We start from the raw sequence: 68,735 nt of genomic DNA, 5'->3' as shown, positions 1-68,735 counted from the left end.
CCGGACCAGGGCTCGGACTCGTGTTCCCTGCATTGGCAGACGGATTCTTAACCAATGCGCTACCAGGGAAGCCCCAACCCCCCCGTATTTTAACTGAGATGACACATCTGGTCTCAGGACTTAATGAAGCTCAGGTCGTGTTTCATCGCAGAAAGAATTCAGTGAGATACAAAGTGATAGGTAAGAAATGGATTTATTGAGACAGATACATATTCCATAGATAGAATGCGGTCTGTCTCAAAGGGTGAGAACAGCCTTGGGAGAAACACACTCCACAGAGTGTGGGCCATCTCAGAAGGTGAGAGGTCCCGAAATATGGGGTGGTTAGTTTTTATGGGCTGGGTAATTTAATAGACTAATGAGAGGGAGGATTATTTCAAGTATTTCAGGGGAAGGGGTGGAGACTTCCAGGAATTGGGCTGCCACCCACTTTTTGACCTTTTATGGTTGGCCTCAGAACTGTTATGGCACTGGTGAGTGTGCCATTTCGCTAATGTATCACAGCGAGCATAAAATGAGTCTCAAGGTCCACTGGAAGTTGAGTCTTCTGCCATCTTGGACCTAGTTGGTTCTAAGCAGTCTTCGTCATGTCCTATGTGGGTCATTCTTTTAAAGGTTGTGCCCTGCCCACTTCCCTCCTGTTTCAGAGGGACCAGCATGTGCCAAGGCTTGGAGGCAAGCCTGCAGGCGGGCATTCAGGAAACCTGAAGTTCTTTACTTCTGGTGGGACCAGAAAAGCCTTAGGGGAGAAGGATTCATGCTAGGCCTTTATCCTGGGGGGGTGAGGGGTGGGATCTGGGGAGGTGTGTGATAGAGAAGTGACCTGATCTGATTTGACAAGAATTCCCTTTGGCTTCCATGTGGAGAAGGGATGGGGGGCTGGGTGAAGGTGGAGGTGGCTGGGCCCATCTTGGGCCTCCACATCTGACACACTCCCTTTTCCCACTCTTGCGGTCAGACCCTTTAATTCAGCCTCCCCTTCCTGGTCAGCAGAATAATGCCCCCCACAAAGGTGTCCATGGAATTATTCCTGGGTGTGTCACAAGACCACACTTGTGAAGAAGTCCCAACTCCCCAGGGCCACCATCAGGCCCGGAGGGGAGGAGGGGTACTGTCTGGGCAGAGTGTGTCTGTACCAGTGGGGTTAGTATCACAGGCCAGGACCACCAGGCAGCCCCTGAAAGCCGGAAAGCCCACCCCAGTGACACCTGTGCACCCATCTTCAAAGACACCTGGCTGCAGTACCTGAGGAAGCCGTGTACCTAGGGACACGGGGCAGAGGCTCCCGGTTCAGCCCAAGCCTCTGCTAACACCAGAAGCAGCTGAAGGTGGGGCTCCATGCAGAGCCCCTCCCCAGTGGGGAGAAGCCCCGGGGGCTCTAATTGCGTGGTAGCCAGGAAGTGACCCGCTCTGACCAAAGGCCCCACAAAGTGTCTGCTGGCCAGCTCAGGGAAGCTGCTCTGCGTCATGGCCAGGTTAGGTCTGCCCTGGGCACCTGTAACGTCCCGGGGGCAACTCCTCACCTCACCTCCGACTGCTCCGGACTGTGTGGCCATAAAGCCGCGCTGGTTACGTCACCTCTGCGCTAGGGCTATGGCCCTGGAGGCAGAGAACAGACATGGGTCGCTGCCAGCCTGCACAGGGGTCAGATTCTCGGAGGCAACAGCAAGGTCCACCTGCGTCGGAGGCTGGGCTGGGAGGGCAGCGGGGGGCACTCTGGCCTCCTGGGGTCCAAGGGGTCTTTGCTGCTTCAAGTCCTCCAGGGAAAGAACTGTGGCCAGGAGTTCAGAGTTACCTGTGTGCACAGAGCTTACCTGAGGCGGAAGTAGATGACCTCAGGGGTACAGTGGTCTGAGAGAATAAGGAAGCAGGGCCCTCATCCCAGGCGCGTCTCAGGGTGGCCACCAGCTGAAGATGAAGCATCTTTCTGTGCCCGGCCAGAAAAACCAGATCCCTGTAGTCAGGCTCACCACTACAGACCGACAGGGGCAGGTCAGAACTCTATGTAGATGGGAATGATGAGGCATAGGTAACGGGGAATGGGGGAGGCCAGAGCCCAGTAGGCAAGGCACCGTCTTTGAGACCTGCAGGGGCCAAACTCGTATCTACAATGGCCGAGGTCACTTTCTGAGCAGATAAAGTTGTCCTGTATTCTGCAGTCTTCTAAGCCATGTTCTTGAGAGTTGTCACCCCTCCAGCCAAAACCCAGGGAGGCTTCTGTTGCCCAGGCTGGGTTCCCAGTGACTTTAGCAAACATGACCTTCACGGCTGTCCAGTGTCAGGCCAGAGGCATGGCTGGCCCAACCTAGCGCAGAGAAGGGAAGCCGGAAATTAAACTCGGTGTTGGGATCTTCTGTCGTGTGTGTTCCCTGGAGGAGCTAGAGCTTCAGATTTCTTTGTCAAAACTTCTGCTTTTATAATTTTGGCACCTGCTTTATTTTATTGTTTTGGCCGCGCTGTACGGTATGCAGGATCTTACTTCCCTGACCAGGGATCAAACCCGTGTGCCCTGCAGTGGAAGCACAGAGTCTTAACCACTGGACTGCCAGGCAAGCCCCAGCACCTGTTTTAAAATATCTAATAGCCATGTGAGTTCAATGTGGTAAGCAGAATCATGGTCCTCCAAAGACGCCCACATCCTAATCCTCAGAACCTGTTAATATGTTACCTGACATGGCCCACTTTATGGATTAAGTTAAGGATCTTGAGATGGGAAGAATATCCAGGATTGTCTGGGTGAGTCCAGCATAATCACATGAGCCCTTGAAAGCAGAGAAACATAACACAAATTATTAAAAATTTCTGGATGTCATAAGTCTGACACTTGTGTCAGCTACTCTAAAATCAAGGAATCGGGACTTTCTTGGTGGTCCAGTGGCTAAGACCCTGCACTCCCAATGCAGGGGGCCCGGGTTCGACCCCTGGTCAGGGAACTAAATCCCACATGCCACAACTAAGAGTTCACATGCCACAACTAAAGATCCTGCGCGTAGCAACGAAAATACTGTGTGCCGCAACTAAGACCCGGTGCAGCCAAATAAATAAATAAATATTTAAATATTAAAAAAAAATCAGGGCTTCCCTGGTGGCTCAGTTGTTCGGAGTCCGCCTGCCGATGCAGGGGACGCGGGTTCGTGCCCCGGTCTGGGAGGATCCCACATGCTGCAGAGCAGCTGGGCCCATGAGCCATGGCCGCTGGGCCTGTGCGTCTGGAGCCTGTGCTCCGCGGTGGTGAGAGGCCCGCGTACCGCAAAAAAAAAAAAAAAAAAAAAATCAAGGCATCAGCAGGACTGTGTTGCTTCTGGGGACCCTGGGGAAGAATGGGTTCCCTTGCCTCTTCCAGACTCCACAGTCTGCCAGCATTCCTTGGCTTGTGGCTCTTTCTGTCTTCAAAGCCAGCAACGGCAACTTCTTTCTCACATTGCATCACCCTTACTCAAATCTCTCTCCATCTCCACCGCATCCCTCTTCCACTTTTAAGGACCCTTGTGATTACATTGTTTCATCTCACCCTCCCAACCTCAGATAATCCAGAATGATCTCCACATTTCAAGGTCAGCTGATTATCAACCGTAATTCCATCTTTCATTTTAATTCCCCCTTGCCCTGTAACATAACATATTTACATGCTCCGGAGATTAGGTCCTGGACATCTTGAGGGGAGGAGAAGGCATTAGTCTGCCTACCATGAGCATACTTTAAAAAAAAAAATTTAAACATTGCCTACCTGGCTACTCGTTAAGTCAAGAATGAATAAAAATAATAAGAGCTGGCAAAAAAAAAGAATGAGTGCATTTTATATTCACATATTGAGGGATGGGGAAGTCATTCTGGCTTATACATGATTTGACTTTTTTATGCTAACTAAAACAGCCTGTTTGTGGCCTATCAAAAACACATGGTTCGGGCCTCCCTGGTGGCGCAGTGGTTGAGAGTCCGCCTGCCGATGCAGGGGATACGGGTTCGTGCCCCGGTCTGGGAGGATCCCATATGCCGCGGAGCGGCTGGGCCCGTGAGCCATGGCCGCTGAGCCTGCGCATCCGGAGCCTGTGCTCCGCAACGGGAGAGGCCACAACAGTGAGAGGCCCGCGTACCGCAAAAAAAAAAAAAAAAAAAAAAAAACACATGGTACATCTGCTGTAATCATTAAAGAAAAGGGTGCATTGACCAGAAGTAAAGAATGTCCATGTTAAAAATAAAGTTTAGGGGCCTTCCCTGGTGGCGCAGTGGTTGGGAGTCTGCCTGCCGATGCAGGGGACGTGGGTTCGTGCCCCGGTCTGGGAAGATCCTACATGCTGCGGAGCGGCTGGGCCTGTGAGCCATGGCTGCTGAGCCTGCGTGTCCGGAGCCTGTGCTCCGCAACGGGAGAGGCCACAGCAGTGAAAGGCCCGCGTACCGAAAATAAATAAATAAATAAAGTTTAAATGCCTCCCTTCCTGGGATGCCAATGCTGGTATTCCTTCAATAATAAGACTAGCTTCTTCTCAAGGCCATATTGACTGTGTGCATGCTGACCTGTTTTTTTTGTTTTTTTTTTTTTAAACCTTGAAGGAATGCATCCTTGACCTGTCTGATGTTCTTTGTTCTGACAAGAACAAATGTGCCATGCTTCAGTGAAGCAGTTCCTCAGAGTTATCTGAGAGGCTGTCTTCTGGGCTATAGTCCTCAGTTTGGCTCAAATAAAACTGTCTTCTATCCCTAGTAGAGATTGTTTATTGATTACTTCCAGCGACAGTGTCAACAAGCATTCTGTAGACAGGCATCTCTCACTTGCCCTCCCTGGCAGTGCATGTAAGAGCCTTGGGATGATGATGCTCGTGACAGTAAGGACAATCACAACACTAGCTCTCTCATACATGTAGCACCGCGTGCCTGGCCCTGTGCTAAGCACTTTTCATGTCACCTCTCATGAGGAAAGTTGTGGTATTTTCCAAATTTTGTCACAGGACTTTGAATTAGACCTGATTCTTTGAATTTAGAGCATCAGAATCTCCAGAAGGGCTTGTCAGGCTCATCCCTGTTGGGGGTGGGGACAAGAATTTGCATTTCTAGCCAGTTCCCCAGTGATGCTGATTCAGGGACCACAGTTTGGGGACCACTGGATTAGAGAGACATTTAAGGTTACTAAACAAAGTCTCCATGAGGAAGATAGTATTTTTACTTGACACTCTCAAAGGCAACACGTGGTTCCCCAGGGGCCTCCTCACGGCTGGTTGTCCGAGGCCCAGGACACGGGTCACTTGCTGGACAACTCTCTCTGCGGGAGGAAACCTGGGAGCGGCCCCTTTAAGAGGAAGCAAAGACACGCCCCTGCCAGTCTTTTTTCTCAGCTCTCCATTTCCCAGCGCCCCTCTAGAGGTAGTTTGGCCTTGCCATGGAGAATGGAGAATGTGTGGGCGCCGCTCTGGGGGGTGGGATGGAAATGCAGGACTGAAACTACATTGACCACAAGGCATCGGGGGCGGCGGGTTCTGGACCAATCACAGCCCAGAACAAGGGCTGTTTCCTGCTGCTCGGTCGGCGGGGGCGGAACTTCCGGCGTCGCCACTTGTGGCATTCTTCTGCTCTTGACAGGTCGTTTTCCACTGCCCTTGGGGACCCGAGTGTTGGGTCGTGGCCGCTTTCCAGGCGCCTCCTCGGGACCCGGCCGAGGTGGACAGTGAGGAGGATGGGACCGGCCTCCGGGCTCCGTACGAGCCGCAGTGTCCTGTAACGTGGTGTCCTGCGTCCCCACGGTCCCTGGAGGCGGCGTTTACACCGTGGGGACAGAGGCCCCGCGTGCAACGGGCGGTGGGAGGCCCCCGGCCTGGGGCTGGGGGTGTAGGGAGCGGCAGGGCCCGCCTGGGTCTGATGGCGGCGGCGCTGAGGGACCCGCTGCGGGTGAGTGGAGGGTCCCCGCAGCCCCCACTCACTCGGACCCCTACCCATGTGGCCCGGGACCCCCGACAGAGGGGAGGGGTTGCTCCCGGACTCTGCCCCTCCATCTTCGCTACTGGGATCCTGGGGTCACTGAAAGCCCAAGGTGCCGAGTCCTGGCCAGGTTTTTTGTGGATAAGTTCTCATTCTGGAATCCAGCGGGACAAGGCGTGCAAAGCAAGTTTCAGGCACAGGGACCAGGATGTGCACACGCTTGGCGGTGAAGCTCAGTTGGGAGTGTTCAGGGAACTGAAGGTCTCCCTGGTGCCTGGTGGACAAGAGCTTGGCCTGTCACCTGAGGGTGGCGGGAGCCACGGGAGGTTTGGAGCAGAAGAGGGAGGTGATCTGACTCAGGTGTTCACAGGCTTCCTCGGGCTGCAGAGTGGAAAACAGACAGGAGAGTGACAGTGAGGGAAGAGAAAAGGAGGCACACAAGGATGCTACCTTAATATAGCAGTGGCTTGGCCAGAGCGGTGACTGGAGTTGGGAGAAGTGGTTGGAGCTTGGATCTGTCTTTTAAGTTAAGCCAGCCTGATTTTAGGTGGGGGGGGGCGGAGAGAGAGAGAGAGAGAGAGAGAGAGAGGACAAGGAGGTGGGGATGTCCCTGTGGGTTTTTGGCCTCAGCGATTAAAAGGTGGAAGTGCTTCGGCTGAGATGGGGAAGTTGGTGGGTGGAGTGGTTTCAGGAAAGATCAGGAGGTGGATTTTGACCACGTGGAGACTGAGATGTCCCGGAGACTTCTGAGTGCAGGTCTAAGTTACGCTGAGGGCTTCCACTTGGAGACATCCAGTTGGCGGTAGCCAGCCTGTGAAGTGAGGTGGAACTCGGGTGCGGATTTAGGACGGAGCGTCTTCAGGGCGTGGTGATGGATGCCCCATGCGGGCAGCTGAGGACTGGCTGGTTCTTCGGGTACCTGGACAGGGGTGGTGGGTGTCACAAATTCAGGTGAAGGGAGGAGCAGCCACAAAGGAAGGGGTGTGTGGGAGAGGAGGGTCCAGAAGGGGCCTCCGGTCGCTGGGGTGGAGGCTGCGGCACATTGTAGGTGGAGGTAGATGCCAGCAGGACCAGGGCTAGTGGCTACTCACCTCTCTATGGCTCACCGGCCTTTCTTGGCCCCCCTCTGTGGGGCCTGTGAGGTTCAGTTAGGATGGCAGGTTAGCTCCGTGGCAGGCAGGCAACTGGGAGTGTCGCAGGCCTGGGGTGGGAGGTGGTGGGCCTGGGCTTTGAGTATACATTAGGAGGGAAGGGTACAGTGGCTGGGGAGGCAACAGCAGACAGTCGGAGGCCAGGACCTGCCAGAGGCTCGTGTCTGGCCTTGGTGGCTGAGAGTCAAAGGTAGGAGGAGGCACAGTTTCAGAAACAATGAAGGAAACTCTGGGTGCCACCCCTGGCAGCTGGAATTCTTTGAAGTCTGGGTCAGGAAGGGGTACTGGTTGACCTCACCAAGTAGCCAGGCTCTGGACGCCATTTGCAATGTGGCATGTGGGATGGCTGGGAGATGCCCACTGTGTGCCAGGGAATGGTGTGGGGTCTGGAGACGTGCGATACAAAGTCTGATGTGTGCATGCAGAGGAGATGAGTCAGTGGACTGGAATCTGGTACTGGGGGCCCTTTGGGAGAAAGGGGGCCTCCGGTTTGGTGTTTCTGGGCGGCAGGATCTGGGGACCCAGGGGAATTACCTAGCAGGAGGAAGTGGGGCCCTACATGCCAGGCTAAGGGTTTAGATGGCATCTGTCTTTGAAGGACAGTGACCGATGGGGCATGAGGAGACAGCGGCACCCGTGACCCTGCATCTGGGGGGAGTGTTTGGGGAGAACGGTTGAGGGGTCGGAGCCTGCCCACCACAGGGGCGGTGTGATGCAGGAGGAAAGAGCTAGGTCCGTATGGGCTCATCTGTGCACTGCTGTTCGTTTTTCTACCACCCTTTGGTCTAGCTGACTTAATTGTCCTCATCATGGCAGGGCTGGGGGACCTGTGAGGACATTGCCGTGTACTTCTCTCAGGAGGAGTGGGGGCTCCTTGACGAGGCTCAGAGGCACCTGTCCTGTGATGTGACGCTGGAGAACTTGGCACTTGTGGCCTCACTGGGTAAGGCCCTCCCAGCCTCCTAGGCTCCGTCTTTCTTTTTCTCCCAGAAGCAGCTCTCTCTCCCCGCAGCTGAGCATGGGCGCTCCTTCCTCCCCTGGACCACCTGCTTCGTGTTTGCCTGCTCCTTTCTCTGAGGAGCCCCAACACCCGATTCCGAAGCCTTCTGGGGAAGGGCTCAGTCTTCGGAGTCTCAATCCGGATGCCTACATTTGTCTGGATCAGTGGCACCTCTGTGCCTGGCTGTGCTGTGGACTGCAGACACCGACGTGGTCACTGCTTGTGGAGACCACTGAGCTGTTCCTGGGAGCCGCTCCTCAGGAGCTGATTTTGTAACACTGGGTTTTCTTCCCAGTTGCAAAGATAACACGAGCTCCCTTTGGTCTGTCACTGGATAGGTTGCCCTGAGCTAGGCCACCCCCTTACCCGCTCTTTCTGCCAGGACTTGCATATTCCACATCCTGTGTGGTTGCCCAACCACAGGAACAGGGCAAAGGACCCTGGGTGCCCATGTCTGCAGCCACAGCAAGAGAGGCTGGGAGGAGGCCTGGCTCTGGTGAGTGGGAGCTGGGGGCAGAGGTGACATTGTGGTGGGCTCACATTATACTGGGTACTTCCCGTGTCCACTGGAGCTTGTTGCTGGAGCCAGTAGCCCCACCCGACCCCCACCTTCCTTCTTCATTGAGGACAGACCACCTACTTGCCATTTGTCTTTTGTACCTAGGCCCTGATGACGGACAGCCTCAGTGCTCTGATCTCCATTTCTGCTCCATTCCCTGCCTTTCCTCCTTTTGCAGGGCTGTCCCAGGTTAGCCTACAGTCCATGTGTCATGACATGTGTGTGTATCTTCATGTAGACTGAGAGCACCAGGTGCCGTGGGCTTTCCTGAGCTCGTGCACATGGCTCTGTGTCCTCTTTCTCTCCTCTCCTGATGAAAGCTGAGGAATGAGCTGGAATCTCTGCTTCTCCTCCCAGCCTGAACCTCACCCATATTCTCACAGGTGATGGGCCCTTGCTTTCTGTGGCCTTCCTGGGCCCAGTCCTGCACCACTGGCTCTACCCTACCCCGACTTGGTCTACAGACTCATTCCTGAACGTGTCAGACACACACCTGTGAAGGGGCTGCCCTCTCCCGACAAAGCCCACATACATGTCGCCTGCATTTCTCTGCTTTCAGATTACTGGTGTGGAGCAGGGGCTGAGGAGGCATCTCATGAGCAGAGTGTGTACGCAGCAGCGCTCCCGTCCAGGACCCCCAAGGCAGGTCCATCATCCAGAAGGCCAACACCTGTGACGTGCGTGACCCAGTGTTAAAAGACATATTACACCTGGCTGAGCACCAGGGAATACAACCCAGGCAGAAACCGTACACGTGTGAGGCATGTGGGAGAGGTTTCTGGCTCAGTGCAAACTCTCACCAGCACCAGAAGGAGCACAGTGAAGAGAAACCTTTCACATGCAGGGAGTGTGCAAAGGCTGTCCTGGACAGCCATGGCCTCCAGCCCCAGGCCACCCACAGAGAGGGGACATCACACAGAAGCACCGAGTGTAAGGAGGCCTTCCCACCCAGCTCCATTTGGCAGCAACAGCAGGGAGGCCACACCTCACAGAAGCCCTTCAAGTGCAGTGACTGCGGGCAAGCCTTCCTGAAGGCCTTCGCACTCCTCAACCACCTGATCACTCACGCCAAAGAGAGACCCTTCAGGTGCCCAGCAGGTGGAAATGCCCCCACGGAGAGCTCAACCCTGGTTCATCACCGAAAAACTCACACTGGAGAAACATCCCATGTGTGTAAGGAATGTGGGAAGGTGTTCAGCCACCTGTTTAGCCTGAGGACGCATCAGAAAGTTCACACTGGAAAAGTGCATCTCAGTTGCAGTGAATGTGGAAAAGTCTTCACCCGCAAACACTCACTCACTCAGCACCAGAGAGTTCACACTGGAGAAAGGCCTTATGCGTTAACAAATGTGGAAAAGCTTTCCGCTACAGCTCAAACCTCTGTAAGCACCAGAAGGGTCACACTGGAAAAGAGCCGTCTGAGTGCAGTGGACATAGGATCACCTTCAGCCAGAGCTCCAGCCTCCCTCAGCCCAGAAAGGTCACAGCAAAGAAAGGCCTTAGGAATGTGGCAAGAGTGGATAAGCACTAGTGGGGACCTTCTCCTTGTTCCATAAAAGGACTCACTCCTGAGAAACTCCTATGAAAGGAACCTTTGTGAGGAAGCCATCAGCCAAAATTTGAAACTTGAGCATCCCACACCCCTACTGGGAGATTGGCTGTAGTGCCAGTGGTAAGTGGTAAGCTTGCAGGAGCTATGCTGCACTTTCTAACCTGTCCAGGTGCTTTGCCAGATTATGTCACTGCCAGATGCCCTCTCACCTCTACCAGCTAGCAGGTCCCCACACCACGTGCCTGTCATCTCAACATACTCAGGGAATGCAGGCTTGTGTTCTCATTCCCTGGAGGGAGCCATAAATGTTGGGAGTCCATTGGGGTCACCTCATTTTCCACCTCTCCCCTGTCCCAGTGGCTCATGTGTTGCCCTGACGTAGTTCTCTCCAGGAGGATCTGAACTGGAGTCTGACGATGTCCAGAGGAAGCTTCCTTCTTCATGGGCATTGTTGAGTCTACAGATGATGCCTGCAGTGAACTGGTCCAGCCTCCAAATCACCCAGCCTTGGAACTGCCTGCCTGCAGAGTGTGATAATAAAGACCTTATTGCTGAAGCCATCTTTAATCCTGAGACTCCGTCCATTGTGTATGGGGAGAGATGGAGTACAGAATTGGGCTCTAATGGTGCCAAGAGAGGAAAGGGCTTTTGTGGGGGCCCAGACTTTGATAGTAGGACGGCAAGGAATAGCGTGCAGTCTAGGCCCCTGATGTCCAGAATCTGTAGGTAGGTATCTCTGGATTTAAGATCTACAGGGGCCATGTAGAAGCACAAGTGGGTGTGGACACACTGGGTTTGAGCTCAGGAAGACTGTGACAAACGTAGATGTGGCCGATGCTGTGCTTGGGCCACGCACATCATACCCACTCACAAGAGCTGAGTGTGTTCAACATCAGTGGGCAGCTTGAAATAGCCATGGTGGAATTTATACCACAGAAATTAGCAATAGCTCTCGGGGGAAAAAATAACACACTTGAGAAAACCTGATTTGTAGTGTTTGCCAAACTTGCTGACAGTGACCTTTGCCACAGGAGAGACTCAGCTGTACAGGGGAGTCCTGCACGCTCTTGCCTTGTCCTCCAGAACAAGTGCGATGCCACTTGAGGGGTGTAACCAGGGGTGAGGTGCTCACTGCCAGACAATAATCTTGAGGTGGTTTAGATCCCTACAGCCTCCCAGAGCTGCTCCCTTCAAGGCCAACACTGCAAAGGCAGGAACCCTGGGACTGAGAGGAGGGAGGTCCTGCAGTCCAGGATTTTAGTGGCCCAGTCAGTATTCCGGGCGAGTGTGGTGGCCACTGGCCTTATCATATCCTGTTTTCCGCTGCCACTGAGGCACAGCTGTCCCCAGGTGTAGGGGTCAGAGACGGTGGAATCAACATATGGTTGCCCCATTTTCTGGTTTTCCAAGAGGAGTGAGAGATCCATGTTTTTATGTGGAGACTTTTCATTTTATAAAGGTTGAAAACTACTTCCCCCAAACTTCAAAGTTTATAGGTATAAATACAAACTATATATATGGGTTCCATATGTGTTCCTGGACCAACACTTATGACTCTTAGAAAATAAGCAAACCAGGCTTCAGGGAGCCCAAGGGTCCCTGGGGGTCCCCAGACACGAAGGCTTTTGGCCCGGTGTTTACTGCACAGCATGTAGCAGGGACAGTGGCACTGCTGCTACTCCACTCAGGATGACTCTCTGCCCGCCCCCATCCTCCACCAGTTCCCTGAAACTGACCATATGAGGGATGGCATTCCTGGCAGGCTTGTGGTCAGCCGAGCACGTGGCAGATGTGCCTGAGCTCTCCCCAGCATCCCAAGGTGTCAGGGAATCCCCTGAACTCAGACCATCCCTTCTGGGTGTAATGACTGTCTTCCACCAACTTGGGAGGCTTGGGATCAGAGTTACATTCAGTTAACCTTGGGGCCTCAGGCTTCCCAGCAAAGGGTGGAGACACATCATCAATGGCTCAAGTCCTTGAACCTGTGTTGTCAGCTGTGGTTAGACAGGCCTCATAACACTGTCCCTAGTGCATGGGTGAAGCCCTTCACCTACCTTCTACTCTCCCCACCAGGGCTCTGTCACACCAGCCAACTTACTGGAACCTTAATATTTCCCTGGTGATGCCAGAACATACTGAACAAAGGTGTGTTCGTTCTGAGCGTCTGACTCCCCAGAGTACCAATTCATCCCTAGCATCACAAGATATCCAGGGACCCTTGGCCTGCTCAGGCCCACTCTCCTGGGTGTATCAGTTGCCTCCCACCAACATGGAAGAGTGGCTTGGGATAAGAATTAAAGTCCAGCTGAGACATGTGGAACTCAGGCCTACAAGCAAGGTAGGGCAGACACCTGTCATCAGAGCTGAATCCTTTGTACCCCAAATGGTCTGCGATGTGTAGATCCTGTAAAATGAAGACTTTTGGTGAAGAGTCCTTGATTTGGTGAAGTGTCCTTGACCTGAACCTGCCTTGTGGTCTCCCCAACAGGGCTCTGTGCAGGGCAGCCAGCCTGCAGGTGTGTGTGTGTGGGGGGGGTGTCTGTGGGTACATGATCATGTGCATGTGCCAGAACATCCAAAATAAAGCCCTTATGGCTCTGAGCATCTACGAACTGGGGCTACTGACATCTGTCTTGACTCTACGGGAAGGTTGATCTGTGAATGAGCCACGGAGGAAGGCAGCGTTAGTTGAGCCCCAGATCCACTTAGTGCCTGAAGCCAGATGCAAGTGGACTTTTGGGTTCCATGTACCAAAACTGACCAAAGCAATTCACAGAGGAAAAGGTAATTTTTTCAACCAACCAAATCAACAATTGGACAGCCATATATCACAACAACCAATTTCCACCCATACCTCAAGTCATGCGCAAAAGTTAACTCAAACTTGATCACAGACATACCTATAAAACTTATAACCATAAAAGTTCTAGAAGGAAGCATAGTGACCTTGGATTTGCTGAATTTCTTAAATATATCATAAAAAGCATAACAAGAAAAATACAAATCAAATGGACTTCATCAAAATTTTAAACTTTTGTATTTCAACAGTCCCTCTCAAGAAAATGAAAATGTAAGCCACAGACTGGGAAAACTATCTGTAAAACAAACACTAACAAAGGACTTGAATCTCGACTATATAAAGAACTCTTACAACTTTTTTGGGGGCCACACCACAGGACCTGTGGGATCTCAGTTCCCCAACCAGGACTGAACCCAGGCCACAGCAGTGAAAGCACCAAACCCTAACCACTAGACCACCAGGGAACTCACACAGCCTAGTTTTTAAAAATGGGCAAAAGTGACTTGAAGACTCACTTCATTAAAGAAGATATCTGGATGGCAAATAAGCACATGGCTTCCATGTAAAACGTGTTATTTATTTAAAGCTCACGGCACCCCCATAGGTGTTCTAGAGATACTGAGCCGGTAAAGGACACAAAATCTGGAGCTACACATCACAGCTGATAATTAGCTGTGTCTCACTGGACATATTACAAAGTCTCAGTTCCCCCTATATGTAATAGATTATTGATTGGTTGATTGATTGATTGATTGACTGGCTGTGTTGTGTCTTTGTTGCTGTGCACAGGCTTTCTCTAGTAACGGTGAGTGGGGGCTACTCTTCGTTGTGGTGCTCAGGCTTCTCACTGCAGTAGCTTCTCTTGTTGCAGAGCACGGGCTCTAAGTGCACGTGTTTCAGTAGTTGCAGCACATGGACTCAGTAGTTGTGGCTCGTGGGCTCTAGAGCGCAGGCTCAGTAGTTGTGGTGCATGGGCTTAGTTGCTCTGCAGCATGTGGGATCTTCCAGACCAGGGCTCAAACCCGTGTCCCCTGCATTGGCAGGAGGATTCCTAACCACTGCGCCACCAGGGAAGCCCTATAATAGATGATTGACAATGACTCCCCTATATTTATTATTTTTATTTTTGGCTGTGTTGGGTCTTCATTGCTGCATGTGGGCTTTCTCTAGTTGCGGCGAGTGGAGGCTACTCTTTGTTGCGGTGTGGGGGCTTCTTATTGCAGTGGCTTCTCGTTGCGAAGCACGGGCTCTAGGTGCATGGGCTTCAGTAGCTGTGGCACATGGGCTCAGTAGTTGTGGCTCACAGGCTCTAGAGTGCAGGCTCAGTAGTTGTGGTGCATGGGCTTAGTTGCTCCACGGCATGTGGGATCTTCCTGGACCAGGGCTTGAACCCATGTCCCCTGCACTGGCAGGTGGATTCTTAACCACTGCGCCACCAGAGAAGTCCCGATTCCCCTATATTGAATTGATGGCTTCCTGTCTTCCCCAGGAGAACTCCAGGTCAGAAGCTTCAGAACAGAGGCTTCCATCATTTCATTTCACAGGGACATGGGGAAGAAATGCAAATTGAGTCACAGCTGGACACAGATGCTCCATGCCTTGCTGCTGTGCCTTTTTTCAGCCCAATGGCTAATTTGGGAGCACCTCTCAATTCAGTGTTCCCAGTTCACTCCATCCACTAAATAGGACTCCAATATCAAAGGTAAGTTGGTGATGGAGTCACTGTCAAGCAGTACCAGGGCTGAATGACAGGAATGCACAAAGCCATCATGTTATGACTACTTGAAGCAGCTCCATGAAGGCATCGCTGACATCAAATGCAGACTTCACAATGTCCATGAATAACGGGAACCTTACCCAGAAGGCCCCTTGCTCAGAGCAGGAGTGAAGTCCATGCCCTACTCAGTCACGAGAGAGCAGCACGATGTCATGCCGGTGGGTGCAGGGCCATCACCCTCCAGGGCACTGCAAGCAGGGAACAGGGGCTGTTTTATGCTGAGCAACTGTGAGGTGACCATCAAACACAGAAGGGCTTCTTCCCTAAGAGCCAGTGGTGCGACAGCTCTCCCGAAGTCCCCCAACAAGTCACAAAGCACAACACCGCCCCTTCAGGATTCCCCACGTGCAGGGCAGTCCTGCAGTGTCTCCTCTGGTGGCGGTCCTTCTATACAAGGTCCAGCTTCCGCCTGAAGGCCACTCATGTGGGCTCTTTCTTGAGTGTTAATTCTCTTATATTGATAAGGTTAAAGAAGAGGCTGATTATTTTAAATAAAACGTTAAAAAAGCGGGGTGGGGGTGGAGAGCTGAAGACTTTACTGTATTCCCTGCCCTCAGAAGGCTTCTCTCCAGAGTGAGGTTTCTGGCATTGGGAAGGAGGAAGTGTGGCTGACACCTCTCCCAGGTCAGCTGTGCACACAGGGTCCTTCTCCAGTGTGAAGCGTTCTACGCGGAACAGGCAGGAGCTGCAGCTTTTTGCCCTCCTACTTACCTCACTCACAACGTGGTTACTTGCTGCTGCAAAACAGGATTAACTCTGAGAGGAGGCTTTCCAACACTAGCTGTACTCACTATGCCTTTCTCCGATGGGGACTGCATGAAACAGGTTTCATATTTTCCTGCAAGTTTTCATGTAGTTACTGCATTTGCACAACTGTTGCCTGGTGTGAATTTTCTGGTGCTAACAAGAGTGGAGCTCTGAATGGAGATGCCCGTTCTCTACACCTGTGAGTCCTTTATCACTGTGAATGCTTTGGTACAGGGGGAAGTGCAAAATTTTGCTCAAAATATTGGGCCGCACTCCCTGCCCTCGTAAGGGCTTTCTATGGGGCAAATATTTTGGTGCTCAATGGAAATAGAGGTCTGGCTGGAGGCTTTCTCATGTAACATTCAAAGGTGTGAACGTACTCCTGCTTTCTCAGGATGGAGACAAAGGTGAAGGCCTTCAAAATGCACTTGGGATTTTTTTTCCCATTCTTAAGTTTTTTCTGGTGGTAGAAAAGGGAACACCTCTCCATTTGCTGTGCATTGATCAGGTGTCTCTTTCAGTGTCAGTTCTCTGTGGATTCTGCAGAATGTGGAGCTGGCAAGGCCTCAGTGTCTGGTGACAGACAGGTGCTGTGCAGTGAAGGGAGTCCAGGCCTGGGACCCCTGACACTGTGCCCACCTTCCTCAGAGGGAACAAGTCAGGCTCATGGAAGAACAGGTTTTCAAGAACTACTTAAGGATATGTGAAGGGGAGGCCAATGATGGAGGACCCGGCCATAAGAGGGGAGAAAGAGAGAGGCTGCGAGGCAAAGGACCAAGAGGGGTTAGCCAGGGGACAGGAAGTCAGGGGAAATTAGGATGGAGTGTCAGAAAGATAGAAAAGAGGCATGGGTACTCACACTGATGCCAGGGCAACAGAAGACACAGGTCAGGTACCAGGTAAGAGATCAGCCCACTGCCACAGGCCCTTCCACACCTGTCTTGCCCTCACCAGGACTGGTCTTCCATGGGTCTCTCTGGTCATGAACTGATTCGAGCCACCCTGTCCACCAGCCAGGTCCCCTTCCGATGTTCAAGGTGGGTGACCACACTGGGGTGGGTGGAGACAGTAATTCTTAAGGGAGATCAAGGCGTTTGTGAGAGGTCAGCCAACCCCAGGTCAGGGTTGATTCACTCCATGACAGACCAAGGTGGATGAGGATTACTTATGCATCTGGGAGAACTGAACCTCACAAAAAATGAACACCCCAGGAAGGCCTCACTAGAAAAGCTCAGTGGCCCCTGAATCAATGACCATGTTAGTGCCCATAAAGCCAGTAAAGGCACTGACAAGGGGCAGCTGGCAGGAAACTTCCACGGGAGGAGGTGTGACAGAGGGACCGAAAAGTCACAGACCCTGACTGGTTCATCAGACCAGAAAATAACCAAGCTGGATGTGATCGGCTATGCGGGTTGTGATATTTTTGACCTTGGACCACAGCTGTCAAGGTCCCAAGGCAAAAGGTGTTGGGGGTTGTTTATACAGTAGTCTGGGAGGAGAGGGAGCAGAACATTGGACAGCACTCGGGCCAGCAGCACCTCTCACGGGGAAGCTGGCAGCCTGACCTGGTGCAGACAGCACCATATCCCAGCAGAAGCCCCACTGGGCCTCACTAAGGAGACCCACTCCTTCCGAAAGAAAGGCAGATGACCTTGTCCTCAAAGGTCACTGGGTCCTGCGACAGCAGGCAAGGGGCACATGAATGTGCTCTAAGCATCGGGCACTGGACCTGACACGCCAGTCTCTGTCCTGCCACACACTTCCCCTTATGTCTCCCAAACCCTGTCCCCTGACACACCTGCCCACCCTTTCGTATCTGAGAGCACGGGCCGTCCTCCTGGGTATGCACTCTCCCCATGTTCATTGGTGTTTGGACAGTGCTTCTCCTTTTCTGCACCCACCTCATCTACTCAGCTGTTGGTCCTTAGTCTGGACACCCCACACTCACCTCAAGGCCTATCTGTAACAACCTAAGAGTTTCCTTCCAAAATCCCATTCTCAGCATCTTCCCTGGTCCAGGCCACCAGTGCACTGCAGTCTGGACATCAGGAGGCCAAGCCAAAATCCCCTATCTGTTCACAGGCACATGTGTCACCTCCACCTAGAGGCCTCCAGACAACTCAGTCTCTACCCGTACAAAATCCAACTGCTAATCTTCCCCCAAACGTACTCCTCCTGCCAACCTCCGATCTCCATCTCATTCTTTATCTGAACACTTAGGGTGGTCCTTTACCCTCCACTAGGTTCACTCTCCACGTGTAACTGGAGGTCCCATGGACTCCACTTTGAAAGACGCATCCAGAATCTGAGTATCTCTCCCACCTCTCCTGCTTCTATTCTGAGCAGGCCACCCAACATATACCTGCAGCAGCAACCTCATGAAGCTGCCTGCTTTCAGCCCCACCACAACCCCTCTCCCACAAGGCTGCTCAGTGTGTTGACGCGGGATCCACTGGGATAGTTTCAAAATCCTAACTCAGATCATAGCCATCCATCTTCTAATGAAAAATCTCTGTGGCTCCCAGTATCCTCAGCCCGTCAACAGAGGTAGGACTCCTATCCTCACGCTCTCGGTTACCCGCAACGGAGACTGGAAAACTTTCCTGAATGCTCTCAGGTCAGCCTCACCTCCGAGGCTTCGCACATGCACATTCCTCCGCCTGCACGCTCCACATTTTATCACACTGGATTCTGAAAGGGAGACCCCCGACCTGTGAACGTTCCACTGTCCTGAACACCCAGGCCTGAGGCTGAGTCAGGGACTTGGGGCACTGGGGTTCGGAGTCCAGCCAGGTGGAGGTCAGGGGACTCTACCTCATCCGTGCCTAGTCGATCGGCTCGCTTATCACGCCCGCAGTCCAGCTACATAATGGGTCAAGACCTCGGAATGGCTGGCTTTTGAGCCTGGGTCTTCTTCTCGGTAAAGCGGACACAACGCACAGGGCGACGACTCCGGGACGGCCACGGACACAGACGGGCCTTGACGGAGGTATCCGCAGGGCACCCCGGCGCCAGGCGGTCCCCCGACAGCCGAGGACACACGAGCTCGGGGAGGCGGGACGTTCGCTGCGGTCATGGGGCGTACAAGGCACAGCGGCTGGACCTCCCAGGCTCTCGTACTTACCCTACTCCCGTTTCCGCGGGTCCGGGGAGCCTCCTGGATGCTGTCCACAGCCCAGCAACTACGTCCCTCCACGAAGTGCCGACACAAGGGCGGGGCAAGGAAGCAATGGTCCGACCCCGGAAGTCCCGCCCCCGCCCGCGCGGCCGTTCCGGGAACGCCCCCTTCCGTAGGTTATCATTGGTCCCTATCCTGGGCTCTCATTGGTCAACACTGGGTGCGGTCGCACGGCGAGGGCGTTTCTGGGTAATGTAGTTCGTGTCTCGTGAGCCGTGACGCAACGGGCGCCCTTCCTGATCACCTAGGCAACGACTAGGCGGCACCGCGATTGGCTCCGGGAAAAGCGTCATAGGCGGCCGCGAGCCTTGAACCAGTGAAGGGTCAGGATTCGGGCGTTTTCGCGTGGGCCGCAGGGGGTGGGGCGGGACTTCCGGCGCGGCCATTGCAGTCTTCGTTTTGCGGCGGGTGGGGCTATGCGCAAGCCGTCACTGGGACGTGCGGCGAAGGGGGCCGGGGGGGACGTGCTGGAGCAGTCATCGCACCTTGGCAGTCACTTTTACCCTCGGCTGACGGCCCTTCCTTCCTGAGCCTCGGTTTTCCCGGAAGTGGAACGGACGCAGAGTCTCCGCGCCCCGCCTTCGTCCCACATTCCCGGGAGACAGCTCCTATATCATACTGGGGAAGACAAAGGCCTGAGTGCGACCGTCAGCCTGCGGTCACTCCACCCAGTGGGTGTGGGAGTTCGGATGAGCCCGCTGGGCTCGTCCCGGTCGCCGCCTGGCAGGGTCCCGCCCAGCCCACAGGTTGTGACCGGGCCTGCAGCGTCGCAGATGGACCCGGCGCAGGTGAGTGGCGGGTGCACAGGTCCTCACCTGCTGGGATCCACCCCTCCTGTGCCTGGAGCCCGTTAGAGAATGGTCGTGTCCCGAATTCTTCGCCTGCACATGAGTCTGGGGCCCTGAGAGTCACTTTCCCCTAGCATCCGGAACCTAGGCCAGAGGTTATATGGAGCGGATCACGTGGGATAAGGTCTGGAAAGGTGCCCCTAGCACAGGGAACAGCATGTGCCATTTGCTTGGAGGTGAGTATAAGGTGGGAGTGTTCAGGGAAACCACAGGTCTCCACTTCGTCTGGTGGAAGTAACGAGCAGGGGAACTGGAAGCCGGCCTGGAATAGCAGAGTGAGGTGCTGGGCCTCTGTTCGCAGTGTGATGCGAGTCACGGGAAGTGCAGAGCAGAGGAGGGAGGTGTTCTGACTCGGATCTCAACAAGCTCCCTCTGGATGCCGGGTGGAGAAGAGACTGGGAGGTGGGGCGCGGTTGCAGGCAGGAAGACCGTTGAGGAGGAGACTGCAGTAGTCCAGGTGTGTGCTCTTTGTGGCTGGAGCAGAGAGGTGCCTGTGAGGTAGGAGAAGTGGTTGGCTCCTGGATGTGCTTTTTAAGTAGGACGGACTAGATTTCCTGATGTGTGGCAATGAGGTATCATGGTTGACCCTGATAGGTTTTCCGGATGTGGAAGTTGGTGCGAGGAGTAGATTTCAGAGGGAAGATAAAGAGTTGGGTTTTGGCCTTATTGTATTAGAAATGGCCCAGAGGGACCTACCCGGTAGTCCAGTGGGTAAGACTCTGTGCTCCCAATGCAGGGGGCCCAGGTTCGATCCCTGGTCAGGAAACTAGATCCCACATGTGTGCCGCAAGTAAGAGTCCTCATGCCGCAACTAAGAAGTCCGCATGCCACAACTAAGAGTCTAAATGCCACAACTAAAGATCCCGCATGCCGCAACTAAGACCCGGCGCAGCCTAAATAAATAATAAATAAATATTTAAAAACAACGTCCCGGGGCTTCCCTGGTGGCGTAGTGGTTGAGAGTCCGCCTGCCAATGCAGGGGATACGGGCTTGTGCCCCGGTCCGGGAAGATCCCACATGCCGCGGAGCGGTTGGGCCCATGAGCCATGGCCGCTGGGCCTGTGCGTCCGGAGCCTGTGCTCCGCAGCGGGAGAGGCCACAGCAGTGAGAGGCCCGCGTACCACAAACAAACACAAAAAAACCCAATGTCCCAGAGACTGCCAAATTGAGGTGCCAAGTGCGCTTTCTGCCACGTCCAGGCTGGAGACATCTAAGGGGTGGAGGCTTGTGCTTAGACACTGTGTGCAGCTCTGAGCTGGGTGCAGGATGATGACCAAGCCTCTGAGTACAGTGTAGACTTGGGATGAAAAAATGAAGCCCGGAAGTACCTGAGGCAGGATAACAGAGGGGCCCGAGGTTAGACTGTTTTACTCTCTGCAGCTCACCAGGCTTTTGTGGCCGTCCTCCTTGGGTCCAGGGGGTCTTTTCAGGCTATTGGAGTAGCAGGGACATAAAGGGTCAGTCCAAGCTAAGAGTTCCTAAGCCAAGAGTGGGAGCCAGTGGGTCTGGGATTCGTGTATCAGGAGGGGCAAGGGCAGCTGTGACTGGTGAGGGGACAGCATGCGCACGGTCAGGGCTGGAAGAGAATAAGGCTGTTCTGAGATCTTACGCGTGGTTCTGCGGTGCAAGGCTGAAGCAACAGAGCAAAGGAGGGAGGCACTAAATAGAGGGGCGATGGCATTGCGGGCTGTGGGGAGTGGAGATATGAGGAAGATATGGTCCTGTGTGTACAAGGTAAGGGAATGAGCCCTGGTACTAGAGGCTTAAGGAAGAAAAGAGAGCCCAAATTTTCTTATATTTGGGAGGTGTGACCTGGAGGACACAAGGGAAATTGTCCAATGGGGGAAGTGGGCTGTGTGCCAACCTAGAGCTGAAATAGCATCCACCTATCCACCTTCCATGTGTTCCTCTTGTTTGGTTTGGTCTGGATACAGTGGCCAGGGGGACTGTGAGGAGAGGAGGACAGCAGTGGTGCCAGCACCTGTTGTCTTCTCTGAGGTGAGGGCCTGGAGGCGGGGGGAGCTGAAGGCAGGTGAGGGGAGGATGGACTGAGGGGGTCATGAGAAGAGGAGACGCCAGTGGTAGATGTGGCAGAACTCTGAGTCACAGGTCAAGGGCCTGGATGTGCCACTGGACTATTTGTTTGTTATTCAGCCCACCTGTTGGCCCCCTGGCTTAGCCGTCTCATCACTGCAGAGTCTGGTGACCTTCGAGGATGTGGCCGTGCACTTTTCCAAGGAGGAGTGGGGGCTCCTTGATGCAGCCCAGAGGCAGCTGTACCACAGTGTGATGCTGGAGAACTTGGAGCTCGTGACCTCACTTGGTAAGGCCCTTCTGTTCGGCCCGTCCTGGTGGCCAGCATCTGCCTTCTGCCGTCTCCCCATAGAAAGCTCTGTTCATCCCAAAGCTGGACCGTGGACACTGCTTCCTTCCCAGGTTTCCTGTTGTAGGTGCTGTGAGTGCTGGGACTGGGCTGTATGCACTCCCTGAGCAGCCTGATGAGCAATCCTAACGGCTGTTATGTCCCGCAGAGTCCTTGTGGGAGAAGAGGTTGGGGATCAGGCATTCCGGTCTGCCTAACGGATCCCACTGAGCTTGGCCAGTCCCTGGGGGGTGACCTAGCTTGAGGCCACGCCTAGGTTCTGCCCCTTCCCCCAGAGACATTGTTTTTTAATGGCTTTACTGATACATATCATAACGTTCACCTTTTTTTTGGCTGTGTCGGGTTTTAGTTGAGGCAAGTGGGATCTTTGATGCAGCATGCAGGCTCTTTGTTGCAGTGCACAGGCTTCTCTCTCGTTGTGGCAGGCAGGCTCCAGAGCACGTGGGCTCTGTAGTTTGTGGGACGCGGGCTGTCTTGTTAAGGCTCACAGGCTCAGTAGTTGTGGCACACAGGCTTAGTTGCCCCGCAGCATGTGGGATCTTAGTTCCCTGACCAGGGATCAAACCCGTCTCCCCTGCATTGGAAGGTGGATTCGTTACCACTGGACCACCAGAGAAGTCCCACGTTCACCTTTTTAATGTGTACAGTTTAGTGGTTTTTCATATGTTCTCATTGTATAAATATCACCATAATCCATAAAACTCCTAGAAGAGAACATAGGCAGTATGTTCTCTGACATAAATCATACCAGTTTTCTTAAGTCAGTCTCCCAAGGCAATAGAAATAAAAACAAAAATAAACAAGTGGGACCTAATCAAACTTACAAGTTTCTGCACAGCAAACGAAACCATAAACAAAACAAAAAGACAATCTACGGACTGGGAGAAAATATTTGCAAATGATACAGCTGACAAGGGTTTAATTTACAAAGTATACAAACAGCCCATACAATTCAGTAACAGCAACAAAAAATCCAGTTGAAAAATGGGCAGACACCTGCTGGGCCTGTGTGCCACAAATGCTAAGGCCCGCACGCCTGGAGCCCGTGCTCCGCAGCTGGAGAGGCCACCGCAACGAGATGCCTGCATACCGCAGCGAGGAATGGCCCCCCCTTGCTGTGGCCAGAGAGGAGGCCATGTGCAGTGGCAAGGACCCAGCACAGCCAAAAGTAAAATAAATAAATTAAGAAAAAGAAAAAGAAAAATGGGCACAAGACCTAAATAGACATTTCTCCAAAGGAGACATACAGATGGGCAATAGGCACACTAAAAGATGCTCATCATTACTAATTATTAGAGACGTGCAAATGAAAACTACAGTGAGGTACCACCTCACACTGGGCAGGATGGCCATCATTAAGAAGTCTACAAATAACAGATGCTGGAGAGGGTGTAGAGAAAAGGGAACCCTCCTACACTGTTGGTGGGAATGTAAATTGGTGCAACCACTATGGAAAACAGTATGGAGTTTCCTTAGAAAACTAAAAATAGAGTTGCCATATGATTCAACAATCCCATTCCTGAGCACATATCCAGAGAAAACTTGAAAAGATATATGCACCCCAATGTTCACAGCAGCACTATTTACAACAGCCAAGGCATGGAAACAACCTAAATGTCCCTCAACAGATGGTAAAGAAGATGTGGTGTATATATACAATGGAATATTACTCAGCCTTAGAAAAGAACGAAATAATGCCATTTGCAGCAACGTGGATGGACCTAGAGATTATCATACTAAATGAAGTAAGTTCATAAGGAGAAAGACAAGTACCATGTGAGATCTTATATGTGGAATCTAAAATATGACACAAATGAACATATCTATGAAGCAGAAACAGACTCACAGATACAGAGAACAGACTTGTGGTTGCCAAGGGTGGGAGTTGGAGGAGGGATGGATTGGGAGTTTGGGATTAGCAGATGCACACTGGTACATATTGGATGGATAAACAAGGTCCTACTGTATAGAACAGGGAACTGTATTCAATATCCTGTGATAAACCATAATGCAAAAGAATATGAAAAAGAATTGTACATATACGTGTAATTGAATCACTGTGCGGTACAGCATAAATTAACACAACATACTTCAATTAAAATTTTTAAAATTAGAGGTAATAAATAAATATCACCATACTCTAATTTTAGTACATTTTCATTACCTAAAGAAAAACTTTGTAGCCTTTAGCAGTCACTATCCATCCCCCTCATCCCTTCCTCCTGAGTCTTAGGCAACCACTAATCTACTTTCTGACTATATAGATTTGCTTATTCTAGGTGTTTTATACAAATGGAATCATACAATATACATTTTTCTGTGACTGGCTTTCACTTAGCATAATGTTTTTGAGGTTCATCCATGTTGCAGCACATATCAGTAATATGTTGTTCATTTTTATGGCTGAATAATATTCCATTGTATCGATATACCAGTTTTTTTAATCTATTCATCAGTTGATGGGCATTTGGCTTGTTTCCACTTTTCAACTGTTACAAAAATTATGGCTGTTATGAACGTTCATGTACAAGTTTTTGTGTAGATATGTTTCATTGCTCTTGGGTAGATACATAGCAGTGGAATTCACAAACTGTTTCCCAAATTAGGAGCACCATTTTACATTCCCACTGCAGTGTATGAGTGTTCCAATTTCTCTACTTCCTCATAAACAACTTGTTACTATCTTTTTTCTTATAGCTATCCTGGTGGGGTGGTATCTCATTGTGGTTTGAGTTTGCATTTCTCTAATGACTAATGCTGTTGAGCATTTTTTCACGTACTTATTGGCCATTTGTGTATATTTATCTTTCTTTGAGAAGTGTCTTTTCAAGTTCTTTGTCTCTGTGTCCATGCCTCTGGTGAGGCCCCTTTACTCTGTGGCTTGCTGGGCCCTGTCCTGCACAGTGAGCTTTTCACTCTTACTCTGGCCCCCCTGGCCTATCAACAAACCCTTGGGCCCATTTCTGTATGTGTCAGTCACACATTTCTAACGAAGTCACCCTTTCCACTAAGTGGAACACTCAGTTAACCAGAAATTTCTCGGCTTTCAGGTTGTTGGCATGGAGTGGAAGATGAGGAGGTACGTTCCAAGCAGGATGCTTCTGTAGATGTGGTGTCACAGGTCAGGATTTTCAGTGCACATCCTTCCACCCAGAAGGCTGACAGTTGTGACATGTGTGACCCATTCTTGAAAGACATTTTGTACCTGGATGTACATCAAGGAACACACGCTGAGACTCCCTACACATGTGTAGCATGTGGCAGAGAGTTTTGGTTTGGTGCAAACCTTCACCAGCATCAGAAGGAGTGCAGTGGAGAAAAGCCCTTCAAATGGGACAAGGACAAGGACTTGTTTGTGCAGAGCTCAATAGTCTGTCTATCAGAGAAGCCCTTTACATGTGGGTTAGTGGGTAAGGATGTCTCGGACGGCCATGACCTCCTCCAGCACCCAAACACAGATCGCAGTCGGAAGCCACACAGCAGCACAAAGTGCAGGGAGGCCTTATCACACCCTTCCAGTCTTGGGCAGCTCCCAGAAGTCCATGCCTCACAGAAGCCCTTCAAGTGCAGTGACTGTGGAAAAGCCTTCCAGAAGAGTTCTGTCCTCCTCAACCACCTGAGAACTCACTCTGAAGAGATACCACTTAGATGCCTAAGAGTTGAAAATTCCTTAGAGGAGAAATCAACTCTTGTTAATGACCAAAAGTTTCACACTGGGGAAACATCTCATGTATGTAAGGAGTGTGGCAAGGCCTTTAGTCACCTGTCTAAGCTGAGGAAGCACCAGAAATTTCATACTGGAGTAAAATACTATGAGTGCAGTGACTGTGGGAAAACTTTCAGCCACAAACTCACACTTGTTCATCACCAGAGAAACCACACAGGAGAAAGGCCTTATGAATGCAGTGAATGTGGGAAAGCTTTCAATAACAGGTCACACCTCACTAGGCATGAGAAAGTTCACACTGGAGAAAGACCTTTTGAGTGCAGCAAATGTGGAAGAGCCTTCAGCCAAAGCTCCAATTTCCTTCGGCACCAGAAAGTCCACACCCAAGTAAGACCTTATGAGTGCAATCAGTGTAGCAAAGCCTTCAGCCGCAGCTCTGCTCTCATTCAGCACTGGAGGGTTCACACTGGAGAAAGGCCTTATGAGTGCAGTGAGTGTGGGAGAGCTTTTAACAATAACTCCAACCTTGCTCAGCATCAGAAGGTCCACACTGGAGAACGACCTTTTGAATGCAGTGAATGTGGAAGAGACTTCAACCAAAGCTCTCACCTCCTTCGACATCAGAAAGTTCACACCGGAGAACGGCCTTTTGGATGCAGTGAATGTGGGAAAGCCTTCAGCAATAGCTCCACCCTCATTCAGCACCAGAAAGTACATACTGGTCAAAGGCCTTATGAGTGCAGTGAATGTAGAAAAGCCTTCAGTCGCAACTCCAGCCTGATTCAGCACTGGAGAATTCACACTGGAGAAAGGCCTTACGAGTGCAACGAATGTGGGAAAGCCTTTGCTCACAGTTCCAGTCTCATTGAGCACTGGAGAGTTCACACAAGAGAAAGGCCTTATGAGTGTAGTGAATGTGGGAAATTCTTTAGCCAAAACTCCATTCTTATTAAACATCAGAAAGTTCACACTGGAGAAAGGCCTTATGAGTGCACTGAATGTGGGAAGTTCTTTAGCCGCAAGTCCAGCCTCATTTATCACTGGAGAGTTCACACCGGGGAAAGGCCTTATGAGTGCAGTGAATGTGGGAGAGCCTTCAGCAATAACTCTCACCTTGTTCGTCACCAGAGAGTTCACACACAAGAAAGGCCCTATGAATGCAGCCAATGTGGGAAAGCCTTTAGTGAAAGATCCACACTTGTTCGACACCAGACAGTTCACACCAGAGAAAGGACTTATGAGTGTGGCCACTGTGGGAAAATCTTCAGCCGCCTCTGCAACCTTGCTCAGCATAAGAGGATTCATACCTGAGTGGAGCATTGTAGAAATGATCTTTGTGAGAAAATCTTCAGCCACGTCAAACTCATGCAGCAGAATACCCACAAAGAAATTACCTAATGTGTCACTAATGTGGACGAGCCTTCAGAAGCTACTCTGCCCTTTTTGAGCAGCCCAGGAACCCAGGCAGCACTGTCTTGCCTCTGGAGCATAAACCTCTTTCTAGCTGCCTGGATCCAAATATTTGCAGCAGTCACCTACATATACATGGAGAGAACACCTCCCTTTGCCTCCCTTCTCCTTTCCTGGAGGGTGCTGGGATTGTCCTAGGCTCACTGGAATGGCTTCATTCCCATTGCCTCTGAGAAGGTTAAGGAATGAACTGACCCCATGCCGGTTGAGAGATTAATTAATCAAGACACATGACAGTCCTAAATGTTAATATACCTAACAGTGCTTCAAGGTACATGAAGCAAAAACTGATAGAACTGCAAGGAGATATAGACAAATCCACAATTATAGTTGGAGATGTCCACATCCATCCCAGATAATCAGTAAAGACAGAGAAGACGAACAACACTGCCAACCAACTTGACCTAATTGACATTTATAGAACATTCTGTCCAATAAAGGCAGAATACACATTCTTGTCACGGGCACATAGAACATTTACCAAAATGGAGCATCTTCTGGGCCACAAAACAAGGCATGATAAATGGAAAAGAAACAGTACAAAGTATGGACCCTGACTATGAGAGAATTCAATAAGAAATCAAGAATAGTATGATGTGTGGAAAACCCTCACTTGGAAACTAAATAGCACACTTGTAAATAATCCATGGTCAAAGATGAAATCAAAAGAAAAATTTGTATTTTGAATGAAAATGAAAACAGGATATCACAACATGGAATGTACCTAAAACAGTACCAAGGGAGAAATATTTGTATGTGTGTGTGTGTGTCTCCATGTATACTGGTGAGATATGAATAAGCCCTATGGAGTGTAAAAAAGAATCATTAAATGCTCAATTTTTTAAAAGTTACAACAAAAGAAGCAGCCATGACAACTTCTTCCCTTCACTAAAAGGTAAAAGCCAATTGCAGAGGTCACCTGAGCCCCCAGGAGACAGAAATGCAGAACATCAGGAGGGGCCTCATCGACAAACTCGGGGCCTCTCCACAGCCCTGCTCACAGTTGCCAGTTGTGTGGTTTCTTAAGGGATGTCTGTCTCCCCGTGTCTTAGTCCATCCCAATGGACAGAACAAAAATACCATAAACTGGGTGGCTAATAAATAATAGAAATTTCTAGGGCTTCCCTGGTGGTGCAGTGGTTGAGAGTACGCCTGCCGATGCAGGGGACACGGGTTCGTGCCCCGGTCCGGGAAGATTCCACGTGCCGTGGAGTGGCTAGGCCTGTGAGCCTTGGCCGCTGAGCCTGCGCATCCAGAGCAGTGAGAGGCCCGAGTACCGAAAAAAAAAAAAAAGGCTAATAATAGAAATTTCTCACAGTTCTGGAGGCTGGAAAATCCAAGATCACGGTGCCAGCAGATTTGGTGTCTGGGGAGGATCCTGGTTAATAGCTGTCTTCTGTGTCCTCACACAGTGGAAGGAGAGAGGGAGTTCTCAGAGGGTCTCTTTTATGAGGGCACTAATCCCATTCATGAGGGTTCCTCCCCCATGACCTAATCATCTCCCAAAGGCCCCCACCTCCAAATACCAAACATTGAGGGTTAGGTTTCAACCTATGTATTCTGGGGGGACACAACATTCGGTCTGCATCACCTACTAGAATGTCAGTTTCATGGAGGAGGGCTCCTGTGGGTGAGTTCAGTCTCCAGAGCACAGCAGCAGCTTGCACAGCCTGGGGTAGGTGTGCAAGCACTCGGGGAGTGCAGGAAGGGGGGCGCACTACTTCTTCCCTGTGCTCTCCTACCTTCCTCCCCAGAGTCAGCTCTGATGACGGGGCTGTGGTCTGGGCCCAGCACAGTCCTTCAGAGCAGCCAAACGTTCCCTGGGGTCCTACTGTGTGCCAAGCTCTTGCCTGAGCCCTGTGGTAGATACATTTCATCTCCATCTGATGTGCAGTACAGAGATTTAAAGTGCCAACAGACTAAAGTAGTGTCATTGCAGGGTGGCTGGAGCTATGGAGGAAATGAAGCAGCGCTGACAAAGTGATGGCTGCTACTGCAGATTGGTTGGGAAGAGCTGAGGAGGTGACTCCAGGGGAAGGGTATTCCAGCCAGAGGGAACCATAGTGCAGAGGCCCCAGGCAGGAATGAACAGTGAAGAGACCCAGTGGCCCATGAAGAGAAGGCCAAGAGGTCAGGAAACAGGTCATGCCGTCCCTTTTGGCTGGGGTGAGGAGTTTGGTTTAGTCTACCCTACCCCCACTTGTTTGTCATCTGAGCCCTACTCGGCTCAGCTGGACTCTAACTCAGCTCCCACACAGACGGCCATGCCAGGGGCAGACAATTATTACACACAGGGAGAAGGGCCCAAGCAGGCCTGTGGGTGGGCGTATGCCTTGCGGTGTTGGAGAGACATTGAGCAGACTGGCCGAGAACTCCGTAGGGTCCTACCCCACGTGGCCACCACCCCTCCTGCCATCAGCGGGTGGGTGAGAGGAATCACTGAAGCTAAAGGAAGCAGCAGTTTCCAACCCCAACCCACAGTACTGGCTGAGCACCATGGCCTGAAGCCCCTCAAGTCCAGGGTTGGTGGCTCTCTCCCCAAACATACCTCCCAGCTAACATTTCCTTCTTGACATGAAGCACAATTTCTAGACCAGGGACACAGCTACAACCACATAACAAGTTTTGCTGAACTGACACTTTATTTACCTTTTTAAAAAACAGTTTCCAAAATTTTAAACATAGATCTGGATCCATATGTCGATTCAACCACTTCTTTCCCTGGAGCCCTGGGACAGCGGCAGCAAGAACAGCTGAAGCCATGGTGTGCAGAGACATCAGGAACGCCAGCTGGGTCACAGAAGCCACATCCTAGGACTACAGAATCTTCTTTAAGGCCCAGGGTGATGGCCATGAGGTGAACATGCCCGGAAAGGCTCTGAGAATCCAGGAAACCTGTAGATTATTTGCTGACAGTGACCTTAGACACACGGAACAGGTATGCAATTCCTGAGAAATTCTGCATGCTGCATCCTGTGAAACCATGGTTCCTGCAACATGTGTGGGTGCCTCTTTAGAACCAGCTCAAACCCTCTCATTTACCAGACTCTCCACTCCACGTGACCTCACTCAGTGCTTCCGTGTCCACTTACTCTTTCCAACAGGCCCCTGTAGGACTTATGGCCAGTCTAGAACTTACCTCCACGTTCTCGATTTCAGAGGGCGTGGCTTCTGAGCTGATTCTGGAAACAACTTCTTCTGACCAATGCTGGAGATTGCAGAACATTCCCTGGGAACAAGGAACCCAGGTGCTTGTCCCTAGTCACACGGGGATATTATACCAACCACTCCATTCTTCAGGTGACCTCTGAATCCTCAAGTAAACCTGACATCCAGGCTGAAGATTTATCCACAAAGCCCTTCAATATTTCCCTGGAGGTCTCAGGCACCAGTGCAAATTAGGCCAACCTTGACTGGAGCTGTCCTCTGCCATCCTGCTGTCCCCACTGAGGCAGACAAAAGTCAGGGACCCCCACAGAAACCGTTCCCTCTATCCGTGAGCCCAATTTTGTTCTCAATCCTTCCACACACAGATCCCAAAGATTAAGGGTGGTTTAAACAAAAAGGCCTTTATTACCAGACATTCCAGAGCAGTGTGAGCCAGTTCCAGGGTTGGATAAATGCACGACAGGGACCAAATGGAGTGTCAACAGTGTCCATGAAAATGGTTAACCTTCCCTGGAAGGCCCCAGCAGACACTGCTCAGCTACTCTTGGCCAGAACTAGGTCATGTGCACACCTAAACCAGTTGGAGGGGGAGAGAATAAGACCCGTTATGGGCTCCACCACTCATGATTCTCTCCTTTATCAAGTGGGGAACACAGAGGTCAGCTTCCCTGAGCACACACAGTGGCTGATGCACACCACGGGGACCTGCCAGGTGGTAGAAGTGGGATGGCTTCTGTCACAGAAACTGGCAGTGACTCAACACTGCCAACAGCCTGGGCAGGTGAGAGTGCAACACAGCTCCTGAATGCTTCCCACGTACCTGGCACCAGCCCAGTGTGGGTGCTGGGGTGTGACATGTTTAGCTTTCAAATGGCTACTCTCCTCAATCTCCTTTCTGGAGTGAGACCTTTCATGTTGAACAAGGTGCCAGCCACGGCTAAAGGTTTTCCTACATCCCCGTCCTCCTATGGCCTTTCTTCAGTGTGGACTTTCTTGTGCTGAAGGAGGGTAGAACTATGTTTAAAGGCTTTCCCACATTCTGTACATTCATAAGCCCTCTTTTCAGTGTGGAACTGCTGGTGCCGATTCCGGTAGGACCTGGTAGTGAAGGTTTTCCCACACAGGCTGCACTCATAGGGACGTTCTCCAGTGTGGACTTTCCAGTGCTGATACAGCCCAGATCGAGTCACGTAAGTTTTCCCACATTCACTGCACTCATAGGGCCTCTCTCCAGTGTGAACTCTCTGGTGAAGAATGAAGCTATGGTTGTATTTGAAGAATTTCCCACATTCCCTGCACTCATAGGGCCTTTCTCCAATGTGAACATTCCGGTGCCGAATGAGAGTAGACAGAACGCTGAAGGACTTCCCACACTCGCTGCACTGGTAAGGCCTCTCTCCAGTGTGAATTCTCTGGTGCAGAACAAGTGAATCTTTGCGGTTGAAGGTTTTCCCGCACTCACCACACTTGAAAGGTTTTATGCCAGTATGAACCTTCTGATGCTTCCTCAGTTTAGATGGGTAACTGAAGGCCTTCCCACACTCACTACACACATGGGATGTTTCTCCAGTGTGAGTTTTTCGGTGATGAACCAGGGTTGAGCTCTCCGTGGGGGCATTTCCACCTGCTGGGCACCTCAAGGGTCTCTCTTTGGCGTGAGTGATCAGGTGGTCGAGGAGTGCGAAGGCCTTCAGGAAGGCTTGCCCGCAGTCGCTGCACTTGAAGGGTTTCTGTGTGTCGTGGGCTCCCTGCTGTTGCTGGCGAGTGGAGCTGGGTGGGAAGGCCTTGCGCTCGGTGCTTCTGTGTGGTGTCCCCTCTCTGTGGGTGGCCTGGGGCTGGAGGACGCCTAAGGTGGGAGGGATGTCCTTCCCAGACACCCCACACAGAAAGGGGTTCTCTGACAGGTGGACTCTGTGGCTCTTCACCTGCTCAGGAGGGGCTTCCTCATCCCGCAGTCTACACAGAAAACCTGAGACAGAAGAGTCAGTCACTGAGAGCTGGCTTAGACGGAAGAGGCACCTTCATCACCAGTGCATGTCGGACACACCCATAAAGGAGTCCACAGAATTGCCAGAAGGTTGCAAGGAAAGGTCTGGACGAGGAAGGGCTGGCCCAGTGGAACAGGGCTCTGCCAGAGCCCAGAATAGGGGAGACCTCAACAGGGACCAGGACACAAAGATGGGAGCAGTGCAGGGAAGGGATTCAGGGCCTCCAAGTCACTCCTGTGCAAAGGGTATTGGCAGGGCCTTAGCTGCTGGGGACAGCAAGCACTGTGAAGAGGCTGTGTCTACTCCAACGAAAACATGACTATGACACAGTAGCTGGTGCTCAAGTATTACTGAAGGATATGTACGCATCTCAAATCACACACACAGGAAGTCACAGTTGACAGCTCTGCACTGGCACAGAGGAGAGGAAATGACAAGACACAGAGGCCAGAGAGGTGGGTCATCCAGAGCCATGGTAGAAATAGCAAGACCACACAGTAAGTCCACAAGAGGGGAGAGGAAAGGTGGGAATAAGGTGTGGTCACTGGCCCTAGCACCAAAATGCCAGTGTACTCAGATACCCATCACTGCAACCAAGGCACCCCCTAGCCCCATTCACCAAGACCAGGACCCATCCTGGCCTCTGCTCTGCTGACCACAGTCATATCCACCACGTTGGGCACCCAGGGCTCTTCCTCACCCTTCATTTGGGCCACCTCACCCTTCATAGGGACCTCAAAGGTGCAAAGCCTAGGAGGTAGAAAGGTAATAAGATGCCAGCCCAAATCAAGGCTGTCCCTACACATACCACAGGACGCTCATGTCACCATGGCAACCAGGAAGGAAACCAAGTATTAGAACATGAACCTCTTCTGTACATTTTTTTTAAAAAATTGTCAGAGAAGCAATTGTAATGTTCATTTTTTAAAATTTATTTTTTAAGTTGAAATATAGTTGATTTACAATGTTGTATTAGTTTCCGGTGTACAGCAAAGTGATTCAGTTATATAAATATACATATATATTCTTTTCCATTATAGATCATTACAAGATACTGAATATAATTCCCTGTGCTATACAGTAGATCCTTGTTGGAACCTCTTCTGTACATTTAAAAATTTGTTAAGAAGGTAGATGTCTGGTTTATTTGCTTTACCACAATTTTTTTAAAAAGAGCCTCCTGTGAAGCAAAACTGACATAACTAAAGAAAGAAATAGACAAACAATAATATTTAGAGACTTCAATTTCTAACTTTCATATATGGATAGAACCACTAGGCGGAAAATGAACAAGGATATAACACATGAATAACACTAAAAATCAACTAGACCTCCAAGACATCTATAGAACATGCCACCTAACAACAGCAGAATACATATTCTCCTCCATTCTCACATGCACATGGAACATTCTCCAGAATAGACCATTTGCTAGGATATAAAACAAGACTCAGTAGACTTCAGACGATTGAAATCATACAAAGAATGTTCTCTAACTACAAATGAATTAAAACATAAATCAACAACAGAAGGAAATTTGGGAAACTCATAAGTTTTTAAAAATTCATTCCCAGGGCTTCCCTGGTGGCGCAGTGGTTGAGAGTCCGCCTGCCGATGCAGGGGACACGGGTTCGTGCCCCTATCCCGGAAGATCCCACATGCCGCGCAGCGGCTGGGCCCGCGAGCCATGGCCGCGGAGCCTGTGTGTCCGGAGCCTGTGCTCCGCAACGGGAGAGGCCACAGCAGTGAGAGGCCCGCGTACAGCAAAAAAAAAAAAAAAAAAAAAAAATTTAAAAATTCATTCCCATTATGGTTTATTACAGGATATTGAATATAGTTCCCCTGTGCTATACAATAGGACCTTGTTGTTTATCCATTCTATATATAATGGTTTGCATCTGCTAGTCACAAACTCCCAATCCATCCCTCCCCTGCCCCCCGCTTTCCCTTGGCAACCACAAGTCTATTCTCTATGTCAGTGAGTCTGGGAAACTCACAAATTTATGGAATTTAAATTAAGTACTCCTAAATAACCACAAGGAAAGTTACAAAACATTTTGAGATGAAAGACAAAGAGAACACAACATACCAAAAGTTATTGGGAAAAGTATTGCTTAGAGGGAAAATTACAGAAACATCTCTGAGCTGTCTTATTCACAACACTTCTGACACCACACGCATGGGGGCTTTTCCACACCATTTCTCCAGCTCTCTGACACCAACTGGGTGTTCAAGGATTCAATTCAATTCTGACACCAACTACCCGGAATTAACATCAGATCCCACAGGTTATGGACGCAGTCCCATAGACTGCCCCCACTTCAGACATCAACGGAAAGTCCCAGGCCTCCTGTACTTTCTGACCAACTGACTATAAATCTGGGATTCTCACAATTATTGATTCCTCCTCAGGTTCAATGATTTGTTAGAACAGATCAGAGAACTCGGGAAAAGAGTTTGCTTACTATTACCAATTTATTTTAAAGGATACAACTCAGGAACAGCCCAATGGAAGAGATGAAAAGGTCAAGGTATGCCAGGGGTGGGGATTGAGGACATAGGGGGTAAGAAGTGTCCATGCCCTTGACGGCACCATTCTCCCAGCATCTCGCTGTGTCCACTAACCCAGAAACTCTCCAAACTGGTCATTTAGGAGTTTTTATGGATGTTTTATCACATAGGCATGATTGATTAAATCACTGGCCATTGATGACTGGCCCAATCTCCAGCCCCTCTCCCTTCCCCAAAGGTCAGGGTAGGGAGGTGGAGAGGAGGGGTTGGGAGTAGCTGAACATCCAACCTTACAATCATGCCTTGGTCTTGCTGGTGACCATCCCCCATCCTGAAACCATCTAGGGGTCCCCAGCCACCGTCAATCCATTAGCATACAAAAGACTCTCTTATCACTCCAGAGATTCCAAAGGTTTTAGGAGCTGCATGCCAAGGAACTGGGAACAAAGACAAAGTATATATTTCTAGTGTCACAACACACATATTAAAAAAAAGATCTCTATATGTGTAACTGAATCACTTTGTTGTACCCCTGAAACATTGTAAATCAACTACACTTCAATTAAAAATAAATTTAAATTTTTTTAAAAAGAATCTTCAACCGATATCCTGACTTTATACTTCAAGAAACAACAACAACAAAAAGCAACCCAAAACTAGAAGAAGGCAGGCAATAAAAAAGAGCAGAAATAAACCGACTGAAGAAGAAACAGAACAGCTGAATAGACTTAAAAAAAAAAAAAAGGGCTTCCCTGGTGGCGCAGTGGTTGAGAATCTGCCTGCCAATGCAGGGGACACGGGTTCGAGCCCTGGTCTGGGAAGATCCCACATGCCGCGGAGCAACTGGGCCCGTGAGCCACAACTACTGAGCCTGCACGTCTGGAGCCTGTGCTCCGCAACAAGAGAGGCCACGACAGTGAGAGGCCCCCGCACTGCTATGAAGAGTGGCCCCTGCTTGCCACAACTAGAGAAAGCCCTCGCACCGAAACGAAGACCCAACACACCAAAAATAAAAAAAAATAAAAAAAATAAAAAATTCCCTCATAGAAAAAAAAAAAAAAACCTAGGCTGAGATGGCTTCACAGATTAATAATAACACAGGAATAAGAATTAACATCAGGGGACTGCCTGGTGGTCCAGTGGTTAAGAATCCGCCTTCCAATGCAGGGGACTCGGGTTGGATCCCTCGATGGGGAACTAAGATGCCACATGCAGGGCATCTAAGCCCGGGAGCCACAACTACAGAGCCCACATGCTGCAACTACTGAGCCCATGTGCCACAACTAGAGAGCAGCTCACGTGCCACAACGAAAGATTCCACGTGCCACAACTAAGACCCGACGCACCCCAAAATAAATAAATATTTTTTTAAGAAAAGAATTAACACCAATATTTCACAAACTGTGCCAGAAAAAGAAGAGAAGGCAACATTTCCCAACTCATCCTCTGAAGCCAAAATTATCCTCATACTCAATCCAAATAAAGACATAACCAGAAAAGAAAACTACACCATTGATAACTCTTATGACTATAGAAAATCAATTACTGTAATATACTACGTTAACAGAATAAAGGACAAAAATCACATGGTCATTTCAATAGACATGGAAAAGCACTGCACAAAATCTAATGACTTTTCTCTACAAATGCCCTCAACAAACAAGAGAAGGGAACTTCCTCACCTGAAAAGGGCATATGCAACAAACCTACAACTAACATCATACTTATTAGTGAAAGACTGAACGCTTTTCCCATAAGATCTGGAACAAGACAAGGATGTCTACCCTTACAACTTATATTCAATAAAGTACTGAGGTTCTAGCCGACCAAGTCAGTTAAGCAAAGGAAGAAGTAAAAACATCTCTACTCACAGATGACATGACATTATATAGAGAGAAAATACCAAGGAATCCACCAAAAAGAATAACCATTAGAACTAATCAATGAGTTTAGCAAGGTTGCAGGATACAAGATCAGTATATAAAAATCAATTATATTTCTATACACTAGCAATGTACAATCTAAAATGAAATTAAGGGGCTTCCCTGGTGGCGCAGTGGTTGAGAGTCCGCCTGCCGATGCAGAGGACACGGGTTCGTGCCCCGGTCCGGGAAGATCCCACATGCCGCAGAGCGGCTGGGCTCATGAGCCATGGCCGCTGGGCCTGCACGTCTGGAGCCTGTGCTCCGCAACGGGAGAGGCCACAACAGTGAGAGGCCTGCGTACCGCAAAAAAATAAATAAATAAAAATTAAAAAATAAATAAATAAAATGAAATTAAGAAAGTAATTCCACTTAAAAGAGCATCAAAATGAATAAAATATTTAGAAATAAATTTAGCTTTGTACACTGACAACACTTCAAAAAAATACAGAGCTAAATAAATAGAAAGACATCCATGTTCATGGATTGAAATACATTAAGGTGACAATCCTGGGAATTTCCTGGTGGTCCAGTGGTTAGGACTCCACGCTTTCACTGCCGAGGGTGCAGGTTCAACCCCTGGTCGGGTAACTAAGATCCCACAAGCCACTCAGCGCGACAAAAAAAAAAAAAAAAAAAAGACGGCAATCCTGCCCAAATTGATCTACTGATTTAAATTCATGGCTCACACCTGGCCCAGGGAGGCCCCTATAAAACTTCTTTTGTTGGAAGAAGGCAAAACCCAGAGCAGAGAGGGCCCACAACTTCAGCAAAATCACGCGGCCAGAAAGAGGAAGAGCTAGATAGGATTTGTTAGGCAAACTGTAGACATCTGAACCCCAAGCCCTACTCCAGGAGCCTGTAGGGCAACAGGTGTTGCGACTGCCAACAGGGCTGCTCAGAGAGAGGCAGGGGAAGAGCACACGGCCTCTGTGGGCTTTAAGATACACAGAACTTCCCATGGATTAAAGGCAGAGGTGGTCAGTTTGCTGAGGGAAAGTGTGAGAGACTTACCCAGCGAGCCAATGAGTGCGAAGTTCTCCAGCATAACATCACGGTACAGGCTCCTTTGGGTCAAATTAAGGAGCCCCCACTCCTCTCGGGAGAAATACACAGCCACATCCTCAAAGGTCACCGGGGCCTGTAATGATGAATTCAACTGAGCCTTAGGGTCAATAGTGGGCAGAAAGCCAACCAAAATATGAACAGAGAGACACATCCATGCCCTTGACCTGTGTCTCAGGGTCCGGCCACATCTCTCACTGACATCATCTTTCCCTTTGAGCCCGCACCCCTCACAAACTATACCTCCCTCCTCCTAACACCCCTATCTCAAAGGATTCCCAGGGCCCCCAGTACCATTGATGCCTCTCTCTTCATGCTGCTACTAAATTCTGCATCCAGCCCACAACATCAGGCTGGTGACCAGAGAGATGCCATCTATGTACCCCGCCAAGCACTCAGGCCCCACCCTATTTCCTGCCAGCCAGTTCCCTCCGTGTCCCAGAGATCACCTTTCATAAGGAAAAATACCTATGTTCTCCTCTCTCTCTTAGGCCTGAGTACATCAGCCAAGGGCCCTCCAGTCTGTCCTCCTGCATGCCAGACACACAACTGTACCGCAGCATGGAACAACTCCACACCCTCACCACAGCCTCGCCAGTCCACCCCACTGGCAACTGCCGCGTTCCACGGGGCACGGTGGTGTGTGTCTCCAGTGCGCTACCACAGTGAGAATCTTCAATCCATCCTGCCTCGTCCACCCCACACCTCCAATGGCCCACAGCCGAGGACAACCCCCAGCTCTGCACAGAGGACCTCCTCATCCTTCAACCCTCAGCCGCCGGGATCCACACACGGAGCTCCGAGACCCCCGACCCTCCTCTTCTCTATCTCTGCATAGACTGTCCCTTCACCTGTCATAGCCTTCCTCACCTGTCACGGGCTCATTCAGAGTCCGGACCCGCTGGGTGGGGATCCGGGTGGTGAGAGCCTGGGGCGCACCTCCCACTCACCTGCGCCTCCTCTGCCATTGGAACCTGTGGGCGGAGAGTTTCAGCGGACGCAGCTGAGATCCGCACCCGCCACCCCGCCCAGCACGCTGGAGCTTCCGGCCGACCGAGGAAAATGTGCCCGAGGACTGGGAGCAGCCTCAGGACGTTCTCAGGGTACGACAGCGAGTCTCAGGAAAAGCGAGTCATGCCCGGGGGTCACGGCGCAAGCAAAGGCGTGGCGAGGGTCCTTGCGCTTCTCTCAGCCGGGGTGGTCCCTGCGGTGCGAGCGCTGCCCTCAAAAGTGTCCGCACCGACCACGAGCGGTGGCAAAATGGGTACCACAGGGCAACGCCGGAAGTCCCGCCCCGCCCCGCTCGTGCGCTTCCGTTAAGTCTGCGCCCGCGTCACCCGTGACCTCGTTCGGGGCGGGCGCGAAATGCATTTCCCCTAAGTGACGTCTCAGACTGCGTCCGTACCGACGTAGCCAATGACAGCCCAGGAGAAGGGCGTTTCCGGGAGAGCCTCGTGGGCGGGGCAGAGACTTCAGTGTCGGCTTTAGTCCCTTTGGACCCGCGCCGGGGCGGAGAGAAAGGGCTGCGGCAGCGGGGATGGCGTCCAGGAGGCTCCCCGGGCCCGCGGCCAGCGGAGTGGGCGAGGCGCGAGAGTCGAGGAGGTCCCACCACGCCCTGTACCCGCGGTGACCGAGCCGAGGTGACCCCGGCCGTAGAGAGGTGCAACTGAAATGCACTCATTTCAAGTGCAAAGTTTGATGAGGTTGGAAAAATAAATACACCCATTAATTAGATTCGAGTCACTCTCTGGAGTTATCTCCTTAGCCCAATACAGCTTTGTCCCACCCACCTCCATTATGCTGTTATTGGCAAATATATTTGTTTGTTATAGGCCAAACAGTACAATTATACTGGTTTTATACAGTTGCTTTTAAAATAAGAAATATGAATTTACGCTGTCTTTCATACACATGTCAATCATTACAGTATCATACAGAATAGTTTTGCTGCATGAAAAATCCTCTCTGCTCCATCTATTTACCCCTCCCTCCCCCTGAGTCCCTGGCAACCACTATTTTACTGTCTCTATAGTCTGGTCTTTCCCAGAAAGTCATAAAGTTGGAATCATACAGTATGTACCTTTTTCAGACTGACTTTTTGACTTAGGAATACACATTTAGATTCCTCCATGCCTTTTTGTGGCTAGATAGCTCAGTTCTTTTTATTGCTAAATAATATTCCATTGTATGAATGTACCAGTTTCTTTATTCATTTATCTATCGAAAGGCATCTCAGTTTGATTCCAGTTCTAAGCAATTATGAATAAACCTGCTATAAACATTCCTGTTCTAGTGTCTGTATGGACATGTTTTCAACACATTTATATAAATACCTAGGAGTGTGATTGATGGATCATATGATAGGACTGTATTTAAGTTTGTATGAAACTGCCAATTGTCTTCCTAAGTGGTTATATCATTTTGCATTCTTACCAGCAGTGAGTGAGAGTTCTGGTTCCTCCTGTTGTCAGTATTTTGGATTTTAGCCATTCTAATAGGTATGTAGTGATACTGTTTAAATTTGCAATTCCTTAAAGACATATGATGTTGAGAGTATTTTCATCTGCTTATCTCTGCCATCTGTGTATCTTCTTTGGTGAGGTGTCTGTTCAGATCTTTTGCTTTTTTTTTTTGGCCATGCTACGTGGCATGCGGGATCTTAGTTCCCCTACCAGGGATCGAACCCATGCCCCCTGCAGTGGAAGTGCAGAATCTTAACCACTGGACCGCCAAGGAAGTCCGCATTATCCTTTAAAAAATTGACTTCGTATTCTTGAGTTTTAAGAGGCTTTGGTTTTTTGTGGGGTTTTTTTGGTGCATTTTGGATAAAAGTCCTTTATCAGATTTATGTTTTGCAAATATTTTCCCCTAGTCTGTGGCTTGTCTTTTCATTCTCTTTCATGGTATCTTTCACAGAGCAGAACTTTTAATTTTAGATAAGTCCAACTGAATTTTTTTCTTCATGGATCATGCTTTTTGTGTTGTATCCAAAAGTCATCTCAATGCCAAACTCAAAGTCACCTAGATTTTTTTCCCATGTTATCTTCTAGAAGTTGTATAGTTGTACACATTTAACTCTATGATCTTTTTTGAGCTCTGGGTCCAACATGTAGCCTTGACATTCTGGCCACAAGATCTGGCCCACAGAGCTCTTCATTCTTTCTAAGGAGATCTTGGGCAGCAAGACAAATGAGACCAAACCTGAACTTAGACCTGCTCACTACCATCATGCTGTCCCCTCTGAAGCGATGTCAAGATTTCCCATAAAAGGCCCTCACTCCCCTTCAGGCCAGCACTGCCCAACTCTGTTCTCAGTCCATTCCACACAATGAACAGAAACCTCAGGATTAAAGGTGGTTTAAACCATTTGTCATCACACAATCCAGGGGAGCATGAGGCAGACAGTTCCTGGGTTGGAAGAATTCAAGGCCAGACAGATCTCATATGGGCATCATGTGTGGGGTGAAAAACAACCATGAAGAAGAGAGACCTTCTCTAAACCCAGAGCAGACCCCAGCTCAGATCTTCTTGGACTAGGGTGGGTCATGTCTGTGCCTAAACTATCAGTGAGGAGGCCAAGAAGCCCACTAAAGGGTTCACACCACTCATGATTCACTCCAGGGGGACTTCCCTGGCGGTCCAGTGGTTAGGACTCTGCACTTCCACTGCAGGAGGCATGGGTCTGATCCCTGGTTGGGGAACTAAGATCCTGTATGCCACGTGGTGCAGTCCCACTACCCCCCCGACAAAAAAAAGATTCCCTCTAGGAAAGGAGAGCACTGAGGTCTTCCTTCCTTGGGCATGCTGGGTGACTGATGCTCACTGTGGCAGCTGGTAGAGGGTATATGACTTCTACCAGAGGCCCTGGCCCAGGGATGGTCAGAAAGTGCAATGTAGCTCTGGAAAAATGTCCACATACCCAGTACTCACAGGGAATCTCCTCAGTAGGATAGGACTGTTAGAACATAAGAGCATAGTAGTCAGAATTCTAAGATGGCTCCCAAGATTCTTCCATTCTAATCCATGAAATTGAATATGACGGATTTTACTACCATAATTAGGTTGTTACGTGGCACAGATGACATTCAGAAAGAGAGATTATCCAGGTGGGCCTGATCTAATCACATGGGCCCTTTAAAAGCAGAGAATTTTCTCCAGTTGTCGGCAGGCGAGGGAGTCAGAGATTCGAAGTATGGAAGGGATTTGATCCACTCTTACTGGCTTGAAGATGGAGGGTCCCACGTGTCAGGGAAAGTAGGTGGCATATAGGAGCTGAAAGTGTTCCTCAGCTAACAACCAGCAAGGAAACAGAGACTACAGTCCTACGACAGCAAGGAAGTGAATTCTGCCAACAAGAATGAGCTTGAAAGTGTATTTTTTTCCCAGAACCTCCAGAGGAGAACTCAGTCTAGCCAGCACCTTCATCTCAGCAGGAGCAAAGAACTTAGCCACGTTGTGCCAGAATTCTGACCTCAGAACTGAGTTAACAAATGGGTGTTTTGGTAATTGTGGTAATTTGTTAATAACAATAGAAAATACAGTAATAGCACAAAGTTGAACAGAAGTTGGCTCCCTCGAAAAGTCTACACCCTCAACCTTCTCTGCTGTGAGGCTGAACAAGGTGACTGACATGGCTAAAGGCTCTCCCGCAGTCATTGTACTCCTAAGGCCTTTCTCCATCATAAACTTTCTGATGTTGAATAAGGGTGGAGCTGCAACTGAAGGCTCTCCCACACTGGCTGCACTAAAGAGGATTTTCTGTGGTGTGAAAACTTGCATGTAGAACAAGTTTGGTGCTTTGGTGGAAAGGTCTTCCACATCCACTGTACTCGTAAGTCCTTTCTTGCGTTGTGAATTTTCTGGTGTGGAATGAGGATGGAACTATATCTGAAGGCTTTCCTACAATTTCTGGTGTTAAGTTGGGAGATGCAGCTAAAAGCTCTCAGACACGTGCTGCACATATGAGGCCTTTCTGTACTGAGAACTTTCTGCTACCAAATACACGTGGATATTTCAACGTAGACTTTCCCACATTGGTGGCAATCTTATGGCCTTTCTCTCACAGGAACCTTCTGGTGCCAACTGAGTGAAGAGATCATGCTGTAGGGTTGCCCACATTCAGTGTGTTCATAAGGCCTTGCTCCAGTGTGAGCTCGCTGGTGCTGAATGAGGTTGGAGTTTTGGCTAAAGAACTTCCCACATTCAGTGCACTTATAGGGCCTTTCCCCAGTATGAACTTTCTGGTGCTGAATAAGGGTAGATGGAAAGCTGAAGTCTTTCCCACATTCACTACACTCATAAGGCCTTTCCCCTGTATGAATTCTCTGGTGCTGAACAAGTGTAGATTTGTGGCTGAATGTTTTCCCATGTTCACTGCACTTGTAACGTCTTGTTTCACTATGAACTTCCTGATGTGTGCTCCATTTGCTTGGATGACTGAAGGCATTCCCATACTCCTTACACATGAAGGATGTTTCTACAGTGTGAATTTTTCTCTAAGAGTTGATTTCTCCTCGAAGGCATTTGCACCTGTTGGGTGCCTATGGGAACTCAATTCACTGCGAGTTCTTAGGCAGTTGACAAGGGCAGAGCTCTTTAGGAAAAGATTTCTCACACTTGCTTCATTTGCAGGGCTTCTGTCCCGTGTGGACTCCTGGGTGCTGCCTGAGACTGGAGCTGTGAGGGAAGGAAGCTCTCTCCGTGCTCCTCTGTGGCTTCCCCATACTGGGAATAGCCCATTGTGGGATAAGGTCCAAAGTGGCCTCGAAATCTGTGCCACACTCTCCACACGTGGAGGGCTGTGCTTATGGGTGGGCCCTGCAGCTCTTCACCTGCTCAAGGGAGTCCTCCTCATCTTCCACTCCACACAGACAACCTGAAAGCACAGAAATGTCAGCTAACAGAGTGTTGCATTGGAGGGGGAGGCCCCTTCATCACCAGTGCCTGTCAGCACACTCAGGAAGGAGTCCATGGGATTGCTGAAGGGTCCTCGGGGGAAGGGTCTGGATAGGGCCAGGGCCCAGCCAGACGATACAATGTGAAAGACCTCAACACAGATGAGGAAACAAAGATAGGGAGTATTGTGAAGAGGAGGGTGTCTGGTGACATGAAAAAACAACTGCAACAGAGTGGCTGGTATTCAAGTGTGACACAGAAGGATATGTGCATGACTCATGTCATGTGTAGAGAAGGTCAGTGCTGGACAGCTCTGCGTAGGCTCTGGGCTGGCCATCACTTTACTGTCTCTCAGCTCCAAACACCCATTTGCCTGCTTTGTGAAAATGGACCTGGACTTCTGAAATATTTTCCTTTTGCCAGCTTGCATGATGTTAAGTTTTATCAGTAGAGGGCACTGGAAATAAATTGCAGGATGAACAGGGTTCTGCTTCCCGCCTGCTGTGTGCTCCGCTGGCATCCTGCTGCAGCCTCTGCAACATCTCCAGGGGCTCTCACAGCCTCTCTAGCACCCAGCCCCTGTCCTCATTACTCCAAGCCCCTGGTGTAGTTCACAGTTCTCTGCCATGGTATAGTCCACAGAGATCTTGCTCATCTTGGCATTACATAAACCTCACATTGGTCCACTTTACTGATGACATTAGGCTGAGTGACTCTAATGAGCAATTACTTTAGATAGCTTAGTAAGACATATGCAAACAAGAGGGTGGGAAACGAAACCTACAAAAAGTCAGGGGCCTGCCACCTGAGTGAAGCTCCTATGAGTTCAACAGCCCAAGTTGATTGCTGCATCTCACACCATCTATCACCAAAAAAGAGGCACAACTGTTGGTAGGCCCTTTTGGATTTTGGAGGCAACCTATACCACATTTGAATCTACTACTTTGAACCATATACCAAGTCAGCCAATAGGCTTCCTGTTTTATGTACTTATTTTTTTAATAAATTTATTTGTTTATTCATTTATTTAATTTTTGGCTGCATTGGGTCTTCACTGCTGCACGCGGGTTTTCTCTAGTTGCAGTGAGCAGGGGCTACTCTTTGTACTCTTTGTGGTGCGTGGGCTTCAGTAGTGTGGCATATGGGCTTCGGTAGTTGTGGCACGTGGGCTCACTAGTCGTGGCTCACAGGCTCTGGAGCGCAGGCTCAGTAGTTGTGGCGCACGGGCTTAGTTGCTCCGCAGCATGTGGGATCTTCCCAAACCAGGGCTCAAACCCATGTCCCCTGCATTGGCAGGCGGGTTCTTAACCACAACCACCAGGGATGCCCCTTTACTTTTTTTTTTTTTTTTTTTTTTGCGGTACGCGGGCCTCTCACTGTTGTGGCCTTTCCTGTTGCGGAGCACAGGCTCCAGACGTGCAGGCTCAGCGGCCATAGCTCACGAGCCCAGCCGCTCCGTGGCATGCGGGATCCTCCCGGACCGGGGCACGAACCCGTATCCCCTGCATCGGCAGGCGGACTTCCAACCACTGTGCCACCAGGGAGGCCCTTTACTTATTTTTTTAAATATTCATTTATTTGACTGCACCGGGTCTTAGTTGCACAGCCACATCCTCAAACGTCACCAGACCCTAAAATGATGGCCTCAGCTGATCCCTGGGGTCCATGAGTGAGCAGAAATACCAACCAAAATATGGAGAGATGGTCACATCCAGGCCCTTGACCTGGAAGGGTCCTGTCATATCTTCCGCTGACATCCTACTTCTCGAGGCCCAAACCACCAGCAACCCCCCCATACACATCCTGATACCACCTTCTTCCCCAGAACCTTACCTCACAGGGGATACCAAGGTCTCAGTGTCATTGGTGCCTCTCTCCTCATGTTACTATTTGGCTCTGCATCTGGCCCACAGCAACAACAGGCAGATGACCAGATGGGTGCCATCTATGCTCCGGTCCAGGCACACAGGCCTCACCCTTTCTGCTGCCAGCCAATTCCCTCTGTGTCCCCCAATCACACCTCTCAGATGCAACCAAACCTAAGATCACCATTCTCCCTTGGGGCCAAGTGCCTGCTCCCAGGGCCCTTTGGTTTGCCCTCCTGCCCGCCAGGCATATAAACTCTCTGTACTTGGCACGCTCATAACCACACCTCCCAGCACAACCTCACCAGTTCACCCCCTTGGCAACTCCCTGGCCTCCCCACATGCCACTCTCCATGTGGTGTCCAGAGAGTGCTAGGCATGGCAACCACGGTCCTATCCTGCCCAGTGCTTCCCACACCTCCCAGGGCCCACTGCCACAGGCATCCTCCAGCCCTGCATCGAAGACCTCCCCAACTGGCCCTGTTTCTAGTCAACACTCAGCCACCCAGAACTACAACTGGATCTCTGAGACCCCCGCCTTCCTTCACCTCTGCCCTTGTACAGGCTGTCCCCTCACCTCCTGAGGCACAGCCCCCGGGCCTTAGTCCCTGCCTGTCTGCCAGGTGACCCCACCTGCCGCTGAATCTGAAGCCCTGCATGAAAAGTCCCAGGCCCCAAAGACGGCACATATAAAAACCTGGCAAGCCCACAGAAGGGCAGATCGGCCCAACCCCAGACCCCACAGACCCCCTATCTCCACCACCACCATGCCACAGGCTGCATGCAAGGTCCACTTGCCCCGCAGCAGCCTTGGCCCCCTGTCACTCCCGCTCTGCATTCTCCTCCTGACATAGGCCCAGCCTTCAGGACAGCCTTAGTGACGCCTACCACCACCTTCACACTGCCTATGCAGGACATCCTCAGGTCCCAGCCTCCCCTCCTCCACCCTGTCGTGGCATTCATCACCCTCCTTCATCCATCACACACTGATCCTAGTCCACTCTCCAGCCCCACCCTTTGGATGTTCCCAGCCAGGACCCTGCAGAATTCCACGGCTACATGTCCAGGTGCCTACCCAGTGCCTCTATTCGGGAGTACCTGGATTTATCATGCTTAATGTCTCCAAAGCCATGCTGCAGATCTTCTCCCTGGAAACTGCTCCACACACCAACTTCCTCATCTCAGATGATGAACCTTCCATTCGTCAAGCCACCGAGTTCAAACGCCTAGGCTCGTCCGTGAGGGCTCACTGTCTCTCTCTGCCGCGCATCAGGACACTGCGCTGGTCCTACTGAAATAACAGATCCAGAGTCCAAGCACCTCTGTCCCCTCCACGGCCACCACCTTGGTGCAGCCACCCATCCCCAGTGGCCTCCTCGTGGGCGTTCTTCAGGCACAGTCTGTTCTCCCCTCCACCGCCAGAGGGAGCCTGCTAACACCTGAGTCACATCACCTCCCGCTGCTCTAAACCTCCCACTGCTCCCAGCGCCCTCAGGACAGAAGCCTGGACTCATTCCACGCCTGGCTCCTGCCCCCTGCTCACTGGCCTCACCAGACGTAAGTGAGATCTACGGTTCCGGGAACACTCCCAGCTCAGCTTCATTGCCAAGTATTTGCACATGCTCGTTTCTGTGTCTTTAACACTTTCCATGTCATATCCCGTTGACTGCCAGAAATGGGAACCCTTCTGCGTAACCCCCGACTGGATTCAGGATTCTGGGCCAGATGCGACTCCCCCAAAGCCCGAGAAACTAGGGCAAGGAGGTGACGGGGAAGGAGGAGGAGTCTCAGGGGACCAACATCCGCTGAATGGAGTCCGAGCTTGTGAGAGAAGGCCACGGGGCACCCTCCACTCACCTGCGCCAGGTCCATCATCACCGCCGCCGTCGGACACAGAAAGAAAGGCGGAGACCCCTGACGAGGGATGGGTGGCCGCGGGCTGACCGTGGCAGTCCGGGCCTCAGTCCCCGACCCCTCCTGTGTAAAATGCCCACAAGGCCCAGGGGGACAGAGGGGGGTGTGCAGCCCCGCCGGACACCTCCGTGCGAGGCAGCCCGTCCCACAGCTGGGACAGAGCGCCTAAGGAAAGGCCTCTCCCTACCGCTGAAACCTCCACAGAACTCAGCCTAGCCGGCGCGCGAGCCCTGCGGCGGGAACTACGTTACCCAGAAGACACTGCGCCTACGTCCCGGCGCTGGCCAATGAGAGCCCAGGAGATGGGCGTTTCTGGGAGGGTGGATGGGCGGGACTTCCCCCGCTTATTTGGGCAGACCGTTATTTGGGCAGAAACAGCTGGTAGTCGGGCAGGGGTTGACGTCCAGGAGGCTCCCTGAGCCCGCAGGGACCGCACGAGAGTCGGGTTGGTCCCACCACGCCCTGTGCGCACTGTGACCGCGGCGAAAGTCCTGCCTCCTCGAGCCCCGGAGTCCCTGGCCGTAGTGGGCCGCACCGCGCGGGGGCGTCCCCTCCCCCTTCCCGGGGTCAATGCAAAAGCCGGTCGGTGCCCGCAGCCGCCGTGGATTCGTCGCTTTTGACGTTGAGCAGCTGGGGACCAGGGGCCAGGAGACTCGGCAGGAGGAGGAGGTGTCGGGAAGATCAGTGGTTGGACGTGCGCAGAGGTGTGGATGTCCCAGAGCCTGTGCAGCACTGCTCAGTGCGTACCTGTCTCCAGCAGCTGGGACCTCAACAATCCCTTTTGCAGAACCTCATGAGAACGGACGCTGAAAACTCGCCCTATGCATGCACGGCTTACAGAAAGGCCTTCGGGGAGAAGCAACCCTTCTTTACCACTGAGGAATTCACGATGGGGCAAAATCCCGTGTGTGTAAGGCGTGTGGAAAGGTATCAGTCATATCTCCGACCTCTGAAGTCTGCAGCAGCAAGTTCAACACCAGAGAGAAGTTCTACTCGGGCAACCACTGCGGAAAGCCTTCAGTCAAAAATGCCCTACAGGACTTCCCTGGTGGCGCAGTGGTTAGGAATCCTCCTGCGAACGCAGGGCACACGGGTTCGAGCCCTGGTCCAGGAACATCCCACCTACCTCTGAGCAACGAAGCCCCTGTGCCACAACTACTGAGCCTGCGCTCTAGAGCCCAGGAGCCACAACTAACGCAGCCAAATAAATAAACTTATATATATATTTAAAAATGCCCTGCATACCTTTTCTTGTAGGAGCTCATAAAGCTGTCACCTTGCGAGTGCAGCCAAACTACAAAACTATAATTTTGTGTTTTCTAGAATTCATATGTGGGGGTCTTACAGGTTATCATTTTTTTTTTCGTGGCTTCTTTCACTTACCTGCATGCTTTTCAGATTTTTTCCCCATAGTGTTGCACATAGATCATTAATTTTTTGCTTCTGATGGACTTAACGGATTTCATTTTATGGATGCACCACATTGTGTTTATCCACCCTGGTAATGGGATATTGGAGTTGTTTCTACTTTTTATTTATTTTGCATAAAGTTGCTATGAATATTTGCATATAAGCCTGTGAACACAGTTTTCATTTCACTTGAGTAAACACCTAGGAGTGGGATGAAATCAGTATTTAAATGTGGACACAATTAGTTTCTTAAATCCGTAAGCTTTACTCATTCCACCTGTAATTATTTAGAAATTTGGATTGCTTCATGTTTTAAAATGCTAACTGACAAATCCATGTTAGTAAGTTGGGCATGAAATAAGAAAAGTAACATCTTCCTCTGCACACACAACAGTCCTGTATCCCCGGGTTCAAACCCCAACCCAAGCATAATTTCACTGGGGACAGGAGTCACGTGGGGCAGGCAGTTGGACCTCTGTGAACTCTGGTGTCCTCACCTACAATATAGAGATAGTAGCAAGTACTGCACATTTTGAGTTCTGCTCGATGTCCTTTACCCATATCAACTTGAGTCTCTCAAACACCAAGAAAGCATGTGCCATTATCAGCCCCATTTTTATTTATTTATTTTTGGCCACGCTATGCGTGGCTTGTGGGATCTTAGTTCCCAGCCAGGGATCAAACCCGTGCTCCCTGCAATGGAAGCACAAAGGCCTAACCACTGGACTGCCAGGGAATTCTCTATTGGCCCCATTTTTAAATTAAGGAAGCTGAAGCACAAAAAGCTTACATTATTTGTCCAAGAGCACAGAGCTTATTATTAGCTGGGGTGGGATGTGAACCCACATAGTTTCGCTCTGGAGTCTACGTCCTTATCTTCTTCACAACCTCTAGGACTTACCTGTGGAGGTGTTATGAGCTTCAAATAAAAGGTATGACAGGCAAACCATAGTGCTTGGAATTCAGTGAACTCTCAATAAGTGTTATTACTTCATTAACACTATGGTTATTAACACATTATTATTACTGGAAGATGGGTGCTGGTGAAATTTTGCACTGAACTAGAAGCCTCTCCCACATGCCCCACATATGTATGGTTCCTACCCAAGGATTATTTCTTAATGCTCAGCTAAGTGTAAGTCTTTAAGACTGAACCACACGTTTTAAAGAAAGGCAGTAAAAGCACACTGAATCAAGATGAATGGGAAAACATCCTAATAAACACATTTTAGATTAAAAAAAAAGACTGGACTACATGTGTCACAGGGGTGGTCTTCTGGGTGGAAGGACCTCCCTTGAGGACTTGTGACACTCTTACAGAAACACCCTGCTTGAAAGGTGCCTCCTCATCCCACACTCCAAGTCAACAACGGGAAAGCCAAGAAATGCTGGCAAAAGTGAATCTTGACTTTGATAGGAGAGGACAGCCCCATCACACATGTGTGTCTGACACCCAGAATATGTCCACTGAGGAGGCTTGAGTCAGGTTAATGGGCTACTGTGCAAGGTCACAGAGTGGAGGGTTCCTTGTGAAGGGCAAGGAGACAGGGATGCAGTACAGAAGGTGGAGAGTCTGCTTGGAGGTACACTCTCAAACACACTCCTCCGTAAATGGGTTTCACCTGTGAACACTGCGTAGAAGGATGTGTTCAGGCCCAGGAAAATCCAACTGTAACTGAGTAGCTGGTGTTCACGGACTATTCAAGCATATATGCACACCTCATGACCACTAAGTGAAGGCCGACTTGGAGAGCGCTGCAGAGAGGAGCAGACAAGAGGCAGAGGACAGAGGACAGAGAGGTGGGAAACAGGCAGGGGAGGAAGTCAGACTAGAAATGGCAATCCTGGGAAGTCCCTGGTGGTCCAGTGGTTATGACTCTGCGCTTCCAATGCCGGGGGCCTGGGTTCGATCCCTGGTTGGGGAACTAAGATCCTGCAAGCCATGTGGCGTGGCCAAAAAAAGAAAAAAAGAAAAAAGAAATGGCAAGAGGGTGGAATGTCCAGAAAGGGGAAGGAACAATAGGCGTATTCATTTCCTAGGCTGCCATAACAACGGACCAGGAACTGGGTGGGTTAAAACAACGGACAGGTCTTCCCTGGTGGCTCAGTGGTTAAGAATCCGCCTGCCAATGCAGGGGACACGGGTTCGAGCCCTGGTCCAGGAAGATCCCACATGCCACGGAGCAGCTAAGCCCATGCACCACAACTACTGAGCCCATGTGCCACAACTACTGAAGCCCACCTGCACACTGCAACGAAATTAGCCCCCGCTCACCGCAACTAGAGAAAGCCCGGGTGCAGCCACAAAAACCCCATGCAGCCAATAAAGAAAGAAAGAAAGAAAACCAAAAAACCCAGACGTTTATTGTCTGACAGTTGTGGGGCTATAGAAGTCCAGAATCAAGGTGTCAGCAGGATCACGTGCCTTCCACAGTGTCCAGAGGAGAAGCTGTTCCTTGCCCCTTCCATCTCCTGGTGGCTGCCAGCCTTCCTTGGCTTGTGGCCACATTACTCCAATCTCTGCCTCCATCGTCACGTCTCTTTCTCTGTCTCCCCTGTCTCCCTCTTGAAGGGTACTTGGGATTGCACTGAGGGCCTACCCAAAGAATCCAGGATGATCTCCCCATTTTAAGATCCTCGATCACATCTGCAGTTTCTTCAGCCACATAAGGTAAGTAACATTCACGCATTCTAGGGATGAGGACGTGGATATCTTTGGGGGCCACTATTCTTCCCACTACAGAGCCCTTCACACTGCTTAAGGGGGGAGTCCAGAACTGCTGGGAGCATCAAGCTCTGGACTGGCCTCTTGGCAAGGGAGGGGCCACCTGTGTTGATGAGCCAAGTCTGTATCCCATGGGGGGTTGGGGGGACCACCCAGAGCGGACTGGATCAGAAGAGCCTTACTCCAGCCTGGTGCAGACGTGAATGATGCTTCTCAGACCACATGCACACAACCAGTCAGGAAAGGACACTCGTTTCTGGGGGTCCCTGGAAATCAGAGTCGAGAGTTGTGAGTAATTTAAGCCAGGGCTCAGCAGACTACAGCCTGTGGGCCAAATACAGGCCATTTTCTGTTTTTGTCTCGTCCCCAAAAGGAGAACAGTCCTTACATTTTTTTAGTGATTGAAAAAAAAATCAAAAGAATACTATTTCATGACATGAAAATTACATGAAATTCAGATTTCCACGTCCATAAATAGAGTTTTATTGAAACAGAGCCATGGCCATGCATTTACATATTGTTTATGGTACTTTGACTCTGTGGTGGCAGAGTTGAGCAGTGACCAGAAACTTCACATCCTGCAAAGGTGAAAATATTTACTATCTGGCTCTTTACAGAAAAAGTTTGCTGACCCCTGATTAAGAAGTCATAGAGCTGAAGAATTTAACCAGAGGAGCGGCGTGTAAAACCAAGGTGGCTGGAAGGAATTTGCTGGAGGAGGAGAGGATGGGGATGGCCACACTCAGCAGTTGCAGTGTGACTGACTCCAGCGCTGCCTGCAGGTGAAGATCGAAGATCGCGAGGGCGCCCTCCCATCACAAGTCAGCAGCTGGCAGGAGGCGGCCATGCCAAGCACTGCAAGACAGCTAGGAGCCACCTCAGAGCCCTCGGTTCTGAAGACTGACTAAAAGGACACACTGAACTCAGAAAATCTGTCAAACTCTTAGTTACAACTTATTACAACGAAAAGGTACAAACTAAAATTGGCAAAGGAAAGAGGCACACAGGGCAGGTTCTAGGAGAGACCAGGCACAAGCTTCCTAGAGAAGCTTCTCTCTCTCTCCCAGAGAGACCAGGCACAAGCTTCCAGGTGCCCCCTCCCAGTGCAGGGCTGGGTTCTCCCAGCAACAATATATGACGATAGAAAAGGCTGAGGCAGAAACTAATACAGGCAGGAAGATCAATGTCTTCTTCAAGACTGTAGCCTAATTCTTTTTTTAAAAAATATCTTTATTGGAGTATAATTGCTTTACAATGGTGTTACTTTCTGCTTTATAACAAAGTGAATCAGCTATTCGTATACATATATCCCCGTAGCGCCTCCCTCTTGCGTCTCCCTCCCACCCTCCTTATCCCACTCCTCTAGGTGGTCACAAAGCACCGAGCTGCTCTCCCTGTGCTACATGGCCGCTTCCCACTAGCTGTCCAGTTTACGTCTGGTAGTGTGTATATGTCCATGCCACTCTCTCACTTTGTTCCAGCTTCCCCTTCCGCCCCACCCCGAACCGTGTCCTCTACGTCTACGTCTCTATTCCTGCTCCCCCCTTTTAAAAAAAATTATGTATTTATTTCGGGTGCTCCAGGTCTTAGTTGCGGCATGCATGTGGGATCTAGTTCCCTGACCAGGGATTGAACCCGGGTCCCCTGCATTGGGAGCGCGGAGTCTTACAACCACTGGATCGCCTGGGAAGTCCCAACTGTAGCCTACTTCTTAGCACAAAACACGATGAGGCTTTAAACCCCCTGGAAAACAGGCAGCATCTCTCAAGAATAAGCTGCCTCCTTATCTTGGGGATACCTCAAGTATGAGAACATGAAGCTCATAAAGTACCTGGACTGGCTTCCTAAATACCTTCAGAAAGAAAGAGAAACAAAAGAACCCACGTATCACTAAGGGCTCTTCACCAACATCAGCCCTCCCACACTCCTGTCCGTCTTGGCCACCCCTCCTCCAATGGCCACCCCTCCTCCAATGGCCACCCTTCCTCCAATGGCCACCCCTCCTCCAATGGCCACCCTTCCTCCAATGGCCACCCCTCCTCCAATGGCCACCCTTCCTCCAATGGCCACCCCTCCTCCAATGGCCCTCTGCTCCTCACGGTGGCGCCAGTAAGCCTGTCCCTGTCTCAGGGCCTTTGCTCTTGCCATTTTCTCTTGCAGGTTGTTCCCTGGCCTCTGCTTGCCTTGTTTGGGCATCTGTGCTCCTACTCCCTGACTCCCCCCATCGAAGTTGGGCCCCCCACACTCTTTGCCACATCATTTTGCTTTGTCTTCCACAGAACACTTAGCTTTGACCTAAAGAATACTATGAATGGTTTGTCTGGCTGTGGACTGTCCAGCTCTGCCCTGGAACATGACTTCTAAGGAAGAGAGAAATAAGAACATCTGTGACCTTCTTGTTCACCGCTACCACCTCAGCAGCCAGCCCAGAGCCTGGCAAATATCACAGGTGCCCCTTGAGATAAGGAAAGAACTATGAGATGAAATTTCAGCATGCGACAGATATTGAGGAGGTCCGTGGCTGACGGGGACAAATGCCTGGCCTGAAACAAGGCTGGCCAGAGGACAAGCCCCCAGGGCCCATCTGCTCCTGTTGTGTCTGGCCTCCTGTGGCTCCTTAAAATCCAGCAGAGACCCTCAGCCCTGTCACAGCCCACCAGTACCTGAGAGCAGGGAGCACGGCCTGAGTGAAGCCAGGAGAGCCCAAGGTCAAGAGTACACCCCACCACTCCCCAAGCGGAGAGTGAGTTTCAGAAGGGCTAAGAACAAGGCCATAATAGGAGTAGGAGTCACACCCACATCTCTCTGGCTCCAGAGTCCACACCCATGGCTGAGCTGGCCCCACCAGTTGGGAAGAACAATCCACACACTGCTGTTTTTAAGAGTGGATTTCTACAAACTGTATGATTCTATTGGTACGAAATGTCCAGAATAGGCAAATCCATAGAGACAAAAAGTAGACTAATGGTTGCCAGGGGTTGAGGAAAAGGAGAAATGGGACATGACTCGAAAGGGTATGGGGCTTCTTTTTGTAAATGTTCTGGAATTCGATAGTGGTGATGGTTGCATAAACTGTGTGATCATACTAACAACCCGATGAATTGTACACTCTAAATGGGCAAATTGTATGGTGTGTGAATTACATTTCAAGAAAGCTATTATTAAAAATAAAAACGAGTAGATTTCTGTAAGATTCCTGGGAGAAGTCCCATACCCAATGTGGAGTTTTCCACGGCCATTAGAGTGGAAACATCCATGCCCCAGAAAGAGGGACGCAGGTCATAGGTCTCTCCTGGCACCTCTGGCCCCAAGCTCTGCAGAGACTGACAGGGCATAGGAAGCCACAGCTTAGGACAGGCCCAGCTCTGCCCCGCCAAGGTGTGTGCCCCTAGGGGAGACGCTCCCCATTCGAGCCTGTTTCTCCCTTGGGACAGAGGATCCCAGCACTTCCCAGGTCGGCCTTCGCTTCAGCTTCGGGCCCCTGATTGGTCGGACACACACACACACACACACACGCACACACACACGCGCGCACACACACACACACACACACACACACGCCTCCCCCAGTTCCCCCCCCACGCATACACGATGCGCGCGACAGGCCGAAGGCGGGCGAAATCGCCATAGCAACGATAGTCTCAAGCTTTCGATTGGCTATCAGTGCTGGCGCGCCTTCTCTGCCCCTCCCACCAGGCTCCGGGAGGGGCAAGATGCGCGCGCAGCCCTACAGAGCGGCGGGGCGAAGGCGGGCCAGGTTGCTATGGCTATTAAGGTCACGCCCCCAGGCCAGAATGCGGTCTCCGATTGGTCCGCGTTGCTGACAACCTCCCAGCTTTCCCCGCCTCGAACACCGCTTGGGTTTGTGAGCGGGAAAGACTCAAGAGGATGGCAAACTCGGAGGACAGAGGAGAGCTGCAGTTGCGGGGCCCGGGGAGGAAGGAAAAGCGAGGCTGCCCTGCCAGGGTGTGGAGTTGAGGGGAAGTGTTTTGCAGAAAGCTCTCTGGTCCCTGTTCGAATCCACGCCCTGCCCCGCTCCCAGCCTCAGTTTCCCCATCTGAGGCTTCATTCACCCCAGCGTACAGCAGGGTTGCTACAAAATGCTGATGGAGCCCTGGAGGAGGTGAAGTAACCGACGCTGAGTATTTAATGAGTGGAGATGGGGGTGATGAGGGCGCTAGTGGCTAAGGAGAGGGGCCAGGGATGTCCAGGAGCGATCCCTCACCCAAAATCACACGACACTGTCTGACCCAGAGGGCAACCTTGGCCTCTTTGAGCCTCAGTGACCACAGCCGCCTCTCAGCATATTAGGAGAATCCCAGAAGCCACTAGCCATAGGGGAAGTCGAGGTCCCATTGCAAGTTGATATTCAGGACCCAAGTGGGAGCCAGTCTTTGAGGCTCAGGCCCTGTCGGTCTCTCCCCAGTCCTGGCCAGGCCACACCTCCCCCTTCAAGCCCAAGTCCCAGCCAGGTGTGTAAGGCAGCAAATGCAGGACCAGCATGGAGATGGCTGGATCCCACCCAGGCTCAGCCTGCAGGCAGCAACTCCACAGCCTGGGGAGGAGTGGGGTGGTTGGTCCTGCAGTGGGCCACTCACAGGTGTGGCCAGGGAATAGTCTGCCATCCAAAGATGGGGGCCCCCAGCACCTGCAGAAAGCCCAAAGGACGAGTAAATCAGAGACTTAAGCTCTGGTGCCAGCCAAGGATGAGCGTCCTCCTGGAGCTCGGATGATTGGGGTTTACTCAGTAGGACCCTTACGAGGATCAGGGATGGGGTACCCCTAGCAGGGCCACTGCACGACGTTGGTCAGAGGGACTCTGCGGCCGGACTCCCACAAGAGGATCGAGTGTATCCCCAGCTGGTTTATGAGCGCCTCCCAGCTAGACCTTTACAGACATGGGGGTCCCACAGAGATTGGTGTCAGGGGTGCTCCTTGAGAGGGTCCCTGCTCCGTGCTAATGATGCCAGGAATGATCCCTCCAGGCCTCTCTAGAGAAATGGGTGCTTGCCGTGCGCCCTCTAAGGCCTCCACGGGGATCATGGCGAGCATCAGGACGACACTGGGGTCCCCAGGCCTGAGGCAGGGCCTGCGGCGCAGATGCGTTTACTGCGCCCCCCACCGCCTGCTCCCGCCGCGTGCCCGCGGGGCCCAGTCAGGCCCACCTCCGCCCCCCACCTGCGGTCCAAGGACCCGTCCGGAGTCTCTGTCTCTTCGGGAACCCCCTCGGGCTCCAGCGCCTCCTCTGCAACTCCCGGCGGGGCGGCGTTCAGGTCATGGCCCACGGGGCCCGGCATCCAGCCGGGGGTCCAGGGCGCCGCCAGCGTGGGCCGAGGCAGGAACCAGGAGAAGCCGGGCGCCGGGGCGAGCGCCACGAGCTGGGGCCGAGCGGGGCTGGAGGTGGTGGCGCGCGGGATGAGGCAGATGTAGAGGCCCGTGCCCACGAGGCCCGCGGCCACCAGCACGGCCAGGGCGACGGCCGCGTGAAAGACCCAGGCCGAGCGGGCCAGCGTCAGGCGGCGCGACAGCGGGCGGCCGAGGCGCGGCGACGGCGGCGGGGGGCGGGGGGCGGGCCTTGCGCGGTCCGGGCGCGGGCGGCGGCTGCCGCAGGTAGAGCAGGCCGCGCCGGCGGTCAAAGCGCACGGAACCCTGGCGCGGGGGCGGGGCGCGTGCGGAGCCGGGCAGCAGGCTGAGCTGCGTGGGCAGCGCGGGGAGCCCGCGGCGTGGGGCCAGGCGCGTGGGCGCGCGGCACAAGGGACAGGCCACCGCGTCGCCGCCGCCCGCCGTGGCCAGAGACAGACGAGCCAGGCACTCGAGGCAGAAGACATGGCTGCAGTCCAGGCACTTGGGCAGCTTGAATACGCTGTCGAAGGGCGACACGCAGATGAGACATTCCACGGGGGACGCGGGCGGCAGGATGGGTCCCCGGCTGCCGTCCCCTTCCTCATCACCCCCGTCTTCGTCCTCCCCGCTGCTGGGGGACCGGAGTGTGGACGGCGAGCCCGGGATGCTAGGCTCCGAGCCCAGGGGGACCCGGGGGCGGCGGATCCAGGGCGGCCGTGGGCAGGGCATCTGGACCCGGCCTGCGGGGAGAGGCCGTCAAGCAGCGAAGGGGCCTGGGGGAGACGGCAGAGGGCGTCTGGGGAGGGTCAGGGGCTGGGCTCTGGAAGGACCACCCCACACAGGGCAGGGGCGTCCAGAGAAGGGGCAGCAGAGCCCAGTAGGCAAGGAGACTGGGAGTTGGGACAGAGAAGGACCTGGACTGGAGGCACACAGGCAGGTGAGACCCAGAGGGGTTCTGAAGAGGATCAGGGACAGGCAAAGGGAGCACGAGAGTCTGAGCTACACCTGGGGGACACCCCAGCCAAGGGCCAGGGGGACCTGGGTGACTCCAGGAAGGATCCCAGACAGGCGTGGAGAGGAGACAGGGACTCCCAGGAGAGCTGGGCAGAGACAGGCCCTGGGGAGACCACAGAAGACAAACGGGAGAAGCAGATGGAGGAGGATGGAAGCTTCAGGACAGCTGGCCAGCAGCCCCGGAGTCAAGACTCCCCAGTGACAGACCCCAGCGGGCCAGCAGGCTCTTCCCACCTGCTGGCGCTCCCTCCCTCTGGCTGGCGCTTCCTTGCCTGTTCTGACGGCAACCCTACGTCTACCTGCAGCTGGATGCGAAGCGCTCCTCCCCGAGGGAGGGTGCCTGTGGTGGGGCCACTCCCTCCAGATGCCAGGTTCCCACCAGACCTGTCACACTGCCCTCCCCGCCCCCAGGGAGGTGCCACCAGGACAGGGAGCACCAAGCCTGACATCGGCCAGATGTCGGGGGTGCAAGGAAGGAGGCACAGCTGACTGACAGGGCAGTGACAGTCCAGGCTCATCAGGAGAGGGGGTCCCCACCACCACTCCCAGTCTTCCAACACCTCATGAATCCTCCACCTAGCGCCACTGGTTGGGTGAGTGCAACCTGCGGTGTCAGTGGCTCTGGGCTGAGGCAGTGTGTCCAGGAGGAGTGGGACTTCTGGAGTCCTGGGGGTTGAAGGCAGGCTGACCCCACAGTAGACTGGACAGGACCAGCCCTGTCCAGCCAATGACAAGGGGCTAGAAACTGTCTTGGTCCAGAGCCCAGGCCTTGGCTTCCTCCCCGTGGGGCTGCTTCCTGGCAACACACCTCTCAGGGCGGTGGGCTGCAGCCACCAAGCCCCTCCCCAGACCAGTGACATCTCTACCAGGACAACCCCACCCCTCTCATTTTCCAACACCTGCTGGAACAGTCCAGGCAGCCAGGCCTGCCACGGTTCTGAGTCAGTGGTGCTTCCTGAGCCGAGCACTTCCCTGGTGAGTCCAGGTCCCGACAGACCAGAAGACATGCCAGGAACACGGGCAGCTCCTCAAAAACACCAGCCATCATGCCCCTCACCCCCTGCTCCCAGATACCCGTCCCCATTGAGCAGACAGTGGCACAGGAGGGTGGGGCCACCCCAAAGGGCAAACAGGTTTATTGCAGCTGTGGCCAGGCAATCAGCGGTTGGACTTGGCCACACGTTCCAGCTCATCCTTCTTCTTGATAGCATAGGAGTTGGAGGAGCCCTGCAAGAAGGGATGGTTAGCTCCAATGTCGGAGGACCCTCCCCTTGAGACTCGTCCCCCCCCAGGTGTCCTCACCCACCTTGGCAGCGTTGATGAGCTCGTCTGCCAGGCACTCGGCAATGGTCTTGATGTTCCGGAAGGCGGCCTCACGGGCACCCGTGCACAGCAGCCAGATGGCCTAGGGAGCACAGGGGTGCCTGTGCTAAGTAGGGGTTGCCCCTACACCACGCAGGGACACAGCTCTCCAGTACCCTGGGACCCAACAATGCTGCCTACCACGTCACCATCCGCAGGCCAACTGAGGCAAGACACAGTGGGAGCCCACAGCGCTGCCCAGGTGCCATGCTGCTAGAGCTGGGATCAGACTGAGGGGCACAAAAAAGTGTGCGGACACAAAGGCTGAAGCTGGGTCCCTGATGACAGGTGACTTAAAACTAGCTGTGACAGGGAAATGCAGTGTGTTCCCTCCTGGCCTGGAACCCTTGACTGAAAACGAACAGCTATAAAGGGTATGCTTGGGGACAGCTCCATAAACTGGAACAGTGATGTAATGTCAAATGTTAGATTGCTGTTAAATTTCTTGGGGGTGACGGTGGGGATAGAACATCTTTCTTCTAGGGAGACACCCACTGAAATGTGAGCAGGGAAATGGTCAAAACACCTGCAACTGATTCTCAAATGGTCCAGGAGAATTTAAAAAAACAGTGTAAAAACATATACCCAAATGAAACGGGCCCTTCAATCAAATGCTGCCCAGGAGAGGGCCCAGAGCTAGGACCTGCTCTGCGTGGGGGGGGATCCAGGAAGCCTTCATTACCTGACACTCAGGTAAACATGCAGACAGAGACGAACATTCCCACTTGTCAGCCTCTGCTGCCCCAGGCAGGATTCTGCCAGAGCCTGGTGGCTGTTCCCGGCCACCCACGTGTGCCCCAAAGCCCCAAGCCCACCTGATTCACACGCCGCAGCGGGGACACGTCCACAGCTTGCCGCCTCACTGTTCCAGCTCGCCCAATGCGGGTCGAGTCCTCCCGGGGGCCGCTGTTGATGATGGCATTCACCAGGACCTGCAGGGGGTTCTGAGAGAGGGGGGCCATGAGCCAGATACCTGGCAAGCATCCCTCCCCGACCCTTCACCCCTAAATCCCGGAGCACCCTGGCATGCATATCGTGGGGCGGCCGCTGGCTTCAGGGCGTGCTAAGGGCGCTCTGCCCGAGCTGGCCTCGGGCCCTACCTCGCCCGTGAGCAGGTGGATGATCTCAAAGGCGTGCTTGACGATGCGCACAGTCATGAGCTTCTTGCCGTTGTTGCGGCCGTGCATCATCATGGAGTTGGTGAGGCGCTCCACGATGGGGCACTGCGCCTTGCGGAAGCGCTTGGCCGCGTAGCGCCCTGCACTGTGGGGCAGGTATTTGGCATACTTCTCCTTCACTGCGATGTAATCCTAGGGCAGCAGGAAGAGGGGGTGAAGGGACCATGGTCAGGAGCAGGACGGATCTTGGCAGGGGACCAGAGAGACTGAACACCCACTCAGGGTACCTCCCACCCACCTGCCTGCCACAGAAAAGTAAAACCGAAGCAAGTGACTTTACCAGGACACTAAAAAGAGTACTTCCTTTCTAACGGGAGGAAGCGTATGGAAAACTAAGTAGATAACCACCCACGATACCAGTCTTGTTTTAAAAGTGTTCTTCACCCTGCACTGACGTTTTATATCAAATAACTCTTTGTTCTGGGCGGGCTGTCCCGTGCACTGTAGTATGCCAGTAGCCCTCCTCATTACTGACACCCAAAAATGTACCCCTAAAGGGGTAGGGGTGGGGGGAACTAACCCAGAGAACCAGTGTTTCAAAACAATCATTCAACAATCCTGCCTATATATACATACATATCCCAAGATAGTGTCTAGAAACACTAAACCATCCGGGGGGGTTGAGTCAGAGGAACTGTGTATGTGAGGACTACTTTTGATATTTCTAGTACGAAACCTACACAAACTCATTCTACCACACAAACATGAGAACATGTACAAACAATGAGTTTCTACAAATACAAGGATTAAGAGGAAAAGAACACAGAGGATTCTGATGTAGACACGACAGTCTGGTGTCTAGCCTGGAGAGGACCACTTGCACAAATAGGCAAGTAGACAGACAGGTGTCCATGCAGGGACTCACACTGTGCCAAAAAAAACCTGCGAATACCAAATGCCCCACCAAGCGTTTGGTTACGCTGTTGGGCCCCATGGTAGAGCCCAGCACAGCCTCCCAGAGAGTGAGAACCCTGATACCTTGCTGACTTCTGCTTTCCCAGCCCCTAGGAGAGGACCGGAGGAAAGTGAAAAATAGTTTTTACATTATTAAAAGGTTGTACAAAAAAAAGCAAGAAAAAGAAAACAAAGAAGCAAACACGCATGTGACAGACCACATGTGACCTACAAAGACTTTATAAAACATTTACTAACTGGTCCTTTTAAATTTGCAGACCTCTCCCCCAACAAACCCATGAAGGAAAACAGCTCTACAAGACTTTCAGAGTGAAAAACAGGTTTGAATTCTGTTAGGCTCAGTACCTAGGTACCATGATATATTTAGAGGCAACAAAAAGCTTTAATTTCTTTTAAAAGAAGGGAAAAATATGATCAAACCTGAATTTTATTCATTATACCAATGCAGTCACAAAACATAAATTTCTTTTTATGAAGGCACCACAAAAGTCCTAATGAGGCCAAGTGTAAAATAGTATGGGGGCAACATACAGTGGGAGAACTCCCATTCCCCAATTTCAAAACCTATTACAAAGCTATAGTAATCAAGACAGTGTGGTTCTGGCAAAAGGATAGGCATAGAGACCAATGAAATAGAGTTCAGAAACAAACCCTTACATCCTTGCTCAACTGATTTTCAACAAGGGTGCCAAGACCATTCAATGGGATAAATACTCTTCAACGAATGGTGCTGCACATGTGGGATCTTAGTTCCCCAACCAGGAATCGAACCTATGCCCGCTGCACTGAGAGCACAGTCTAAACCACTGTACTGCCAGGGAAGTCCCTTTACCTTCCTGTCCTTAATTTCACTGACTTCTGTTCAGATCTTATGATATCATATCTTCTACTTTGCTTTGGTTGTATTTTGCTCTTTTTATTTTTTGAGGGGTGCTGAGATTATTGATTTGAAACTTTTTTTCTTTTCTAACGAATCATTAAGTATTATAAAGTTCCTTCAGTACTGTTCCAGCTTTATCCCACAAGTTTTCATTACAATTTATTCAGTTCTAAATACCCCTTGATTCCCTTACGAGACTTCCTCTGTCACACGTGTATTATTTAGAAGTATATTGTTTCATTTCCTACTGTTTGGAGCATTTTCTGGTATCTTTTTGTTACTGATTTCTTATTTGTTTCACGTTTGGTTTGACTGTTTAAATTTGTTGAAGTTTGTTTTATGACCCAGGGTGTGGTATATCTTGCTGAATGTTCTGTAAGGTTTCTTGAAATGAATATGTATTCTGCTGTTATTGGGTGAAGTTTCTACAAATGTCTTCACAATCCTATTGGTTGGGGTTATTACTCAGACTTTTTACATCCTTGCTGACTTTCTGTCTAGTATTTCTGTCAGTTGCAGGGAGAGGGATGATGAAGTCCTTAAGTATAATTGAGAAATTGGCTATTCCTCTTACAAATTCTCTAAGTTTCTGCTTCATGTATTTCAAAGTTCTGTTGTTTGGTGCATACACATATAGGATTGCTATGTTATCTTGGTGTACTGACCCTTTAATCATAATAAAAGGGTTCATTTTCTTGCAAAAACAAACAAAAAAAAACAAATGGTGCTGGGACACATACATATAATGTATAAATGAGATTGAAGTTACATTTTATTGTCTAAATTTAAGTAAGATACAGAAAACTCCAAGAGATGAAAACAAAAGGTGCTGGGACAACTGGATTTCCCCACACAAAATGATAACGTTGGGCCCTTACACTTTACGGGACTTGAGCATCTGCAGATTTTGGTAAACTTGGGGGCTCCTGGAAAGAACACCCCTCAGATACTGAGGCACGACGGTAAGGCATTTAGATTTTTAGGCATTTGAATCTTTATAATTTAATTGACTCTTCTCTCCAAGGCACAACTTCTGAACTTGAAGAATATTGTCCATTTTTATTTAATTCTAAAACATGTAATTTAAATAAAATTTTATAGCCTGAATGAAGTATTGTCCTTGTCATCTTCAATACTTGAGTAAAATAAGAACACTCAAATCTTATAGATGACCTTTAAAAAATAAAATATATGAAACTAAAAAGATAAATAAATAAAAGGTACCATGGTGAACTTTATGTGTATTTCACTACAAAACAATTAACTAAACAACTTGTGGGATGGGATACTCCCTCTGAGGAAGGAACCATCTCCTGACAAAAACTGTAGCAACCTCTAACAGGATACAAGGAAAAACAGACACGATGGGTGTGGTGGTCCAGGGATCCCTCCTTTACCATCTTCAACTCTACTCAGTGGGACAGCTACAAGCTTCAAGTGACCCCACCCCCAGCTGGGGGGCACAATCATTACACCCCCCTCACCTGCAGGGAAATGTCATTGATCTGCACATCATCGGTGCTCCACTTCCCAAAGAGCTTGATGTCGGGGGTCTCTGCTACTGCAGGTGCAGCTGTCTCCCACTCCGTCATCCTAGGGACAGAAACTGTCAAAGCCCAGGCATACTCACCACGGACTCTGAGGCTAGGGCACAACCTGAGAATTGGGAAGTTACCAGGAACCGAGAAAGGCTGTGAACATCTGAGTCCACCTTGTGGAACCTTAAAAAAAACCACTCATCTGTCAGCAAGAAGCACCTGTCTCTCACCCAGGAACCCTGAGACCAACAGCTGGCAGGCACCCCCTCAACGGTTGCAAGGCGGCCCAGAGACGGGCAGGAGATGCCAAATGCCCTGACGCTGCATCCGCTCGAAGTCAAACCCCAACCTTGTTCTTCAAGAGCTCTGCGACCCTAGGAGAGCCTACAAGCCGCTGTGGACTCAGCTCCCTCATCAGTAAAACAGAAGGATCAATGGTATGAATTCTGCGCTTTACCAGTGCAAAGGTCGAGTTTCGTGTCCGACCCCGACGGGGGGATTAGGGGCTGCTATTTAGGAGAAAGCGTGTCCAGACCAAAGTGTGCATCGTGCATGTAAGGATAACGGAAACTTCTTATAATAAATAAAGTAGAACTGCAGAGACCAGGTCAACATTCTCCAGTCCGCTGGGGGCAAGGCTACGGGGCGGCGGCGGGGCATCAGCAACGGGGCGAGAGTAACTTCCCCGCGCCTCCATCCTTGTCCCCTGCCGGAGGGAAGCCCCCGGTCTCGGGGCCCACCCACGGCTCCCAGAAGACCCTGAATCGGCTTTCAGACCTCCGACTCCGCGGCAGCCTCACCTTAAGTCACAGCTGAGGCGTCTCGGTCGCTCAGCGTGGACCACGCGACGCCCTGGCACAGACAAGAAAAGGCCGCGCGCCGCCGGCCGACGCTTTTAAGGGAGGCGAGAACTTCCGGGTCACCGAAGGCGGCGCGTGCACAGAAGAACAAGGCGTATTTACGGACCAATTCGGAGCGAGCATGTAAAGGCGCCCTCTGTGCCAAACGGAAACCGTAAACCTCCAGCGCACGCGTACTTGAAGAAGCAGGCCCAAAGGTTGTGCCTGGCGGATGTCTAACTTCCAGCACTTGCCAGTTCGTGGGGGGGGGGGGGCTGCACAGGCGCAGAGGTCTCTATGAGGTCAATGCCGCCATGTCTAATGAGGGCAGAAGTCTGGCCCGCGCTCGTCGCTGCCCATACAAGCACGCGCTACAGGACCTGGCAGCTCAGTGAGGCCAGGTCGTCGCGACTGCTGTCCGCTGTGGTCCGGGCCCCGCGCGCGTGGGCGGGCACCACTCGCGGGTCCCCCTCCCCCACACTCGCGCGCTCTGGGCTGCTTGGGGCCTGAGCCTCCGAAAGGGGACCCTTCACTTCACCCCATGCCGGGGTCCCCCCCCACGACCGACCATTGTCTCTCTTTGGCCCCCGCCTCTCCTGCCCCGTTACCGCGTGCGGGAGGGGGTCGGGGAGGGGCCCTGGAGGAGGAGCCTGAGGGACAGCCCCCGCCCTTTTTGATCCAGCTGGGGCCTGTGCTGCCGAGGTCACTGATCGAGTGCAGGGTAGGCACGGTGGTGCGTGCCCTGCGCACTCTGCAGCCGCACCCAGTGACCCCCGCGGTCTGCGTGGAGAGCACGTGCCAAGACTTCACATCCCCCGCCTAGACTCTGGAGCCGAACTGGGTTGTGGACGCCTCCTCGGCGGGCTTCGCAGAGGCAGCGACCACTGTAGCTGCACACCCATGCTGGCTGCAGGTGGCAGGGAGTGGCATCTGGCAGAGCTTGGTCTCCAAGGCGCCTGAGGCTCCTCACCTCCAGGTGCCCACCTCAACCTCCAAGGGTGGGAGTTCCCCTTCTCAGACACGAAGGGGCCCAGCCACGTGACCCAGGCAGGCCTTCATTTGTCCGCACCAACCCCACTTGCCCACCTTCGGGGCATGCGCATTACAGGTGCTCAGCAGCCGCGATGTTTGTTGACTGACTATAAAGGCTCGCCCCTATCCCTATCCCAATTCCAGGAGCGTTTCAGACCAGAAACTCTGGGCCCCCTTGGACTGTCGTCGTCAGTCACAGCTCATGCCACTGCTCAGGGGGACACAGGCCTTGAAGCTGGTCTGGGCAGCGGGTTAGACCTCAGGCTCGCGTGCATTGAAGTCTGGGAGCCGCACCCAGAGAGGCCAAGGCCCCCAGCCACTGCAGCCTGTGGCCTTATCCCTGGTCTCTGCCCTGGTATGTACAGAGCAGCAGCCTCGGGCCTTTTACTGGGGTTGGGGAGGAGCTAAGTAGGTTCCTTCCTGGTCCCGGAGGGACCCTCTCTGATCATTGGACCTCCCTGGTCCTGGGGGACACAGATGGGGAGGTGCTGACTGGGGGAAAACAGGGAGGCTGGGAGTAGGCACCAGGCACCCTCACACTCAGCAGGATCCAGGGGGCCCCCCAACCCTGCCTCTTTCTCCTCAAAAGTGGACAGGGGCCCACCCCCTCTGAACCTCAGTTTCCCCTGTCAGTGTGGAAAAGAGAACTAAATCAGACAAGGTGAGTTTGGAGCCTGTGGCCTGACTGTCAGTGGTCACTCAACAATGGGCATCTTTATAGACCTGACAGGAATGACTCACCATGCATGGGAAGGCAGGAGAGAGGTCCTGCAGTAAAGCCCTATGTGGTGCGAGGTATGGGGTCCCATTGCATAGCTGACGATCACACACTACTTGCCAGGCCTAAGACAGTCCAGCTTCCTCAGGTCCCCAGGACACAGGCACAAAATCCGGAGTCTGATCCCATAAGTCTAGGGATGTTGGTGCTGTGTTCTTCAGGCTGGAGGGGGAAAGTCTCTGCAGAAGCCCCTTTGCATTCCTGGTGCATCATGTTCATTCTGGGCTGACCAGCTCTGGCCATCTCTGCCCTGATTTTTAACTGCTCCATGAGGGTAGAGGCTGTTTGGTTTCTGCCCCACTGTGTCCCCAGCTGGAAGTACTGAGTCTGGCACACAGTATCTGCTCACAAGTAACTGCTGAAAAAACGATGGATGGACGGATGGGTGGGGCAGTTCTCCCCAGTCTTGCTGCTCCCTCTCTGGGCTTCAGGCAGACACCAAGCGGCTAGGCCTCCCTCCTCCACCAGACACCAATTCCAGACCCGGAGTCCTGCTATCTCCTGTTCAGAACACCTCCTTACCTGAGTCTGCCCCTCTTCCTGGCCACAGCCTGGGGAAACCCCTTCCTAATGCCAGGTAGGCACTAGGAGTCTGGGAATCAGACCATTTGCTCTTCAGAACAACCTGATTAGGCAGTCAGGGAGGCCCAGAGAGGTGCAGTAACTCGCCCAGGGTCCCATAGCAAAAGGGGGCAGAGCTGGGACTCTAAGATGGTTGGCCCCAGAGCCTGACCTCTCCCTCCTCCGCTGGCCTCTCCACCATCTCTGCATCATGTCTCCCCCAGTGCCGCCGATCTCTGAACATACAAAGTGCCCAATAAACAAATGAGTTCAGTCAACTCTGGGCCTTCCCACTGGATCTAGCATGATCCAGAGAGGGGCTCTCCCTGCGCCTTAGGCTTCTCCGGTTTTAAAGAAAAGGCTGCTGAGCCAGTAACCATGTAATTACTGAGGAAAGATGGTCTCTTTGGTTCCAAACCTGCTCAAACAAAGGAACAAGTGAATGCGAACAAACAAGCATATTTATTGTTCCTCTAACTCCCGCAGGACTGTGTCTCCCCGCCTCCCACAGCTGCTTGGCAGAGAACAAGTTGATCTCTCCCACTGTCCTGGGCCTCTCAGTGCCTTGGCCACTGACCATGAGTCTAAACCTGGGCTCACAGGGGTGGTTGGCTTGGCCTGGGTGCGTGCTGCAGGAGGCGAAGGTCTAGACCTCAAGGCAAGGGAGGTGCCTGGGCCAGTTCACCCGCTAGGTGGGCCAGCCTAAGCCCCTTCCCCATTCGCAATTTGCTTGGCTGTAAATTAGGACCACGTGTTCACAGTGGCTCACTGGAATTGGGGGCAGGGGTGAGGCAACGGGGCAGAATGTGCAGGACGGGGGCGGCAACGCTGGAGCAAATCCGGACCTGCCTTCTCACTTGCAGCACTTGGGGTAAAGAACAGAGGGGAGGAGGAACTGGGCTGGGTTTGGAAACCTTAGGACAGGGTATTAATAGGGGTCTCAGAGGCTTGGGTTAAGGATAAATGCAGAAACACATTGTGAACATCCAAATATCCAGAATAAGTGGGTACAGGATCTCAAATCTTGGAGACCAGATACATGAATTCAGAAGCCTCACAGATACAGATTATGGTGGCTGCGATTTGGAGGTGCGAGGCACAAACTGGGAGAGAAACGGGGACCTGGACTTGAAGGGGAATCCAAGGCCTTACCTGCAGGAGAAACAGAGACCTGGATTTGGGGGGGACTCAGAGGCAGGAATTGGGGGGAGAACCAGGCATCCGGATTGGGCGGAAGTAGAGTTGGGAACTTAAGAAGTTACTGGTCACGGAGCGGGAGGACCCGGCCATGGGGATCTTGCGGGGGTCTAAGGACACGGCCTAAACCTTTGGAGGGACGCTCCAGCCTACCTCAGTCCTGCACTTGGAACCGACTGACAGCTTGGACCTAGGCCGGAAGCCCCGCCCTTCCCTGGGAACGACCAATCACCAGAATCCAAGTGATTGCCTGACTGGATGACGTAATACGTCTCCAAGGCGATGGCGAATCGCAGGAAGGCTCCAGCTTCACCCGGAAGCTGGAGTTCCCACCGCCCCCTGCGGAGGCGGGGAAAGGGGGGTCGCCATGGTAACCCTAAGGCCCAGTCAAGCCTGGACAAGATCGCCGGTTCCCCTTCCGCCAGGTTCTCGAACCTCATTTTCTCAAGCCTCTCCGTCCCGGCCTCCTCTGGTCACTTTTGGGAAAAGGAACCCTGACGCCGCGCCGGCCCGGAGAACCACGGAGATGGCAGTCTTCCGGGCGCCAAGAGCAGACCGCTCAGGGCACCCCGAAGGCCGAACGCCAGGACTC

General features: G+C 51.6%; 5 protein-coding genes across 14 annotated transcripts; 2 read left to right on the top strand and 3 right to left on the bottom strand.

Moving 5' to 3' along the window:
- Positions 1-5,249: 5,249 nt before the first annotated feature.
- LOC308606618 (uncharacterized protein) lies at positions 5,250-11,708 on the top strand. Of its 5 annotated transcripts, XM_081217720.1 has the most exons (4): positions 5,250-5,880; positions 8,444-8,557; positions 8,726-8,809; positions 9,004-11,708. In XM_081217720.1, exons 1-4 carry the CDS (start codon positions 5,851-5,853, stop codon positions 9,094-9,096), a joined length of 321 nt encoding a protein of 106 aa, XP_081073846.1. In that variant the 5' UTR covers positions 5,250-5,850; the 3' UTR covers positions 9,097-11,708. The 5 variants fall into 5 exon arrangements, 1 of the variants encoding a protein (XP_081073846.1); XR_014013869.1 differs by having other exon boundaries at positions 8,052-8,557; positions 8,726-11,708; XR_014013870.1 differs by lacking the exon at positions 8,726-8,809 and having other exon boundaries at positions 7,878-8,557; positions 9,180-11,708.
- Positions 11,709-19,283: 7,575 nt separating this feature from the next.
- Positions 19,284-29,185, top strand: ZNF132 (zinc finger protein 132). Of its 2 annotated transcripts, none has more exons than XM_081217638.1 (3): positions 19,284-19,462; positions 21,720-21,846; positions 24,957-29,185. In XM_081217638.1, exons 1-3 carry the CDS (start codon positions 19,364-19,366, stop codon positions 26,882-26,884), a joined length of 2,154 nt encoding a protein of 717 aa, XP_081073764.1. In that variant the 5' UTR covers positions 19,284-19,363; the 3' UTR covers positions 26,885-29,185. The 2 variants fall into 2 exon arrangements, with proteins under 2 accessions (XP_081073764.1, XP_081073763.1); XM_081217637.1 differs by having other exon boundaries at positions 21,678-21,846.
- Positions 29,186-29,801: 616 nt separating this feature from the next.
- On the bottom strand, positions 29,802-47,675 carry ZNF584 (zinc finger protein 584). Of its 5 annotated transcripts, none has more exons than XM_081217697.1 (5): positions 47,315-47,675; positions 46,556-46,748; positions 38,648-43,572; positions 37,647-37,773; positions 29,802-32,180 (listed from the first exon to the last, which is right to left on the bottom strand). In XM_081217697.1, the coding sequence occupies exons 3-5, from the start codon at positions 38,663-38,665 to the stop codon at positions 31,177-31,179; spliced, it is 1,149 nt and encodes a 382-aa protein (XP_081073823.1). In that variant the 5' UTR covers positions 38,666-43,572; positions 46,556-46,748; positions 47,315-47,675; the 3' UTR covers positions 29,802-31,176. The 5 variants fall into 5 exon arrangements, 4 of the variants coding, with proteins under 4 accessions (XP_081073823.1, XP_081073824.1, XP_081073825.1 ...); XM_081217698.1 differs by having other exon boundaries at positions 46,556-46,745; XR_014013848.1 differs by lacking the exon at positions 46,556-46,748 and having other exon boundaries at positions 29,810-29,860; positions 30,183-32,180.
- Positions 47,676-56,393: 8,718 nt separating this feature from the next.
- RNF225 (ring finger protein 225) lies at positions 56,394-57,578 on the bottom strand (the record flags this gene model as incomplete). The annotated part of the gene is given in 2 exon segments (XM_081217701.1): positions 56,394-57,067; positions 57,069-57,578. Coding segments are annotated over 2 exon segments (1,020 nt in total). The 3' UTR covers positions 56,394-56,557.
- Positions 57,579-58,968: 1,390 nt separating this feature from the next.
- On the bottom strand, positions 58,969-64,666 carry RPS5 (ribosomal protein S5). The gene is made up of 6 exons (XM_081217712.1): positions 64,537-64,666; positions 63,683-63,791; positions 60,326-60,535; positions 60,041-60,169; positions 59,170-59,268; positions 58,969-59,090 (listed from the first exon to the last, which is right to left on the bottom strand). Exons 2-6 carry the CDS (start codon positions 63,788-63,790, stop codon positions 59,022-59,024), a joined length of 615 nt encoding a protein of 204 aa, XP_081073838.1. The 5' UTR covers position 63,791; positions 64,537-64,666; the 3' UTR covers positions 58,969-59,021.
- Between the last annotated feature and the right edge of the window lie 4,069 nt (positions 64,667-68,735).

This window comes from Mesoplodon bidens, assembly GCF_964165515.1.
Source record: "Mesoplodon bidens genome assembly, chromosome: 18".
NCBI classification, from domain to species: domain Eukaryota; kingdom Metazoa; phylum Chordata; class Mammalia; order Artiodactyla; family Ziphiidae; genus Mesoplodon; species Mesoplodon bidens.
Note: the sequence above shows the minus strand (reverse complement) of the source record. Positions and strands in the feature narration are given on the sequence as shown.

What these genes read in the sequence shown, in the direction of transcription:
- LOC308606618 (XM_081217720.1), top strand. Translation starts at nt 5,851, where the DNA reads ATGGCGGCGGCGCTGAGGGACCCGCTGCGG. An exon ending in TGGGAGGAGGCCTGGCTCTG is followed by an intron (nt 8,558 to 8,725) that starts GTGAGTGGGAGC and finishes TTTTGTACCTAG; the next exon opens with GCCCTGATGACGGACAGCCT. An exon ending in CTTTTGCAGGGCTGTCCCAG is followed by an intron (nt 8,810 to 9,003) that starts GTTAGCCTACAG and finishes ATATTCTCACAG; the next exon opens with GTGATGGGCCCTTGCTTTCT.
- ZNF132 (XM_081217637.1), top strand. Translation starts at nt 19,364, where the DNA reads ATGAGCCCGCTGGGCTCGTCCCGGTCGCCGCCTGGCAGGGTCCCGCCC. An exon ending in CGCAGATGGACCCGGCGCAG is followed by an intron (nt 19,463 to 21,677) that starts GTGAGTGGCGGG and finishes TTTGTTATTCAG; the next exon opens with CCCACCTGTTGGCCCCCTGG. An exon ending in GGAGCTCGTGACCTCACTTG is followed by an intron (nt 21,847 to 24,956) that starts GTAAGGCCCTTC and finishes CTCGGCTTTCAG; the next exon opens with GTTGTTGGCATGGAGTGGAA.
- ZNF584 (XM_081217697.1), bottom strand. An exon ending in CGCACTCATTGGCTCGCTGG is followed by an intron (nt 32,181 to 37,646) that starts GTAAGTCTCTCA and finishes CTTCTGTCTCAG; the next exon opens with GTTTTCTGTGTAGACTGCGG.
- RPS5 (XM_081217712.1), bottom strand. Translation starts at nt 63,790, where the DNA reads ATGACGGAGTGGGAGACAGCTGCACCTGCAGTAGCAGAGACCCCCGAC. An exon ending in TCCACCTGCTCACGGGCGAG is followed by an intron (nt 60,170 to 60,325) that starts GTAGGGCCCGAG and finishes CCCCTCTCTCAG; the next exon opens with AACCCCCTGCAGGTCCTGGT. An exon ending in AGCTCATCAACGCTGCCAAG is followed by an intron (nt 59,091 to 59,169) that starts GTGGGTGAGGAC and finishes CCCTTCTTGCAG; the next exon opens with GGCTCCTCCAACTCCTATGC.